Source organism: Clarias gariepinus, chromosome 17 (assembly GCF_024256425.1).
Source record: "Clarias gariepinus isolate MV-2021 ecotype Netherlands chromosome 17, CGAR_prim_01v2, whole genome shotgun sequence".
Taxonomy (NCBI): Eukaryota; Metazoa; Chordata; class Actinopteri; order Siluriformes; family Clariidae; genus Clarias; species Clarias gariepinus.
The window spans coordinates 6,955,576-7,027,664 of record NC_071116.1 but is presented as its reverse complement, the minus strand read 5'-3'; the positions used below and the strand labels follow the sequence as shown (position 1 = coordinate 7,027,664).

The 72,089-nt window shown below is 38.2% G+C and overlaps 1 protein-coding gene across 1 annotated transcript; it reads left to right on the top strand.

Annotated features, from left to right (window-relative positions):
• Nucleotides 1-40,012: 40,012 nt before the first annotated feature.
• Nucleotides 40,013-43,879, top strand: tdgf1 (teratocarcinoma-derived growth factor 1). Its single transcript, XM_053476135.1, has 6 exons — nucleotides 40,013-40,174; nucleotides 40,996-41,045; nucleotides 41,169-41,324; nucleotides 41,939-42,053; nucleotides 42,152-42,261; nucleotides 43,056-43,879. Exons 1-6 carry the CDS (start codon nucleotides 40,155-40,157, stop codon nucleotides 43,154-43,156), a joined length of 552 nt encoding a protein of 183 aa, XP_053332110.1. The 5' UTR covers nucleotides 40,013-40,154; the 3' UTR covers nucleotides 43,157-43,879.
• Nucleotides 43,880-72,089: the final 28,210 nt, after the last annotated feature.

Sequence of the window (72,089 nt, the reverse complement as noted above, 5' to 3'; positions counted from 1 at the left end):
ATTGCAGACTGTTGACAGTGTCTCCAGAAAGATGCAAGATGACAACACCCATGGATGGCAGTCCTTTGCATTTAATATGAAATTAGGGCTTTAGCACTTCAGTAAGTCTAAATAAACTTACTTAAAAATAAATCTCATTATACATCTAATCAGTTGAGGTTTAAGGGCCGTGCTCATGGGCCTAACAGGACTTAGTGGTCTCAGGATTTGAACCTGGGACCTTCCGAACTGTAGTCTAACCACTGAGCTACCCAATACTGCCACTAAAGAATCTGATGGTTGACTTTTGAACTTTTTCTTGATCGGCGATTAAGGATGTTGCCATTTCAAACTATGCTGTTTACTCTCAGACTTGTAGTGATAAATCCATGTCTTGTAACCAGCTCAGTTCTGTTTACGCTCCTGTGTGAGTTGTTTCAGCACCAGATACACCCTCAGACCACAAAAAAACAAATCACTGCACACTGCCTTTCCTTCGTGCAAATCACTAGTGGGGAGACAATAGCCTTGAACAGAAAGCACTGCGGCAAACACAGTGCGGCCAACACAAACTTCTGTGTAAGAGACGAAAATCCCCTTCTACTTTTAACAATATTGCTTTTGTGTCTTTAAAACTTGTCAAGATAAAGAACATGCTTATTGAGGTGCACTAGATGGACAAAAGTATTTGGCCAAACCTATTGATTTATTGAATTCAGATGTTTAAATCAGGCTCATTATCCCTAGTTAAGAGTAATCTTAATGCTTCAGCAAACCAAGACATCTTGGACAATGCTTCCAACTTTGTGGCAACAGTTTTGAAAGGGCATTTTTTATTTCAACATGACTGAGGCCCAGTGTACAAAGCAATGACTATAAAGACACGGTTTTATGAGTTTGGTGTGGCAGAACTTGACTGGGCCTAACACAGAGCCCTGCCTAATCTTCTTACCTTGGGGAGAAGGTTGAGGACCTTTTCAAGGTGTTTGGTGTAAGTAACAATAACATCTTGCAAAAGTTAAAAATCATTACTTAAAAAAAAAACACAGTTCAATATATTTTTATAGCATATTCTACTCGTGTCTAGTTCTTAACCAAGTCATTATTTGCCACATTAATTTAATTAAATGCTGGCTAAAATCTGATATAAGGCTATGGGATTTTAGTTCAGCAATAAACAAATACAGACCCATGTCATCTTTGCATTATTGTCAGGGATCACCCCGAAGACTCAGTATTTGTGTTTTTGTAGTTTTATGTTTTTTCTTGAACTCATTTACCCAGAATGCACCTTGGAAAGGTGTTGGGAGCGCTCACCTGAACTGAGGTAGCTCATCAGTTTCTTTAAAAATACCTGTTTGTTCTGTTAAACTGAGTCTTGTATTGGTTCTATAAAGCGGGCATTTGTTTTGTGTTTAGCTTCTGTTTTAGTTGGCATCTGTTTTGTTTAGGTCTGCGTTGTTAGTTTGTCTCCTTGTGTGTGTCGCCTTGTCTGTGTCTCCCGGCCTGGGTGTAACCTAGTCTGTTTTGTCTAATAGCTTGTTTAGTTCTTAGTCTGTTTAGCTACTAACCATTTAACTACTAACCTGCTTAGATCATAGTCTGTTTAGTCTCCAAGTTTGTTTAGTCTGGTTAGTCTCTTTGTCTGTTTAGTCTCCTAGTATGTTTAGTCCCTTGTCTGTTTTGTTACTCGTCTGTTTAAGCACTTAATCTGTTAAACTTATTTTTTGATAAATGTTTGAAACATGCACCAAATTAATGCCAACTTCCTTTGTTCATGTTTTGTTTTGTTTTGTTTCATTATTAAAAGACTTGTATGTCCACACCTCTGCATCTATGCCTTACCCACAATCCCACAGCCCACATTATCATGACAATTATGTTTTGGGAAAGTTTTTAAATAACATTCAATGCAGTTAATTTGTCTCATATTTATGTATATCTACATATCTATGTATATTTAGTCTATTTAATTGTGTGTACACATGTGTGTAACAGTCCAAGGGTTAGAGAAGAATAAAGAGTGTCTTATTTAAACAGTTGTATTCACATTCATAAAGCCACATTATTTATTCAATGCATTATATTTAATAAGTTAACCTTTTTTTTTTTTTTTTTTACAAGGACTTGAATGTGTTTGAAGCAGATCTTAACAGGCAAATGATGAAAATTGCTATCATCAGATTATGACCACAAGACCACAAAAAATCCTGGAGGGCAGTAGCATCCCAAGGTTCTTTGCTTTGCTGGTGGGCAAAATCTATGTTCTGAATTTGTGTTATCCAAGGGAAATGTTTCAGAAACTATTTCTATAATTCTATAACACTATCATTTTGTTTCTTAGATGATGTTTTTATTGTTATCTGATTTTATTTTTTTTTGGGGGGGGGGGGGGGCGGTAAGACAGATTTTTTTTGTAAAACACAAAGTTTGTTGCACACCCAAAGCAACAAAGATGATGCCCAAGACATGCATGTTTAACTCTACTGGCTACTGGACTTAATTATACACTTAGAAGATACAAGTAATGTTATCATTTGGGGAAAAAAATATTTTAGATTACTAAATTCCATATAGAAAATTAGGAAAGTAATTTATATTAGTTGTAGTGCTGAATGTTGGACTGAATTGTAGTGCGAGTATTGTCATTAAAAGATAGCACATTAAAAAACAGGAAAATGTAAAAGCTATTGAAAAATCTAATTGGATGAACTTGATTTCTGTTGACTTGGTGGGGGGGGGGGGGGGCTGTATACCCTGGGTGCCAATCGATTGCAGGGCACACACACACACACACACACACACACTTATTCAAACACTACGGGCAATTTGGGAACACAAATTAACCTAATCTGCATGTCTTTGGAGGAAACCCACTAAGCATGTTAAGGTTAGGCAAACTCCATGCACACAGAGTCAGGAATCAAACTGGGACTCTGGAGGTGCAGGGCGACAGTGCTAACCATTAAGCCAGCTTGAGAACTTGTGCTTGTAATTACAAAAATAAAACACATGTAATTTAATTTAAATCTTCTAAACCTTAAAAAAAAAGTAACTGAAGTAATATTTATGAGTAGTGAATTCAACAACTTGTGTTTACATTGCTAATTATTAAATATATAGTAAAACAAAAAGCATTATATTTTGTTAAATGGGTTCATTTTGCCTATTCAATGTACTGTAGTTTGATAGTTTTACTTACTTTTCCCAGACATTGTTACAACTTTAAATGGATGATGAAACCTACTGCGATATTTTTTTGTTTTTAGAGTGCAGTAGACTATGCATGTATTAGTTAATAATACATACAGTATTACAAGGTTTTGCTTCTTCATTGCAATTTTTGATTAAGTATTTATTTAACAATTGTATTATTTTTACAGCATGAAAGTATTTTTTTCCACAATGATGCTAAAACGCTGTCACCAATAAATTAATCTCTTGTCTCTATTCACATCCCTGAAGCACAATATTAAAAAATGTTTATTGAACCTGTCAAAACAAGCAAAGTGCTTATTGAATTGTATTTGGTTGCATTAATTTCCTCCTCAGTAATATGCCCTGTGTGTTCCCTTTGTGTCAGTAGTACATCCAAAGCAGAATATAAGTTAAATTTTAACTTCTCTCAAGGTTTCGTGGTCTGCATTGATTTTACTGTTTTATTTTAATGAGTCGTGTTGACATGATGAAACAACTCGACACTTCATGACTACATATTTTCTTGTGTAAGAAAATATTTGCTATTTTTCTGTGGTCTCCAAAAGAATTTTCTGATTTTCACTTTTTTTGATACTTAGAACAGGCCAGGAGGCATTGGGCTAAAATTCAGACTTTCGTTTCAGATATTAAAAGTAACTAAAGAGAAAGCTGATCTCCTGTGAAATTCAAGCATTTAAAACAAATTGGAGTTATATGATTATATTTAAATTATTTATACAGTTATACTGTAAAACATGTGGGCTCTTAAACTTGTTACAAATACAATAAAGTGGTATTTTTTTCCAGAAATTTTATCAGATTAATTTTCAAAATATTTGTGAAATCCTCAGATAAGATTTACTTATGTTGACCCTTAAAACACAATGATTCCAACTGAAATCCATCAAAACACAAAGACACACAACAAAACAACATAAAAGCCAATAAAATCTAATAAACCCAAATGAAACCCAATAAAACACTAAACAACCCAACAAAAATCCAATAATACACAATAAAAATCAATTAAACACCACAAAACCCAATAAAATCCCATAAAACTTGATGAAACCCAATAAAATAGGCTTATACCTAATCTACTCCAATAAAGAAACAATAAAACACTATTAACCAATGAAATCCAATGACACCTCAAGAAAAACCATACAAAACCCAATGAAACTAAATACAACTAATTAAACCCCCTCAAAAAAAAACACACAGTCAAACCCTATAGAATCCCACTCCTTTAAAGTATTCAGCATTATGTACTGTAGATATAGGTTTTATATAGGATTAGGTTCAAATGTTTTATTATTTGAATGTGATCCTAGTCAAAACTGGTCATGTGTTATTACATTGAATATCATATAAATGCTTAGAACTAGCTTATTAGGGATACTATTTTTAATTATTATTTTTGAATAAAATTTCAGGTTTTACTATGCCCATCTAATTAAACCAAAATAATTTAATTAAAATACATACAAGGGTTTTTGGAATCAAACCAAAATTTCTGAAGAAGAAGAATTTTATGGGGTGTGTTGCATCAACTCATATGCAAGTACTTACCAAAGAGTTTAAAAATTGAACTTTTTATGAATTGTACCGCGAGTTCTTTGGGATAGACCCCAGGCCCCTTTGTGACCCTGCAGCCAATAAGTTTTACAGAAAGTGAATAAATGTTTGAAGTGAAATAAATAAATACATTTGAAAGTAAAAGGAGGACCAGCATACTACTTCAGTACCATGCGTATATGGTCGAATAAATAGCTTTTGAAGATTCATTTCCCAATTTTCACCTTGTCACCCCTCGCATAGCAGCTTGCAGCATTAAGGCACTTATTTCCATATTGTTCGGTGTTTGTTTATATCACCAAGTGCCTTTTGTTTCGGTTCATGTCTCCTCCCATGCTTAGTCACTGCTTGTCTCCCTAGTGTGTCCTGATTCCTAATCCGTAATCTGTCTTTAGTTTGCACCCTAATCAGTCTATGTATTTGGGTTCTTATGTTTCTTTGTTCTTAGAGAAGTTACCACCAGATCATTTGATTGTTGGATATTCATCTGGTTTTTGATCCTGTTTCTGATTTCCTCCCCTTGCTCTCGCCTACTTCATTTCACATTGTTTGTTGATCGCTTGAGCCTTGCCTGCACCCTGACCCTGATCTTCATCTTCGTCGTTGTATTGTTGGCTGAGTTTAATGAAGTCCAGTCGACCTGAACTTGCGTCCATACGTGACACACCTACTCATGACCAGTTAACATCTTCCTTTAGGTGCATCAAAAAGGGAGGTTTTAGGATTTTCTGCACGTCGTCAGGTAGGACTGCCTTTGTTATACTCTTGTTAGGCCACAGTGATTACTATTCCACTGTGATCAGGAATAATTCATTGCCGAGCAGTTCTTCAGGCTGTCCATGCATTATTCCTGTCTTCCACTGTCTTACACTTTCCACTGCTTGAAAGACAAGCAACATGCTTTTTTAAGAAAAAAGTCATTAAGACTACATTTGTTGGCCAGTTTTCCCTTGTAATAAAAAAAAACCGCTCCAGGATCCGCGTCACTAATTTATTTAGATTTTACTGTGTTTCTCTGAACACAGTATGTTTTACACAGATGTAAAAGGATCTGACTGTGCTGGCTGCTTGCTGATTTCAAATTGCGATGGGGTGGGGTGAAAGCCCTTGGGGACCGTCTGCAAAATGGCTAACAAGAGGGCAACGTAAACCTAAACGAGCACTGTGGACCATAATGCAGGTCTCCAAACAGGCTAGCATAATATATCGATGTTACAGTTGACATGGATAAAACTTTTAACCTGCTTTGCAGCATACAGAAATCATTAACCATTCTTGGATTTAGATGAAAAGTTTAATTTTAAGGATTAAATCAATAAAATTGATTATGACTAAACTAGTTAGTTATTCCCATGATAATATATTTCTGAAGCTTTCCATCATCAGCTTCATGAAATTCACCTATTGTTTCAGTGTCAGTGCAAAATGCTTGAATTACATCCAAATTTCATCTGCAACTCTGCCAAAGCTGTTCCATGTGTTGTTTACAGCGCACACACAGGCACAAAAATACACACAGGTGAATGATCGTATAATTAAAGTGGATGATCACAGAAATCTTTTTTTTTGGTGAAGTAAAAACCTCTTCACAACTTGTAGCCAAAGTCAAAGCCTACAATCAAGAGACTCTTTCATGAATTTGAAACCAGAAGGTTTGCTTCAAGATGCAAACCGCTTATAATGCATAGGAAAAGAAAATCCAGATTAGACTTGATGCTAGAAAAGCCTGCCTGGTTCTGGAACAAGATACTTTGGACAGATGAAATCAAGATTAACTTTTCTTAGAATGATCATAAGTGAAGAATATTGAGAGGGAAAGAAAGGTCTCAAAAATTTTACATTTTACAAACCTTGGGTAAAGAAGCAGATCTGGGGCATGTAGAGTATTATGGTGAACTGGTATGTTTAGATGCTGTCTTCCTCACTCTCATTGATCACTCAGGTTTGTTGACGGTCAGGTGGTTGGTTGCTTTACATCTCAGGGAGCCCTTACGTCTGTGTTTCCTTCTGGTTCTCCCTTTTAGTTATGCTGTTATAGTTAGTCCTGCCGGAGTCTCTGCTTGCACTCTACAGTTAATATACATTCACCGTATACATTATGTGACTGTGACCATACCTAACTGTTATTTCTCTTCTTCTGCTCTCCCCTCTCCTATTCTCCCCCCCCCCCTCTCTTTCCCTCTCTCTGTCGAGCTACACATGTCGTTCCTGAGCTGCCAGTTATACAGACTCCCTCTGCCCTCCGGACCTGTCTGACCCATCCTGGTGCCCTGCTTCTGGTTGGAGATTTCGTCACATGGATGCGTCTCTTTGGGATGCGTCCGGTGTCTGGGGATGGGTTCACTCTACCATAAAGACGGTTCTGGCCTCAACTGATGTTAACAGCTGTTTCTGTGAGGACTTGACTTGGCTGCAGGACTGGAATTACCTACAAGTCTACCTGAGCCTCCAATAACTACCTGGACTCCATATTAACATCAACTAACATCAACTGTTATACTGAACTCCCTGCCACATAACACACAGTATGAATGCAGATTGATACCTGCTCGCTGTTTCATTTAAATGAGGATTTAAATGCTTTTAAATACTGCAAAAGCAACCTGTGTGACTGTGACCATATCTAACTGCTAACTTTACTTAAGGTAAAGAAATAGAATGCTTTTACCTGGGTTTGACAATCAGCCCAACTGACCATGCTGCTCACTTACTAAAGAGAAAATAAAAGGCAGAAAACCTTCAAAAACAAGAAGCAGCTGAAGACAGCTGTAGTAATGGCCGGGAAAAGCAGCACAAGAGAGGAAACGCATCATTTGGTCATGTCCACAACATGCATGCATCAACTGTAAAGGTCTCGCATCCAAGCATTTAAAAATTCACAAAATGTATATGTGTGCTAGTATATCGATTTATTTGTGATCCTGTGAAAACGAAGGGACTTTGTAAGGTTTATTTGTATTTCTTAACCAGTTAAAGTCTAAACCTCAATCACATTTTCATCACTTCATTTCAAATTTATTGTGGTTCACAGAAGTGGTGAAAATTGTCACTATTTATTTATTAGTTGTGTATATACTATATGGTGGCGTACTGTGGTCTCGCACCCTCTGGGTCCGGGTTCAGACAGGTTTCTGAATTTTTTTTTCCATTTTAACAACCATCCGTTCAACATTCACACACTGTAGGCAATCTGGAACGGCAAATACAGTACCATGGTTGTTAAAATGGGAATAAATACAATGATCACCAATTGACTCCACAGTCTGTAGTTGGACTACAGAGGTTCCTAGATAGATAGATCTAATTACTAGCAAGCCTGTGGAAATGAACGGACTTTGTAAGCAATATTTGTCATTTCTAACCAGTCAAAACGTGTGAAAATCCACATTTCAATCACATCTTCATTGCTTTATTTAAAATTCTTTGTAGTGGTGCAGAGAGGCAAAATGATGAAAATTGTGTCACTATCCAAGTGGAGATCCACTATCTCATGAAGCAGACTGAATGTATTAAATCCTGCAGCAACACTTTATTAAGCCTGTATTCATAGATTAATGAATGGAAATTAGAAGGGCTTGAAAAATGATAGAAACGCTAAAAATACAGTAGTGCTTTTCCTCCTGATGTATTTCATGACATTGAAACACACAGCCTTCTATCATTCAAATTTGCACAAAGATTTCAAGCATAATTAAGACAACCGGTCGTCTATGAATGCATATTAAAATGTTTTCTTAATCCAATAACAATTATATTTAAACTCAAGCTTATTGTTCCCACAGCAGTGTGATACTTCATGTATTCGGGGTGCCCTAGACTCCTGCATGTTAGAAATCTGGCTTTGTGCATTGAGACAGTGGGAGACTGCTGCTGCTGACAGGGACCAGTTTAAATTGGCTGTTAGAAAAGCATGTATGCTCTACAGGAGGCAGCAGGCTCAGAGGCGGCGAGCCATCAGAGCTGAGAGGGTCAGCGGGGTTCGCTTTCACCAGAGACCAGGCCCTGAAATGTGGCTGCATCATTACCTGTGACCACACGTATACACACACACACACACACACACACACACACAGTTCTGAAAGTGGTGTATACACACACACATATATGCTGGGGCTTGCAGGGGTTCACTCTATACCTGGTGTGCCAAATTTAAGAAGGATCACTAGTTCAAATTCAGGAAAAACAGCAGCAGTGACTTAAAAGAAGTGGGAGGTATAAATCCCCCTCTGACTGAAATTCTTTCATTCAGTGTTTTTTGTCTGAACACCTCCTAACGCCCCTCCCCCCCCCACCCCCACCCCCCTTTCAGTGGTGTTCATAACAACAGATATTTCCCTTGCATACACAGGTAGCAAGCTTACTGGCCCCATTAAATATGAAATCCATTTGTCATCCGTGAAGATAATGTTTTGAAATTTGAAGATGAAGTACCAGAATTTGTTTTAACCCAATTTGATCGCAGCTGATCTTTTAACATGATAATTACAAACGATACAAGCATGCACACAAACTGCAATGTACGCAGGAACAAACAAAAAAATTGCCATGCCATGGCCATTTCAGTCTGCAGATCTGACGTAACAACACAGACAGGCAACATGAAACAAGGGAAATAAATAATTGACAGACAAGAGAAACAGCTGAGTATCAAAACAATGCTGGGAGCTGGCTGAACAATAAAGAAATGCATCATAAGACTTTAAAAGAATGCTCGGATACAACAGGGTATAAGCAGCAAAACTGATTAAAGGTCATTTTCCTTCTTTTTTTTAACAAGTTTGCATCTCCAAGTCTTAGAGGTCTACAAAATGTGTCTGCAATTGTCCAGATAAAACAACTGCAGCTTTAAAGCTTCAACGCACTACCCTTCAATGTTCCTTTGAGTAGAGTAACCAGACGCAAGTGCTGACTTGCCATCAGCATGCTGTCTATAAGTAATGGAGAAAGAGGACCAGTAAAGGAAGTATCTGTTGAGTTTCTTAAGGGCTATGGGTCTAGAAATGAGGATTTAAACTAAAAGAAAGATGTAGGAGATCAAAACCAGAAGGTGGTGGGTATGCAACATAGCGCATGCCAGCCACCGATAACCATCAAGAAGACAAGAAGTTTCCTTTGTGGAAGTGCATTTTCATAGCCAGAACAAGGAATGGAAACATCCATGTCCGAACCTCATCAAGCATTTTCAGTCATTTCTCATCCACGTTCCTGATGAACAAAATGAGGGGAAACTATATAGAAGATTATAATTTATGATGACACCTAAATATTTAGCAATATTAAAATTAAACCAGAACAAAGAGCTAATCGAAGTGAAGATTAACCATTAGTGGTTACCTGCTGACTGCTGGAAATTAGCTGAGCCCTTTTTAAGCACTAAAGATATCTAAGGCTACGTTTACACTGTCAGGTAAATGTGACCCAATTCCCATTTTTTGCTCATATGTGACACATATCTGATATGTTCTATGTCCATTTAAACAGGAAAAAGACGCATGCATTCCGTTATTTGGAATTTCCGTTTTATTTGGGGCCAGGGGTAGCTCAGTGGTTAAAGCATTGGACTACAGTTCGGAAAATCCCAGGTTCAAACCCCACAACCACCAAGTTGCCACTGTTGGGCCCTTGAGCAAGGCCCTCAACTGCTCAGATGTATAATGAAATAAAAATGTAAGTTGCTCTGGATAAGAGCGTCTGCCAAATGCCTAAATGTTATTTCAAGATCGGTTTCAGGCCTTCTTCATATGTGGAAATAAATCAGATATGTGCTAATGTGATTGTCATGTAAACAGACAATCAGATTTCCTGAGGCATTGCGTTCTGTACGTCATTAAAACTGCGACTTCTTCGCGGTTTAATGACGTAATGTTTTTCTCCGGTGGAAGCACGTGTGAAATTATAACATCGCAGGTGACATTAAAAAGGAAACGCACCCAGACCCCCCCCCCCCCTTTTTTTAATGCTTATTAGGGCTAAATAAAAGTAAGAAATCAGTATTTGGTGAATGAAGCATATGCGCAGGCTGCAATTATGCAGTTTTTTTCTCTTCCTCCATTTTAAAAACATGGTGACGTTTCGCGAACTTTGCATATATTACAGAGCGTCAAGCATATTTCACCTTCGTATATCTTGGCTAGTGTGTAGCGCAAGAACCTTTCTTTAAGTATGCGCGATGTTTCAGATGGCATGGCAAGTGTAAACACGTGTATCAGATATAGGTATCAAATCAGAATTGGGCATCGAGACCTGCAGTGTAAACTTAGACTCCATCCACACGAAGCCGGTGCGTTCCCTATCCGATCATTTTTTTCCGTGAACACGGCGTCGTCTCAAGAAATATCTGCGTACACACGGTGTAGTATATATGCCAGACCAGTATGGGGCGCTGTAATTCTGCCATAGAGATACACTATACACAGAGAAGAAGACTTTGAGCATGCACATAACCTTGCGCGCTGAATACGAACCAAGATGGTGTTGTCCATTATCGCTTGTTGCTCATAACAGTTGCATAGAAGCAATAGATTTTGCTGTAATAAAGCTAGCAGGCTTTGTAGCAACACGAACACAATCATGTAGTCCGCCATTATTGCTGTTGCTGTTACGTGTGACGCAGCCGACACGTGATGTGATGACATCATCATTTCACAAAATATACGGATTGGCCGTACACACGAGGACGCAAGGGTGTCGTTTTCAGATTGATCCACTTTGGGACCCGGTTTCAAAAAATAGCGGTTTCAGTCTCCTAAAACGCCGGATCCGTGTGGATGAAACGCCAATACGCTAAAAAATTTATTAGCCCCTAGTCTTATTTACTCTAAAAATGTGTTCCGGGAGACCCTTCCCATGGAAATGTGGGAGGAGCTCTTGGTATATGAGAGCACAGTAGGGGAGAAAAAGAACAAACTGCAAGAAATGTTTTATTGTTATGGATTTTTTTGTTTTTTGTGTGTGTTGTTCACAAAGAATGGAGACCCGCCTGAATGTCTAAAAAAAATTACTAAAAAGTTATTTTTACATTATAATTACTATTATGAAAAGGGCAAAGCAGATGAACAAGCAAAATAAAACCAACATTTAAAAGCACATGGCAAAACAAAGAGCAACAAAGAACATTCAGGCTAAACATGCAAAAAAGTTAACAAGAAATCTCTGTCTTGAAGACTTTCCTGTAGCAGAAAATGTTTTTTTCTTTAGAAAGCTTTGACACTGAGAGACTTCTTTTATTAAACGTCTCCTTACAAAAAAAAGTTCATCATTTCAATTAAACTTTTCCTTTTCTGACTAACATGTCACAGAAACACTCAAGTGCCTTTAAACATTGTATTGTTATGGACACTATAAGATATTGTATCCTGTAATATAAATTATGATGGCACGCTGGCTTAGTGGTTAGCACTGTCGCCTTGCACCTCCAGAGTCTGGGTTCAATTCCCACCTTGGGGTCTGTATGCATGTAGTTTGCATGTTTTCACCATGCTTGGTGGGTTTCCTCCCACAGTCCAAAGACATGCAGATTATGGCTAATTGGTGTTTTCAAATTGTCAGTAGTGTGTAAATTTTGATTACTATGCACTGGTCATCATTGGCCTCCATGGTCCCTATTATGCAACAGTGATTGATGGATGGATGGAATTTAAATTACAGCCAAAGTTGTCAGAGCATCTGCAGCGCTGTGAGCTTAAAATGTGCACTTCATAAACAGTTTGATGCAAAGAGAGCCTTCAGCAAATAAATGAAAAAAAAGGAAACATTGCATCAGGAAGAAAAACACTGTGATCCTCTGTGCAGACGCTTGAGCCTGGAAAATCAGCCTGCTTTTTCACCTGCTGGCATTTCTGTGGAATTACAGAATCTCTCCTTTCCAAGAATTGACAGTCTTTATATTTGTTTCGCTGCTGTTTTGAAACAAAATTGAAAAGGGAATTAATTCCCCTATTGTGCCTGAACTTATGATCTTCACTCCTAAAGCCTCCCAATGGCGTATATAGATGTGAGAACGTGACTAGTTTTCTAAACGTGGGTGTTTTGTTCCTAGCCCGACTTTCGCTTGTCATTTCAAACTTTAAAAAAAACAATTCATAAGAAACATTCTTTTTAGTTCCCAATCAGAAAATTACAAATTTTCATAATTAAATAAGCATATAATTAAATCTAAATTTAACAAATTAGATACATAGGTTTAATAAAGGTCAAGAGAAAAACTATTCTAAATGTGTGTGTGTGTGTGTGTGTGTGTGTGTGTGTGTGTGTGTGACTGGAAAAGTGAGCTGAATGGACAAAAGTTTTTTTTATATAATTGAGACAATCTTGAAAAAAAGACTGCAAGCATTTGAAGAGTTTATTTTAAAATAACTTTGCTCAGTGGAAGTCTTTTTTATAATCATTAGTGGTGGTGCTGCACTCGCTCCAACAAAACTCCAAAATACAGTAGTTCACCTTAAGATATGTGTTAACAGCAGATAATTGGATATTATCCCTCTAGTGCGTGACAACGTTGTGCATCATTTCCAGGGGTAACGCGTTCTCCTGTCATATAACAGGTACGCTGGTGAGGAAGAATGGTATCCTGCAGTGCATGTTTGGCAGACAGCGAAACTAGAAGTGATATATGGGGGAAACTGTTAGTAATTTAGTAGTATTCGCTTTGATGACTTGGAAATAAAGCTCTGTATTTCAAAGGGACAGTTAATGTAATTGCCTAGGAAAAAGCACATTTGTTTATAATTAGAATTAAAACAACTCATTGATGAATTGGCAACTGTTTTCATAGTTGATTTACTTTTTTAGCATAATTATTATTTTTTTTTTTTTCAAATTTATCTGAATGCATAAATGTAATGTTTTTCAGGTTAGATCTGTGTCAATTTTGTATGTGGTCTCAGATCAGATATTAATTTGATACTTGGCCATTTAAGTTTAATGAGAATAGGCAGATCAGAATTTATGATATTTTTCATGGATCGCTCACTGACATGAGTCAGCACTCACCGTGTAGGGATTTCATAGCGTTGTTCAAACAGCTAAAGGAGGTGTATTGCTTACTTTCTTCATCTGGACCTTAACAAATATAGCCGACTAACTGCTTGCTCTTTTCCAGAACAAAATCCCAAGTATATCTTTTGCTATAATCGCATCCACTTTTTAAGATGAATGGACATGGGTAAACTGTACATGTCAGTATTCAAAAAGTAACATGAGGTGTTTTTTACAAAGAAAATAGCCTTCATCTGCAGTGGGAAATAATCATTTTAGAGAACTAGACCGTGCACATGTTTCATTAAAGTGTTTCTCACTTACAAGTTCTGCGTTACTTGGAAATGCTGATTCATCACAAAGTTCTATAATGAACACATCAAGTTCAACGTATTAGCATAGTATTTTTATCTGTTGCACCAAAGTAAGTTTGTGAAAAGAAAACCATTATCAGAATTGCTGAACATATGAACAGACCGTCTGTAGATTAGAGTCTCTGTTATGGGTTGTTTAATCTCATTTATTTATGCACATTATTTAGTTTAAGATAGTCCCCCAGGCAGAGACTGGCTACAAAATAAGGTTAAAAGGGAAAATTTGTAAGTTGATCATTTTATATGATTTGACAGAAAAGAATGTGTTTATTCTTTAAAAATCAAACACTAATTAGACATATCTAGTATTAGCAGGCATGAATTTATGATGTATTTACTTTCCTAAAACTTTAAGGAATTCTAAATTTTTCTCCTTTTATTTACTACTAGCTTTATTTGAAGCACTAATTAAAACTGCCATATGGAAAGCTAATGCTAGCTAACATATAAAGAGCTAACATAAAAAAAGAGAAAATTCCAGGTTGAACACAGCAAAATGCCAGCTGATGTATATTGGGGAGTTAATGTTAGGTAACATGTAAAGCTAATATCGAATTAGCTAGTTAGCTAACATATAGAGACTACAAGCTAAAATATAATGCTTGACTCCAGCTAATCAGGGTAACTTGAAGCACCATCTTGTTTACAGCAAAGTAAAGAACTTAAAAGTAAATGTTATCACCAAATGCTAGCTACGTATTTAAATCTTTGTACATAAATGATTTTATAAAACTGGAACTTCACAAATTCCCCTGCTAAAAGCTTTTGACATAGTTCATAACTGCGACCATGGAGGCCAATGTAATGAGTCCACAGGGGGGAAAAAGGTACTTAAAATTGTTCATGTAAGTTCTAGCCCACCTCCAGTACTCTTTTTTAACAATGAAATCTCCAATATTGATGTGGTGTCTGCGTGCTCTTTTCACATTTAGGGTAAAGGGCAGCTGACAAATTGTGCGTAGCAGCAGATGGGCTCCAAAATAATAAAAGAGAAATATAACACCCTGAATTGCTCATTTTATTTTTCATTAGTATGATTAGCCTCAATCATCATCTGCAGTGAACCAGGAATAAAAATTATACTCTGACCTGGAGGTGATGGGCATTATGCAAATCACAAAAGCCATCACTGGTCATGAGGTCTAAATTAGGAACGCACATCTGTAGGAGCTTTGATATCATTATTATTATTTTAAACTATACTATTTAACAGCAAATTAAATGAATAAATGGGTCGACATGAAAACAGAACTCTTGGTTGCAATATGATGCTAGATTTAATTGTTTTCACACTTTTTCATCTGAGAAAATTTTAAGATATCGATCTTGGATTTAGAAAGGTGTGAAAAGGTATGAACAATTTGTACTCTGATTATAATCCTTGAGTTTATGGTTAACAGTATTTATTTATTGTAATTGAAGTGAAACATGTTTCTTGGACATTGTACAACATTTAATGTAGTTAGAAACAATAAAAAAAAAGAAAAAATTTGGCATCAGAAGTGAGGCTGGTCTGTAGGGTTACAGTATTAATGATGTGAAAGCAGGATGCATTAATAACACTCTACTGTCCAATCTGTTTAAGTGCTGGCGAAGACAAAGAGAGAGAGAGAGATGTAATAAATAAACCAAATAGTCCCAGTTATCTTGTCTCAATCCATAAGAAATTTTGACTACGATAAAGGTACAGTACCACGGTAGTCTGATGGTACCTGTACCATGATATATAGTACCATGGCATTTTTTTATAATACCATAATTTGCTGTTATAGTACATGTGCTCCACTGTGGTACATACGTAGGTCTACTGTCATACATACTTGGGTACAACACTACATGTACTATAGTATGATAAATGGTAGAACTATTTACTGAAGAATGGTACTATGGAACACATACAAGGATACTGTCAAAAATTGTCTTATACATGTTTATGTACCATAATCATAATATTTATATAGCAATCTCTGCATCTACCTTCCAAAGATTAATACACAATACTTTTTATATCATATGGTTTTTATTGGGTACCATAGTAGCTGCCAAAGTTCAGTGGCACATACCACAGTACTACAATGGTATCCACTGAAGTGCCTTCACTTTTTCCTTGGCTGAGTTTGTACGTAGTATTATGTTTCCAATGTGGCTGACTCTTTCCTGTTTATTTTATAATCACTTGCTTTTTCTTTTGACCATCTTTATGTTTGCACTTGCTTCTCCCAGTTCTAATGCCTCATAAAGCTTCATGAGCCTCCAACATGCACCCTTTGGAGTACTTTTGGAGCCTGGCACTTTATAAGATTATAAAGTAGATATCCGTCGAACACCATGTGGTGTGCCGAGAATGGTTATGGCTCAGCTTAAAAACTGAATGATGGTGGTTGTGGGTTTGATATCTTTCATGACATATAGCCCATTTAGACTTATACTCTTAAACTGCACTACATCAGCCGTTAATTAAAACTGCATGCATGATGAGTCAGTAGATTCACTTCATAAAAACTGCATGATACTACATATCCAGAAAGTATCTAGTGCTTATAGAAGTTCCTGTTTAATGAGGTTTAAAAGTTCAGAGTTGCGCAGATGCTTTCCATCAGACCTCTGTGCCTTCCATGATTTATTCCACACTTGTTGGGGAAATGCTTCCTTAATGGTAGGAGGCTCTAAGCACACCAACCTTGTATGCTATTCAGTGTGCTATTAACATTTTGTGTTGTGGACCTTGATGAATTAACCCACGCTTTCATTTAGTAACATGTTATATGCATTAGGTGATTACTATTTTAAGCGATGTGGATGACAGAAGAAGTGGGTTAAATACGATTAGAGATGAAAGAATTAGTGGCAGCATAGTGGCGAGTGACGTAGTGGTTAGCACTGTGTCATCGCACCTCCAAGGTTAAGGGTGTGACTCCTGCCGTGTGTTTGTATGGGTGGAGTTTGCATGTTCTCCCTGTGCTTGGCAGATTTCTTCCTGGTCCTCTGATTTCCTTCCAAAGTCCAAACGCATGCAGTCTAGGTTGGTGTTTCAAAATTTCCCTACTGTGATGGTCGCTGCATCCCATCCAGGGTTCAACCACCTCATGCCCTAAGTATAGATAATGGATGGATTCAGAGAAGGTTGTGCTTTGGTAGCTGATGTTTCCGTAACTACCAGCAATCAAGTCTTTAAACCATGCTTGCCTCGACTTTTGTTGTTTTTCTATTTGTAATTTTGATTCAGCTCCCTTCAAATACTGTTGTTGTTGTTTTTTCATTACTAACATATGGAAACACATTCTCTGCTTGGAATCCAGAACTCCAAAACATTTTTGTATTTTTCGTCTCTTGAAACATTTACTATTGGTTGGTAGATTCATGGATCAAGTGGTAAATTTGCTTAGGGCTCAGAGAGATTTGAAATCTACTCCTGTGGCATTTGGAAGTTTGTTTTAGAAAGCCTACATGAGTTTTCTCAGCCTGCCTGAAGCAAGAGGGTTGCTGATTTTGACTTACTTTGGAGTTGCACCTGATGATGTCTTAAACTCAGTTACATGCAAATTTACTATGTTTTTATGTAAGTTTACCGATATCCAGGAGTCATTCCATTCAAATGATGACCTTTACATGCGGTGGAATTCCCAGAGCTTATCTGGTTTGTTATTTCTTGCAGGCTTTGACCTATTTCTTGCACCCTTAGATTCTTCCTTTTGTTTGTTTTTTTATATTTACATGATTACCGCCAGACTGACATTGACATGTCCTATTTAAATAATTCAGCAAGCAATGCTTCACAGATAAAGATTATTATTGTTGTTTATATTATTGCTTGTGTCTTTCAGTACCTGTGATTTACAGTTTCTTTGATGTCAGACTGCAGGTTTACAAATTTCCATGAGTGACACCAATCTGATGCAGGAGATCTGATCCAGGTTAAGGCAAAGGCTGTGGGAGCCTCCAAGGTTTTGATCATATCATCATTCTTGTCTGATTTTAATTTAAGCAAAGCAACAGTACAAGGTTATTTCTTTTTGTCCCAGATTTTTGTATTGTTGACAGCTCACAATTCCACAAGGCCTGTCTACTTGTCTTTGTAAGGCTGGACAATAGATTTCTCAGGTGGTTTGGCTTTTCTTTTAACCTTTCTTAGTTTTGTCTTACCAGACATACATTTTGCCTACTCCAAAGTGTGTGTGTGTGTGTGTGTGTGTGTGTGTGTGTGTGTGTGTGTGTGTGTGTGTGTGTGCGCGCGCACACGCATAATTAATTACAACTGCTTAAAAAATAAATAGACATTTTAAAAAATTAATGGAGATTACACTCATTACCAAAACCCACTATGAAAACCAGTTATAACTAATAATGAGGTTATTAATTATAACTGGTTATAACTAAGTGAAGTAATCATTTTGTACAAAAATGTACACTGTACTTCATCATTTAGTAATCATTTAAGTTATGCAACAGTCTGTTCCAAACGAGTAATCTGTTTGGACGAAATGCTTTCTAGAGTGCTGATATAGAGCATAACAGTACTGGGCCGTTTACCTATATGTACCACTCCAAATCACAGATAACCATTATTTGCAATAACTGTTGTTCACAGCCTGGGTGAAAGTAGATTGTAATGGTCCAAAGTACTGGAAAGAGGGGAGAGCAACTGCCTACTAAAACCCATATTTGGTGTCAGTCATGGAAGCACTTTCAGCAAGAAAACACATCTGAAAAAATTATGTCATCTTAAACAACACTTTAAACAAACAAGTCAGTCTGAACTGCCTCAGAACTCATTCAGGCTGAACTGCCCCGTGTTCACGGCTAACATGAGATACAAGGATAAGTAGCTTTTAACACAAGGCTGAATCCCAAATCCCTCAATAACCCCTTATATAGGGTAGAAAGTGTGTGCTACAAGGGATTGTACACCCTAGCGCACTAGCTCTACATTTGATGGTATTTGGTAAATATATGGTACAACATCAAAACCCAGAAATTAGCTGACATTCTGAAGCAGATTAGGTGTAAATATAAAGAGAAACTTTTTTATTATACTTATACTCAGTTTATTCTATTAATCTTTTGGATACATGGTACCAGTAAGATTTTAAAACTAGTTTTATTACACTACCTGTTGGTTGCCAGCTCAACGCTAGTTCCGCAGTAAGAATATGTGTCTTCTTTGTCTTTCAGCTGTTCCCTTTCAGGGGTCGCCACAGCGAATCATCTGCCTCCATCTAACCTTATCCTCTGCATCCTCTTCTCTCACACCAACTAACTTCATGTCCTCCCTCACTGCATCCATAAATCTCCTCTTTGGTCTTCCTCTAGACCTCCTGCCTGGCAGTTCCAACCTCAGCATCCTTCTACCGATATATTCGCAATCTCTCCTCTGAACATGTCCAAACCACCTCAATCTGGCCTCTCTGACTTTATCTCCAGAACATCTAACATGGGTTGTCCCTCTAATGAACTCATTCTTGATCCTATCCATCCTTGTCACTCCCAAGGAGAACCTCAACATCTTTAGCTCTGCTACCTCCAACTCTGCCTCCTGTCTTTTCTTCAGTGCCACTGTCTCTAAGCCGTAGAGCATCGCTGGTCTCACCACTGTCCTGTACACCTTTCCTTTCATTCTCACTCAATAACCCTCTAATACTCTTTTATTGCACAACACACCTCAAACTTTTCTCCACCCATTCCCACCTGCCTGTACTGTACCCGCCTCTTCACCTCCTTTCCACACTCTCCGTTGCTCTGGACCATTGACCCTAAGTACTTTAAGTCCTGCACCTTCTTTACCTCTGCTCTCTGTATCCTCACCGTTCCTCTTGGGTTCCTCTCATTCACACTAATGTATTCCGTCTTACTGCGAAAACTGTGTAAACTGTGGTTGTGTAACTAGTTAAATAAACAAAACATAATCTGTTGATAATAAATGCCATTTGTAGCGCATCATAGCTCTGCTGATATTCAGTACAACAGCACATCCGCTTGTGTAATTAGCTGTCTCATGACTATATAGATGATCTTACTTCTCCAGTGCACTTCTCCATGTTTAACTTCAGTTTATGATTCCCGACTCTGATTTCTTATTTCTTTTTATAATTGACACGCCAGAAGCCACCACCTAACATAATAATAATAGTATTATGATAATAGTAAAGTGAGGCTGAAGGTATTCAAATGCATGACAACCCACAGAGATTTTGATCTGAAATTGATTTCATGTAATGTAGATTAGTATTTTTCTTCTACATGTTGTTCATTCAGTCTGATTAAGCTAACAAAAAAAAAAAAAAAAGAAATATTAAAAACCATGGAAGGACAAACAAATTCATTTGAAAATCTAAGATGCAAAAACATCTCATATTAAAATGCTAATTATGTTTCAATTTAGCCTGTAAAAAACTATTAGTAATAGTAATTTCGTACCATTCTGTGGATTTTTATGTGATTATAAAGAATCATTTCCAGTGTATATTAGTTGTAATATTTAACCCAGTGTAATCTGTGTGCATCATTTATTTATGCCACTAAATTAAGCATGGTTAGTTAGGCCTGCATTTGCAGAAAATGCATTATGGGAAAAAAGTTGACTTTAACTTTCCAGCCAAATCTGAAGCATTCTTCACAGGCCTTAGGGCCAGCTATTATTTATTACCTATGGTCGTCCGTAATTAACCTTAACTATATGACTAAGACCTTCAGTTGTACTATTTTTAACAATGTGTAAGCAAGCTGGTTCAGGATCCCAATTATTCCTTACAGGCAACAAATATGCTTTAAAGGAAGGACTTTAACTTTGTCATTTTTCTTCCATGCACATGTAAAGCTAAGTGCACAATGCTTTTTTCAGGGGTAAAGAGTTTTATTTGTATATCTCGTTGTACTTTTTTTGATCAGTTTTATGTTTGTGTTTTATGTTCTTTCGCTTGAATTTTGTCTTTATTCTGTTGAATTGCACAGACTTTAAAGTCACGGGTGATTGGGTTACAAATTACACATTTATAAGACTTTGCATTTTCTATGTGCCTGAATCATTCTTTGTTTCAATATTAAACAAACCTAACATTTCTATGCACCAAAGATGGTGTAATACAGTTTAAATAAAAGAAGGACGAGACTTTTTAAATGGTTTCTTTGCATCATCAGACTCACTTTTACTACACTGCCGCTTATAGCATCTTATTTCAGCTACACATAGCCCACACATAGCCCCGAATCTTGGTTATATTACCACAGAGAACATTCTGTCATTCACCATTTAATGACTATGACTAATTCCATGCACTCTTATATAAGCATTATTACATAATCAACAGTAAGCCCAATATAGCCACCTGACACCAGACCTATAAGGAACTGCATCTCAATGACTACCATTACTAAGGCAATGCGCATGGCTCTTGGCTCTAATGTATCTGAAAGTAGGAATCGCTCAGAACAGCAGCCATTCTGCACATCCATCTACATATTTTAACATAGGGACTAACTTATTAAATGACTACTGCTTAGTGTAAAATAAGGCAATCACTGACTTTATTAAGAGCAGATTAGTAAAATGTGGTTAACATGCAGCATTCCCTGCAAAGCCACAGTGTGTTAGTTCTCAATGGAAAACAATTTAACATAAAGCCTATTTATTAAGTTAAATGTATTTAGTATTTCCTATTATAAGATAACAATAAACCAGACATAGTCTGGAAATATAGCATAACATATACATCCGTTACTATTTCTTAATTTTGCAATTTATTGTTCAGTTTACATATTTGCTTGTTTCTAGAAAAAATGCTTAAAATTAGCGTAATTATCTGCCAATTGAGGAATACAAAACAATTATGCTGAATATGTGTAATCTTGTAATGAACAAAAAGAAGTGGATACATTTGATTTAAAATATTTTTTAAGCTAAGGTAGATTGACTGACCTAACACAATAAACATAAGAATATTAAGTCATCATCTACATCAGTCTCAGTCTAATCCACCTGATGTAAAAACTGCTTGCACTCTGCACTAAATATACAGTACATTCACTTTTAACATTATGTGATGGTGCTCTGTTTTTGGTTGGAGATCTCATTGCATGGACGCTCCATGTGGTCTGATGTGACACATGTGTGGACTGGGGACAGTTCCATTTTACCATGAAGACGGTTCTACATCTGTCCAATGGTCCTGAAATTTCCTACATCTAGCCAAAAACTGGACTTAAAGACATGTTTACTTAAAGACATCATCTGTTATATTGAACTTCCGCCTGCCTAACACACTGTATGACTGCAAAACAATCCCTGCTGTACATATTCACCCAAATGAGGATTGGTTCCCATTTGAGTCTGGTTCCTCTCAAGGTTTCTTCCTATTGCCATATCATGGAGATTTTCCTTGCCACCGTCACCCTCGGGTTAAAGTCTGTTTTAAATTAAAACAGAGGTATTGGTCATGAAAAATTACCCTGCTCTCAACACCAACCATGATGCATGTCACTTGGAACATGAGTACGAACTAAGTATTGGGGCCAAATTCCACCAAATCTTAAAGTCCAGCTGAGACTCATATGATGCTTATGCTATCCCACTGAGCTAAATCTTTTCTATTTCTAGTTCAAGTTAAACATGAAACTAATTCTGGTTATCATTGTCACACACACCCGTTCCGCGACCGGCACTAGGACCCGGAAGTAGTACGGTCGCGAAACAGGAAGCATAAAAGGAGCCAAGATGGCGCCTCACACTCGCTCAGTCATTGAGTTTCGCCCATGTTGGTCCAGATTGTCCGTCAGCCAAATCGTGAGTACTCATTTTCTTGGGTTTGCTTTCTGATCCGAGTGTGTGTTTATAGGACGTGGGTTAAATTTGTGTTTTTCCCTTGCTCCCCTTGTGTGATAGTCCTTAGATAAAATCGCGTGGTTATCCTGCCTATTCGCTTACTTCCGCGTTTGGGTTTACCATCCACGCTACAAAGGGCTAACTGCTAGTGCTAAAGTCTTCCGATCATCCAGGTTAGTTCGTGACAGAATGACTGAGCCACAAGCGGTAAACCCAGCGGATTATGCGCGCATCTGCGACGTGGTAGATCAGCACGCCGCGCTGATCAATCAGCTGAACGGAGAGCTCGCTACTCTGCGCCGGAGCGTCCAAGACGTCGCGGCCTTGCGCCGCGAGGTGGCGGAGCTTCGGCGGGAGAATGCAGCTCTTCGCGAGGCGGTTGCTAGCGCGGCTACCCGGCCTCCCGTCGCGGCAGCCGCAGCTCCGCCCCCCCCCCCTTCTCCACCCTCTGATGTTTTCCTTGCTTTACCGGACAAGTGGGATGGCACAGACGGGAGATGCAGTGTGTTTCTAACTGCCCTCGATCTCGTGTTTGAGTTTAATGCCACCAAATACTCCACGGATCGAATGCGCATTGCTCTTCTCGTCTCACTGCTATCAGGGCAGGCAGCTGAGTGGGCCACGGCAGTTCTTCGTTCCGATTCAGATACCGCCCATTCATACAATGAGTTCACTCGCCAGTTAAAGCTTACTTTTGAACACCCTGCGGGCGAGGTGGAGACCGACGCGAAACTGTACCATCTGCGGCAGGGTGGATTGTCCGTGAGCCGTTACACCGCGGATTTCCGTACTCTGGCAGTGCAAACCTCCTGGGGAGACGCCGCGCTCCGGACATCTTACTACGAGGGACTGGCTCATAGGATTAAAGACGAGGTAGCCGGACGAGAGCTCCCCGCTACACTGGAGGGATTGATTCAGCTCGCCCTCCGGATCGACCAGCGCCTACTCTCTCGCCCGAAGCCAGCCCCCAGAACCCTGCCGCCAACACCCACCTTCGCCCACGCCACTGCACGACCACCGACCACCTTCACTTACACCACCCACGGGGATGTCGGATCTCCACCTCCTGCCGTGGTTGACACCGGAGCCGGGGAACCCATGCAAGTAGGACGCGCCTCCCTAACCGTGGCCGAGCGTGAACGCCGTTTTCGGGAAAGACTGTGCGCCTATTGTGGGTCGGCGGCGCACCACCGAGCAATCTGTCCTCTTCGCCCGGGAAACGCGCAGGCCCGGTGAGGAGGGAGAAAGACTCACCGGGCCCCCTCCAACTCTCCTCCACGACCACTGACACCATCCCTCGTCTCACGGTTAAGGTAATCCTCCAATTTGGTCACAAACGGGTCAGAAGTACCGCGTTCATTGATTCTGGTGCCGCTGGTAACTTCATTGACTCTACCTATGCCAAAGAAATGGGGGTAAAGACCGAGGCGTTATCCCAGCCCGTTCGGATCACCTCCGTAGACGGTCGCCCCCTTTCCTCCAGTCCCATCACCACTCAGACTCAGCCTATCACCCTAATCATCGACCGACACCAAGAGCAAGTCCAGTTTCATCTCACCTCCATCTCGTCACCTCCTCTCATCCTCGGACACCCTTGGCTACTTCAACACGACCCCCTCATCTCCTGGACACAGAACCGGATCTTACAATGGGGGCCGACCTGTACCGAACTGTGCTTACAGGCATCGGCTGGGACATGTTCTAGGGAGTCCGAGGCCCCCGACGTCGACATCAACGCCATCCCCACCACCTACCGGGACCTGGCTGAAGTGTTCTGTAAGAAGCGCGCCACACACCTACCTCCTCACCGCTCCTACGACCTCGCCATAGACCTTCAGCCGGGCGCCGTTCCCCCCCGCGGCCATCTTTACTCTTTATCTTCCACCGAGACGCAGGCGATGGAGGAGTATGTAGCCAATGCACTGCGTCAGGGTACCATCCGACCCTCCTCCTCGCCTGCTGCCGCGGGTTTTTTCTTCGTGAAGAAAAAAGGCGGGGAACTTCGCCCCTGTGTCGACTATCGGGGGCTCAACAACATCACCATAAAGAATCGTTATCCCTTGCCTCTTACCAACTCAGCCCTGGACGCCCTCTCTGGTGCCACCATTTTCACTAAGTTGGACCTTCGGAGCGCCTACAACTTGGTGCGCATCAGAGAGGGTGATGAGTGGAAGACGGCCTTTATCACCCCCAACGGACACTACGAGAGCTTGGTGATCCCTTTCGGCCTCTGCAACGCCCCCGCCGCCTTCCAACACTTCATCAACGATGTTCTCCGGGACATGTTGGGGCGGTGGGTGTTTGTCTACTTGGATGACATCCTAATCTATTCACGCACCGTCGACGAGCACGTCCAACACGTCAGGGCAGTTCTTAAGAGATTGCTCGCTCACCAGCTGTACTGTAAGTTGGAGAAGTGCGCTTTTCACGAGCGCTCCACCACGTTCCTGGGTTTCGTCATCTCGCCCCAGGGTGTGGCCATGGACCCGCAGAAACTGGAGGCTGTGCGTCATTGGCCCCTACCCAAGACCCTCAAGCAGCTTCAACGGTTTCTCGGGTTTGCGAACTTCTACCGTCGCTTCATCCGGGACTACAGTACAGTTGCAGCACCCCTAACTGCCTTGACCCGTCCATCTTCCCATCACTTCACCCTCAACTCCACCGCCATCTCTGCTTTCCAGAAACTCTGCCACTGATTCACCACCGCACCAATTCTTCTCCATCCAGATGCCAGCCAACCTTTCGTTGTTGAGGTGGACGCCTCGGATGTGGGCGCCGGGGCTGTTCTCTCGCAGCGAGGTCCAGACCAGAAACTACACCCATGTAGTTTCTTCTCCAAAAAGTTTGACCCCACTCAGCAGCGATACGGGGTAGGGGACCGCGAGCTGTTGGCCATAAAGTGGGCTTTGGAGGAATGGCGTCACTGGCTCCAGGGCGCCAGGGAGCCGTTCATTGTCTGGACCGATCACCAGAACCTTATCACCATCCGAAACATGAAACAACTCAACCCCAGACAGGCGCGGTGGGCCTTATTTTTTGAACAATTTGATTTCCACCTTTCCTACCGCCCGGGGTCCAAGAACACCAAGGCCGACGCCCTCTCCCGACAACACGAGGAAGACGTTCCCCGGGCGGATCCCGCGCCTGTCCTCCCAGCATCCAAAATCATCGCTCCGCTCCACTGGGATTTGGAAACGAGAGTCCGCCAGGCACAGGCCGAAGAGACCACACCGGCAGGTGTGCCGCCTGGACGACTATACGTACCACACTCCAGGAGAGTGGAGGTTCTTCAGTGGGGACATTCATCTCCACTCTCGGGTCACCCGGGCGCCCACCGCACCCTTTAGTTCATTCAGCGCGCGTTCTGGTGGCCATCTATAAGAAAGGACGTCGCCGAATTCGTCCAGGCGTGCCCTGTGTGTGCCAGGGCAAAGGATAACAACCAGCCGACGCCGGGGGAACTCCAACCACTACCTGTCCCACGTCGCCCCTGGACACACATAGCCGTCGATTTCATCACGGGCCTGCCGGTCTCCGAAGGGAAGAACACCATCATGACAATCGTGGATCGATTCTCCAAGGCCGTGCACCTGGTGGCTCTCGCCGGACTCCCATCAGCCAAAACAACAGCCGAGCTGATACTAGAACATGTAGTCCGCCTGCATGGGTTCCCGAAGGACATCGTCTCGGACAGGGGGCCCCAGTTCACTGCCCGGTTCTGGAAGGCCTTCTGCCGTCTGATCGATTCAACCTGCAGTCTATCTTCTGGATACCATCCTCAGACTAACGGTCAGACGGAGCGGACCAACCAACAACTGGAGCTACCTGAGATGTTTCATTGCCGATCGCCAGCGCTCCTGGGCCCGCTACCTCATCTGGGCAGAGCTGTCTCACAATCTCCATGTCTCGTCAGCTACCAACCTGAGTCCATTTGAGGTATGCCACGGTTTCCAACCTTCCATGTTCGAACACCAGGAACCGGAGGTTGACGTACCGTCGGCCCAACAGTTGGTCCGCCGGTTTCGACGGCTGTGGCGCCAAGCCAACCACGCCATCCAACAGGCCAACGCTCGCTACACCACCCAACATCGCCGCCGACACCCTCCGGCACGATTGTACAATGTAGGTGACAAGGTATGGCTGTCAACGAAAAATCTTCATCTCCACACAGAGGCACGGAAACTTTCACCCCGATTCATCGGCCCATATCGCATTACCCTCCGGATCAATCCTGTCACCTACCGGCTCCAGCTGCCTGCGGCGCTCCGAATCCATCCGGTCTTCCACACCTCACAACTGAAACCCTTCACCACTTCACCTATGATTCCACCCTCCCCCCCTGCTCCTCCTCCCCGAATCATTGACGGTGGCCCTGCCTACACCGTGCGCCAGATCCTCGATTCGCGACCAAGGGGCCGGGGCACCCAGTACCTGGTTGACTGGGAAGGCTACGGTCCCGAGGAGCGATCGTGGGTTCCGGCCCGGTTCATCCTCGACCCAGAGCTCATTAGGGATTACCGTCGTCGGGTATCCTCCACCCCAGGACCGTCGGGAGTCGGTCCTGGACAGGGGGGTACTGTCACACACACCCGTTCCGCGACCGGCACTAGGACCCGGAAGTAGTACGGTCGCGAAACAGGAAGCATAAAAGGAGCCAAGATGGCGCCTCACACTCGCTCAGTCATTGAGTTTCGCCCATGTTGGTCCAGATTGTCCGTCAGCCAAATCGTGAGTACTCATTTTCTTGGGTTTGCTTTCTGATCCGAGTGTGTGTTTATAGGACGCGGGTTAAATTTGTGTTTTTCCCTTGCTCCCCTTGTGTGAGAGTCCTTAGATAAAATCGCGTGGTTATCCTGCCTATTCGCTTACTTCCGCGTTTGGGTTTACCATCCACGCTACAAAGGGCTAACTGCTAGTGCTAAAGTCTTCCGATCATCCAGGTTAGTTCGTGACAATCATGGCTAGATTCAGTTAGCCATTTGGCTGGTTCCAGTTACTAATATGTCTAGTTCCTGAGACGGAAAAGAGTTTAATTTGTGCAAAATACACTGTAACTTTGTAAGACACTAACTCGATTTTGTTCAGTGTAAATGGAAATAAGTACATATACTTTGTTACAGTACTTTAAATAGATATTGCATGTATCTGTACCTTACTTGATTAGCTTTATTAGAGGACACTCTTTACTTTTACTGTGTTCAAAGGTACAGCAAATGTCTGTACTAGGATGGCCAACTATGTGAATTTGATTTTTTTTAGGGCTACTCAAGTCCTGGGTTCATTTAAACACCCTCATATATCATTTTGTCATTTTATTATATATCTTTAGTACCAGTAAAAAAAAAAAAAAAAAAAAAAGAAAGAAACTTCTAATTCAGTGTTTTTGCATAGTTTTAATTAAATTTCTACAATCTAGAACAATACTGGAGATTTCAAAACTATAAGATAGCAACATATGAAATCATGTAATTAAGTAACAACAACTATAGTTAGTTGTTTTTTCAAGACATAAAGGTCAGCTGTTCTGGAGTAGTTCTTGCAAGAACAGTATTGTCGAGTGCATTTGAAAAACCCATCAAGCACCATGATGAAACTGACTCTCATGAAGACCTTCCCAGGAAAGCAAGACCAAAACGTACCTCTGCTGCAGAGGAGACGTTCATTTAGAGTCACCAGCCTCATAAATCATACCAGCCGTTTCTCCTTTTCTCTCCTTTTTTTCTAAACTGTGACCTTTATAGCTTTGATGTTCTGTTCTCATATTTATTTATTTATTTATTTATTTATTTATATTCAACTTACATCAGGACATTACACATTTTTTAATTCTCAATATCCTGAATAATTTCACGCAAAGCAGTAGAATGAAATCTGTCCATGAAGCTAAACAGTACTGAATAAAAAAAGAAACTAAATGATCTGTGGTTTATTTGGTGGAATTTCGTAATGTGAGTTATTTTACTAACTAAGTGGCTGTACAAAGTTAGGCGTGTGCTTTTTTCCTGCTCCCCAGTGTCGCCAGATACTCAAAACCAAATAACTGTACAGAAACCCAGAATAATTGGAGCAAATTATCCTACATTAAACATTTGATTTCAGCACCATCAGAACAATTTGCAACACATGTAACTAAAACAAACTGCAATAGATACGATTGCAAAGAAAGATGTTTTTGAGGATTGATTATTATGCCTTGCTGATATTCCCCTAATCCCCACCACACACACACACACGTACACACAGACAGTCTTACAATAAGAATGTGTAAGGGTTATGTTTTTCTACAGTGCAGCATGTCCCTCTCTAACCCAGAAAACACCACAAACACTTATTTATATTAACAAATGACCAAATCACTTAAGCCTATTTGAGCATAAACAAAAATCAGTCCAAACACTTTGAGTAAGATCTACACACAACAATTTGAAAACTGTAAGAGTACACAAAGTGATTATAAAGCCAAGATGCATGAATGTTTGATTCCACTCTATATTACCAGAAGAAAAATTTTCTGCAGAAACATTAATAATTACTGCATATAAATAACAAATAGTTTGGCCTCGGTGAGATCTATGAATCGCACACAACCACACACACACACACACACACACACAGAGTCAGGTAATAGTCCTCGTGTATGCCCATCTCCGGTTCGTTCTGTTTGTTAATGCCTTGACTTGACTCTCGTCCATACTCATTTACCACTTAAGAGTATCCTGTAAGTTTTCAATCTTTTGAAATAATTCCTTATCACAAAGATCTTCCTCTTAAAACATTTTTTATTTGTGAGCACCACGAGATTTCTTCTTGCCTGACATTTTGACCTAGCTAGACACAAACTTCGCCTGCTTCTCTTATTTGAATACATCACATGCCAGAACTGTTCCTCTACATTCTGATAGGCTGCTGTGTCCTGGTGCTGATGTGGGTCACTTGTAAATTGGACCAGACAGCAGCCACAAACCCGAGTATAAAATTATAAACAACAAATGTGCAAATCACAGAACAATGTGTTTTTATTATTAGTCCATGATAGGCCCATGGTGTTCCTAGGCTTTGGGGCTTTAGCTCAGGTAAGCCAGTGCATTAAGACTTAAGTATATATATGATGTAAAATATTTGACCAGCCAGCACCACTGACAGACAGATACGAGACAAGGTCTTACAGAAGAATTGAGCTTTATTAGGAATAATGGGGAAAGGAAGGGATTTTACAGAGGGATGAAGGAAAGAATTAAGGACTTTGCACCTGCGGGTGCCGAGGCAGTGCCCAGCTGGCAGAGGGGCACTACACCACCGTGCCACCTATGTGAGCTAATAAAAGGCCTGTACTTTTGATACATGAAGATTAGAACCTGTGTACTTTTACTCAATTACACAAGTACACTGAGGACTTATGTAATATTTACCCTAGAGAATCGATACATTTTTTATTTAAGATTTCTCGCATGTCATGTTGAAGGCTTAGGTTCAATTCCCAGCCAATGCCCTGGATGCGGTACTGGATGCAGTGCCGGTCCCAAGCCGGGATAAAATGGCGTTGTGTCAGGAAGGGCATCCGGCGTAAAAACCTGTGCCAAGCTTGTGTGCGGACCAGGTGGTCCGCTGTAGCCGAAAGACCAACAACAACTCAAGTATAGGATCTGTGTACTTTGCTTACCTCTAGTTCCAGGTGACAAACATCACGGCCAGTGTGCAAACTAGCAATTTTTTATTTTTTTACCAAGGCCTATGGTAATGTGATTATATGTACCTTGATTTTTAATTGAAACAGAACTATCCCTTTAAGAACAGATGTGGTCATATATCTATGAGCGGAACCCTGCATGATATCAACTTAGAGATTCACTACATAATAAGGTGTTCATTTTATGACACATTACTCCATTCCTTTTTTTAATTGAAGGCTGAGGGTAAAAACCTGGCATCCTGATTTCTAAGCTTTTAAGCAGTATGAAGAAAGTGCACTGTCAATCATAGTGAAAGTAGCTCATTACGGAGGAAAGAGTCAGTCGTCTCCTGGTGCATGGTCGATGATTCTTCAGCTGTCATTTATTGGGTCAGATTTCCTAACAAAATTGGCATCGATAATTAGAGCAGACAGTTGATGCCTTAAGACGTAAGATGAGTGTACGTGTCCTATTCATCCCTTGGTAAGGTTAGAAAGCTCTATTCTACTTATTTATTCTAGATCTATTCTCAAGTACTTTAAATGTACCATTCATTAGCTTCTATCTATCTATCTATCTATCTATCTATCTATATATATATATATATATATATATATATATATATATATATATATATATCATAAGCTATGAATCTCCTATTCCACCACATCTGGGGAGGGAACCCATTCCATTGTGCTTTATGACACATTTTATTGTGCAGTCTGTGGCATACAAATGATGCTTAATTGTGATAAACATGCCAAATCTGTAACCCTTTTCACACCATTACACCCCCTCCTCCAGCCTGAACTGCTGACCCCCGATCAAGTTAGCTACTTGGATTCACCCTGATGATGCATAAATTCTGATATTGAGATTCAACAGTTCCACTGTAGCATGAGTTTCCTGTTCTTGGCTGGAAGGACTGGAACCCAGTACTCCCATCTGCTGCGTTTCAACAGGATTTCTTTGGTGTTTTGTGATTTAATCCAATTTAGTTTTAGTTCTCTAGTACTTTTAACAATAGACATTGTCAAAAAGTAGCTTTACAGGACTGATAAATGTTGTCATTAATTGTTTTTTTAGATCAACGGGGTTATAAAACAGCGGCTATTTGAACCATTCAGATGAGTTTTTTGTTTTTTTCTGATCTTGCTTTTTAAAAAGATTCTGCTGATCTTGCTCATCTAAAACAATAAATATGAGTTAATATCTACATGCATTGTGCTTGTTTGCATTACATTATTACCATATAAAATTTTCTTCAAAGCATGTATTATAGCACATTTTTCATAATAGTAATATAAAACTTGGGATTGTATTTATTGTACAGTATTTTGTAATATGGAGATATTATTATTGTTGTTGTTGTTGTTGTTGTTGTTTTTTTATTTTTTTTTATATTATATATTTTTTATTTTAGTGGTAGAGTTTTTGTTTTCTGGCATTGTTCTTGCGATTTCATCATCTAACAATGTGTCCAGGGGGATAAAATAACAAGCATTACCACTTGTACTTGCTAAAATGTCAGTGAATGTTACCCTATAAATAAATTTCTGGCAGCTAGTTAAACTAATTAAACAAAGAATGACGTGGCAGACAGGACGTGTGGACCAATTAGGAGGCAGGGGGCTGTTTTTGTGATTCTTGACAGAAGTGAAAGTTCATGTGGTGTGGAGGTGCTGTTGCATTTATGTACAGTATTTCTGGTTCATAAATGCAACTGGTTATATAAGACAGACGTTGGTTGAAAGCAAACATGATTTGTGAGTGTGTAATCTGAAAGGCTGTAAAAACTGCATCTACTGCTTACTGTATATAGGTCCACATATATGCTGGATGTTTGTTTAAATAAAGGATCTGCCAATCATGCGATTTTATTTTCCTGACCCTAAGATACCTTTATCTTTACGATGAAAGAAATTTTAGTCAAAGATATAGACTAAAAAGTCTTAAACCTTCCTTTTATTTGTATGAGCGCTGATCAAATGACATGTGATCGATTCTGTTCTTCCTCTGGTTGAACAATTATATTGACATTCATTTAAAAAAAAAATTAGTTTTATAGAAAGCTTCGTCTGCTGAGATTCAACGCGGAACAAATTTTTAGATCCGAGACTTCTTCCACGCTATAATTACCCCCGTATGCTTCTGACAGGAAACATGACAGCCCGTCAAACACAAGCGCACCTGAGAGCAGGCTGAATACTGTACATCGCCTCTCAATTCGATCTATTTCTGTCACAAAGCCCCAAGCCAGTCACTCAGTAAAGACACTGGGGCTGCAGAGATACATCCCTGACCTTGGATTATGAGAACAAGATGCATCGCTTCTGATCAATTACCAAACTCGATTCCCCATCATTCATCATCCCAGCTATGCCCTGAATTTTACCATCAGTAATTAAGGCCGATCCTCTCTCTGTCAAAAGCACAAAATAGACTGATTGGACCCTCCTTCGCTTTTTACTGTCTTGTGGATTAGCCAGGCCTGCCCCATCTGGCTGCGTTCATAATAGCGCAATCATGAACATAATTCAGAACCATTAATTAATTGCAGTTTGTTTTAAATAGCACATATAAATCTTCCTATTTTGACACCACTGACTGAAACACTGCAGCCTTTGAAGATCAGCAACTAGTCAAAAATAAATAAATGAAGCTGCTTTTAAATCCTTAAAAAATAAAAAAATTATCTATAAAAGCAATATACAGTAGGGGAAAGCACAGTCATCATGCATCAAGTGATGCCTGTTGCATTATTGGATATTTTAAATTTTTTTTTAGAGAGATTGTCTTATCAGATCTGTCCTCCAAAATGCTTTCTTGACTTTCCAAATGGTCCAGACAGGAGCATAAAAACTGGGTTAGGGTAAATTGATATATTAGTCAATGGAGCAACAGGTAGAGTGTAAAGAGTAAATACAAAGGCGACTTTATAAAAACAAAATTGTGAAAAAAAATATGTATTAATTTGATCATTTAAAAAATATGTTATATTGGTTCTACATATACAATTTACACATTTTAAAAATAATTATATAATTGCATGTTTCTACATGCATCCAATGCACTGAGTTTTAATTGTATAATTTCAAGAGACTTGAGTTTGGGTTCAGCCTTTCTGAAATAGTTCTTGCAAGAACAGAGTGCGTTTGCATAACCCAGCATGCATCATGATGAAACTGGCTCTCATAAAGACCATCCCATGAAAGCAAAACTTACCTCTGCTGCAGAGAAGTTCGTTTAGAGTTACCTGCCTCAGAAATCACCATTTAACAAATAGCACCTCAGATTAGAGCCGTTACAGAGTAGCAGATGCATCTCAACATTAACTGTTAAGGAGATTATTGCATATTTTGGAAAATAAAAGGGCTATTATTTGCTAGCCCTGATGTAATGTTTAGCATTATAATGTTCCAATCTGTGTATATAAGGCGAGAAATGGTCTGTAATAGGAACCACAAATTCCCCTATGCAAATTCCTTAACTTTCATCTGCTCAGCTAATACACCGCATTGTGCCTCTTTGGTAAGCTGTTTTTATTATTATTATAATTATAATTATAATTATTATTATTATGTCTATATTATTATTATTATTATTATTATTATTATTATTATTAATAATAATAATAATAATAATAATAATAATAATATAATAATAATAATAATAATAATAATAATAATAATAATAATATAATTATAATAATAATAATAATAATACATTTAAATAAGAAGTAAGAGTCAAACATTTTGATACAAGTTTGTGTCTATTTTATACATTATAGACAAATCCTGGATTTTTTCAAAAACTATGGAATAACACAAATGGAACTAGGTATTTACGTAACAACAACAAGAACAACAAGAAGTTTTTATTTTAAGACACGCAGCTGTTCTGTTCTGGAACAGTTCTTGCAAGAGCAGTATTGTCATGTGCATTTGCGAAACCCATTAAGAACCATGAAGAAACTGGCTCTTATGAAGACCAGCCCAGGAAAGCAAGACCAAAACTGCAGAGAAGTTCATTTAGAGTTAACATCCTTAAAAATTACCAATTAACAAACAGCATCTCAGATTAGAACAGTTATAAAGACTTTACAGAGCTTAAATAGCAGACACATCTCAATTTTAACTGTTCAAATGAGATTATTGCATATTTTGGACGCTTTCAGCATTGTTTTATAATGTAGAAAGAAATACAAATAAGGAAAGATAACGGAATAAGGAGGACGGAGGACTTCACTAAACTTACCTCTTCCTGTTTAGTGAAGTTGCTCTCTCTCTCTCTCTCTCTCTCTCTCTATATATATATATATATATATATATATATATATATATATATATATACAGCAGGAGGAAGTAAGTTTAGTGAAGTCACAGATTTAAACAACAGGGTCGGGCCCGGGTTCGATTCCTAGCCAGTGCCCAAACCCCAGCCATTGGATGCAGTGCTGGTCCCAAGCCCAGATAAAATGGGGGGGGGTGCATCAGGAAGGGCATCCGGTTTAAAGTCTGTGCCAAGTTGTACTGCGGACTTGGTATTCCGCCGACCCCATGCCGGGAACAGCTGAAAGACCAACAACATATATATATATAGATATATAGATAGACAGATTAAAAAAACATGTTATTCTGCTTAAAGCGAATGAAAGTGACTAGATAATCATAATAACATTCATTTCTTTAGATTGGGTCTATGTTACTGATGATGCTTTTAATTAACAAATAGCAGAAATGACTGTGTCGTGAAACCATTCCTGGTGACAATTAGAGGAATGCAATGAATTTTAACGACTTTAAAAGCGAAATTCTCCCCACAGCGGTGTTTCGCTGCGAAATGAGAAATGCATCGACCCAAGACACATAATTTGCATTTAATTTCTTTTGCAGAAAGGGTTCATTTTCAGTCCCAGCTGAAATTGCGACCAATTAAAGAGATTTGAAACACAGCAAGCCATGGATAAAAAAGGAAGGAATTAAAGATGGCGAAAGGGGAAAAAAACATGCCAAACATCATTTTGCAGACGACTCTTTTATTTGGCGATCCTATTTATTCCGCGGTGTGGAGCAAAAATAAGTGACTATGTTTAAACAGTTTGGACATAAGCAAACAGAAAGATTACATGTTGTATTCATATAAGGGCAGGAGTTTAAATGAATGTGCTTTATAATAATATGCTAGAGTACTGTCTTTGTAGAGTCCTCATTTCCTCGATAATATATAAGATAGCGATTAAAAGATGCTTTCTGGTAAGAAATACAGGTGTTTAAGCCAAGCATCAGGTTAAAGAAAATTAACTATAAAATCTCACTACAGCTCATTACATTACATCCACTGTGGGGAACTGCACACTCCATGCACACAGACCTAAGGCGGGAATTGAACCCAGACCCTGGAGGTCCCAGGCCACCATACTGCCGGTATGATTGGTGGTAATTGTTAAAAAAAAATGCAGCAAAAATATAAAATTAGAATAGATTATTTTAATTACAAATCTGGCAAAAAGGTAGGCTTTATTCATTGGTCCGCAGTTTATATAGGTATATGATTTGTGGACTTGAGGCCAGTTCACAATGGCCTGGGCTAGGTAATAAAAACTCTGAGATGCTGACTGTGATATTGGCATAATCATTAAATTACAGGAAGCTGATCAGTATATATATATATTTAAGCAAATTGTATAAATGATAATGCCGGACCATAAAGCTTAATCTCAGTAAAACCAAACAGCCGTTTATCCCAGATGATTTATCCCCCTGTCCGGATCTTATGATCACCCTGGACAACAATCAGTTCACTCCTTCAGTCACTGCCCGCAGTGTTGGGGTAGCACTGAACAAATAAACTGTCATTTTCCCCTCACACTGCTAACCTTACTCATCCTTGTCAATTTCGTTTTTTAAACCATCAGAAGAATTTGTCCATTTCTATCCACAAAGGCCATTCAGGTGCTTGTTCAGTCCCTTGTTATTTCAAGTCTGCAATTCACTCCTGGCAGGTCGGTCTCTGTCCACCATTCCACCATCTGTCATCCCTCCACTGGCTTCCTGTAGCTGCCCGCACCTAATTTAAAGCACTGATGCCTGCCGACAAAGCAAAAAAAAATTAGCACATTTTGCACACCATGGAACTTTGACTTTGGATATTATTCTGTACATTCTGCACATTGTCTTGCTCATGACTGGACATGGTTTCTATATCACAATTCCATTTCAATTTCAATTCTGAAATTGATGTAAATGTAAATGTTACATATTTTACAGCTAGAAATTTTTCTATATTTTTCTTTATGTCTATTTTGTAAAAAAAAATCTTATTTCATACTTTATATTCTTATTTAAAAACTCTTATTGCAATTTTTTTTATGTCGTCAGCAGTCATATCATAAACATTTTACTTCATATCATACTGTGTATGTGACAAATAAAATGTGAATTTGAGTTCGGATTTAAAATTGGCTGAGTACCCACTTACTTCAAAGCACCTATTACACCCTGCATTGCATTATGCATTGCATCTAGACAGTTTTTTTGTCCTGGCTAATTGGTGGTAGAATGAACTATTGTATACGTAGATGGATGGATGGATGGATGGATGGATGGATAGATAGATAGATAGATAGATAGATAGATAGATAGATAGATAGATAGATAGATAGATAGATAGATAGATAGACACACAGAGGAAAAACCCTTACCAACAGTGTTTGACTGGTGGAACTTCTAGTTAGTAACCTACTGGACCAGCGTAAGGATATATTTATTGATGAAACTTCAAAGCACTTTTGTAAGTCTCTCTGGATAAGAGCGTCTGTGAAATGCCTAAATTTAAATGTAAAGCACTGCTGCATCACCCTGTTTATGTAGAGAAGATAACCTACTTCCATTATTGGAAATGCAGGAAACAAGTAAAAATATACCAATAGGAAATAAAAAAAAAAAAATTTGAAAATTTATTTTTAATGCATCACATACTGAGGGGGGAAAAGGATCAGAAAACAAGGTAACTTAGCAACTAGGAGATCAGAGCCATAGTGAAAACTAAGAAACCAGAATCTAAAGAACCTTCAAATTATAGCAAAAGGGTTTGTATTTTCTTTGTATGCATGGCTAGTTGGGGAGACACAATGCAAACAAAAAGGGGATAAAAACACTGACAATTACAGGTGTGAATAGTTAACAGGGGGTGTGGTCAAGGTGGGGCAGAAAGTAAACAGAAAAGCTCTTCAATACCAATTTCAATTCTGCAACAACAGTAAACATCCCTGAATTTAAGTTAATGTAAGGACATTTACAGTTTTAACAGTGTTTGCTGTAAAGTTAATGAGGACATGACATTTTGGGCCACTAGGTGGTATGTTCTGGCACTAAAATTTTGTATATGTAGTAAAAAAAAAAAATCTATCACAAATAATCCATGGGGGAAAATAAACTGCTTAAACTCTACACTCTGGAGAACTTGTTGTTGTTAATTGGAAGAAAGTGGATAGAATCCTTTGACGTTTAATGCCAACACTTCCATATTAACACCACAATTTGATAGCAACACAATAAACTGTTTTTTTTTTTCTTCTGCACATTGGAACAACTCACTTGAAAACATAGTTGCAGTAGCAGGCTAAACTCCAAAATTTAATCACATGTCTGGTGTTTCTGGCTCATTTGGCATTTCATCCCATCACCATGCGATCTCTCATTCAGAGAGCTTGAAGTCTGAGTGCTTAAAATGACTCCGTATGATAAATGACAATGCAAGAAAATTAAGTGTGCATGGAAAGTTTTGCAGAAAACTAGTAGAGAAGTGACAGTCTATTCACTCAGTCTCCCAAAGTTTTTGCCAACACCACCATTATTATTGTTAAAATAAAATTTTAAAAAAATCCTAAATATCTTATGCTGAAATAAATACAATGTATTGTTAATTGTTATGTATAACTCTTTGTTGTTGTGAGTTTAATAATGCATAAATATGTTGATGGAATTAAATCTGCATAATTTTCTGTATGTATATTTGTATTACACAGGATGCGCATAAACTTATTTACTATTATACTGTGATATACAACACATATTTATGCATTTATATTTTACACAATTATATATTTATTCTCTAATTTCATTTTGTTTACATTCCTGACATGTTTATTAGCATTCTTTTTTCAGAATCTAATGTTCTCTCAGTCTATTTCATATTAACCCATGTATCCAAACTATTGTATTACTTCATTATTTAAAAAAAGTATATTGTCGTTATCGTCTATACCCTTTTATCGTGCAGAGCCACGGGGGGCTGGGAGCCTATCCCAGGGGACAGGGTGGGGTGCACCCTGGGGTGGGGGGCACACATATACTCAGACTTTTGGAACGCCAATTAGCCTAATTTGCATGTCTTTGGACTGTGGGAAGAAACCAGATTACCCGGAGGAAACCCACCAAGCAGGTAGAGAACTAACATTCTACATATGCAGTATCTGCTTCAAACTGTACACTGTATATAACTGCAGAAAGAACATTGTTCATATCACACCCCCGGTGTTTATAAAAAATTATAATCACACTCTCCAGTGTCACCAAAATAAGGATTGATTCCTTTTTCGACTCTGGTTCCTCTTAAGGTTTCTCCTTTATACCATCTAAGGGAGTTTTTCTTTGTTGGGGGCTAAATGAATACAAAGCAGACACATTACTTTATGCAAGTATATTCAAAGTGTGTGAAAATCACCTGGCTGCCATCTTTCAAACCGGTGTCCTGAGTGAACTCTGATTAACACCAGTTTGGTGCCACTTTATGTCTTTAATTATTATTATTATTATTATGTCAGCATTTTATTGACAAGAATAATAAATCCAAATATAGCTCATACAGGACGCTTTATGTTGCTTCTTTGCAGGATTGTGTGTCTTTCTTTTCCACTAAAGTTCAGCCATGTTTCTTCTTAAATGCTTATCAGGTCACGTGACTAACCACGTCTTCCGGAAACGTTCGGAATTTTCGCGAAACTTTCCACGCTAATAATAACTTTTTACACGTTTTAATGCAGGTATTTTGGGAGGGATTTGTCATGGTCGTCTAATTGTTTTAAAACATTTTAATCTTCGTTAAAACATGTTAAAGTTGTCTTTTTTCAAACCTAGTCGTTTTTAATACATATTTAATTATTTCTGAAAAGCATACTAGATCCTTTCTTTTCTTTTTTTTTTTTTCTTCAGGCATTTCACGCTTAACAGGCGGAAAAGTGTGATCTTCATACATGACTATGAGCCAAAGGGGGCGGGACTTACAGGTGCTAACTGCGCTGAGAGAATGCACGAGCTCACAGTGAGCGCTTGAGATTGGTCGAACCCGACGACGAGCGACCAATCAGAATTAAAAGCGGGGGGGCGGGGGGGGTATCTGGGTTAGAACTGATCAGCTGTAGTAAAGTTAACATAGTTAACAAGGATATTATGATGTTTGTATGAAATCACTAGCAGCTGAGTTTTGCTCTAGGAACAAAGTTGCCACAGTAGGGTTTTACCTTCGTTTTTATTTTGACTTTTTCCAAACCTGGAGATAAGAATGAGGAATTTACTGCTCAGGTAATTATGTGTTTCTAGTTTGCTTAGTGAAAAATTATCTGTATGCCAACATTAACCTTAAGTGTGTAAGTTACATATTGTACATATAGTGTTGTTTTGTACTTTAGTAAATTGTTTAAATTGTAGCATAGTTCTTGAAATAGTAATTGTTTGGACTAGTTAAGTTTGGTATTTTACAGTAGTTTGATGTTTGGATCATTTGGATGCAACAGTATTACAGTAACATTGTAACTTTGGACAATTTGGGCATACGTTTCACTAGGGACCACCTTGTACGATATTATCACGATACCCATGTGTCGATTTAAATTTATTGCAATTTTCGATGTAACAATTTTATAAATACCACAATTATATATAATTTATATATTTTTTATTATTTCACATTTTGTCACCTATATTAAATGAATAATAATAAAAAACATAACCCCCAGCCCCCCCATCTAATCTATTTAGAATAGGATTGTATAGTCTGGAGTAGGTATCAGTTTTGTTACAGTAGTATGTGCTATGGATGAAGTAAAAACATTATTATTTGTGAGGAAACAGTATATTACAGTATGCTATCATACTATTTTGTCATACATTTAAGTGTGGTACAGTGTAAGAAGTCTTAGAGTAGTGTGTTATTTTGGTCATATTTACACAGTTAATGTACACATTATTCTGACCCCCCCATTGAATCAGTTAGAGGGTTAAATTTCTATACTACAGTAAATGTTCTAAGCTAGTATCACGTCTGCCGATGTGTTTAGTACAGCAGTAGAGTAAAACAAAAAGCATTTGAATTTGCCTCTAAGAGATTTCCTGTACCTCTACAGACTCCTGCTGTCTGCAGCTTTCGCTTGCCAAACACTCACACTTCAGTCAGGTAATGTATCTCCATGTCATTTCCATTTCCACATTGTTTGTTTCAATACAGCAGGGTGTCTGCTTTATACAAAACTCTAACATGGCTGTACATTTCTCTTTTTTTTTTTCCCCCCTCATCCAGGTTGTGAAGGTGTAGGATGCGGGAGCACTAAGGCATCAGGAAAGCGTGATCAACATAGCGAACAGCTGAACCGGTTTAACGAAATGAACGCGCAGTCTGCAGCTGGTCAGCACCGGAGCTCTGGGGCCGTGTTACCTTTTATTGGACTGACTGGAAGTAAGTGATAAGCCATGCGCTATTTATGATATTTTCAGAAGCACCCCCAAGTCTTATTTTTTGTGTTCAAAGTCCGAGCACAGTTTAGTGATTCCCTGCTGGTTTGGAACTAATGAGCTGTATCAAGCCAAGAAATCTTCAAATTCTGCAGGGCTCAGGACTTCTTCTTTTTTTTTAGCAATGTGCTTTTATACTCGAGGGAGAGATGCATTCAAATCTATTTTGGTTTATCTCTTTCCTGCAGTTTCCATAACATTATCATATTAGTTCTTATGTTTTTGTTTTGCTATTTGTTTACATGTATCATGAGATGCTTCTGCCACATTGCACATCCTAATTAGGAACTGAAGTAGAGCTCAAAATCTGGATTGCTTTGGTGCCCCTGAGGATTTTAGAATCAAGTGTGTCGGGGAATTAAAATATTCTTCAGGTTTTTTTTAAATAATAAAGTAAAAAAAAAAAGAAAAACATGTTTGACTGTGGACTGTTAAATATCTCCATGTATTAATGCACCATTTAACATGATTTTTAAACAATGCCTTTTTCTGCGCAAATCTACCAGGTGGGAAAGAAAAAAATGCATACACTTTATTTATTTATTTCTGTTATTAAAGGTGCTACACAGAGTAGAAACTGCTGTAAGAACGGGGGTACTTGCATTCTGGGGAGTTTTTGCGCTTGTCCAAAGCACTTCACCGGACGGAGCTGCGAGTACGATGAACGTGTCAGGTAATCATCTTACCCTCACACACACACACACACAGTTACGATTCGTAATCCCATGACACATGAAATCTAACAGTTTGGTTCGGCTTGTCTTTTAACAGGGACTGTGGAGTTATTCCTCATGGAGAATGGGTTCAAAAAGGCTGCTCATACTGCAGATGTGGATATGGAATGTTGCACTGCTTCCCTCAGGTCTTCCATAATGACTGCGGTAAGCACAATGATCGCACTGATCTCACTTTATTTGGGTGTGGTTGTGCTTGGAACTATACCACAAAGTAAACCAACCTAGGTTTAAATGTCTAAAACAATATACTGCTCTAAGCATACTACCACAAGATTTACTATTTAGTAGTAAAGAGTATCCCAAAATAATATAGTAACTTTTTGGCTGTATCTAAATCATCAAAGTGTTGTACCAAGTGGTATAGTAAAAGGAACTACAAGATTTTAACAACATACTACTCTAACAAAATGTCTACCCTGGGATTTAATGCTTGGTGCACAAAATACTCTCACAATAGTTGCTGCACACTGTGATGCCAATCACTGATATAAGAAATGCTTGTATAAGGTCATGTATGTTTTGCCTCATTTCACAGGACTGGGAATTCATTCATGTATATTTTAAGCTCTTACTGTCCACCTCAAAGCTCTCCATGTCAGACATTTATCTCGCTCATTAATATCAGGATAAGCAAGAGAGTCGTCCACGGAGCCAAACCACTCTTTATCAGTAGTGATAGCCTGGAACAGGAATAAGCTGCAAAAGAAAAAAAAAGAAAAGGTCTTCACACCTCATTCACTGGCCAAATAGAGCTGCGAATCCCCACTGGCTGGCGCTTAATTCCAGAGACCCCTTACAGGATTAGTCAGCGGGGGCTTGTTTTTCAGGTCTAAGCATGTGTTAATGGTCCCATTTCCCCCCGACATGAATTTCAAATGCTCAGGGTATGCGTGTGCATGCACTAATTTCGTGTCTCTTTATTCCTTTCTGGTTTACAGACGATTCTCAGGAAGTGCGCTGGTTTCGTTCGAATGCCCAGAGAACACTATTGACCGACAGTCTCATGTGTCTGGTGCTGCTTCTTTCATTTCTGCTTTGAAGATGACTCCAGGACTTGTTTTGATATTCCGCTTAGTCTTTCGAGCTCAGATGTTTTTTAGGAAGGAAGGATGAGAAGCAGACCATACAAGAAGAAAGATGTTTTTATGAATTTATATATCTCTTTGTTGTTGTTGTTGTTTTTATGCAGCATTTAATGGCAGCACTGATAATTTTTTTTTACTTCCAGTGGAAGCTAAGTTTTAAAGTGAAGGATTTATATAGAAAATCTATTGTACTTGTGGCAGTGTGAATTTTGCCCATAGAGATGTATATGTTTATGATGTTTTTTGTGCAATGAAAGTCCTGTCTTTATATGTAGTTCGGATTGTTTGTTTGGCACCACTCTTGATTGGGAGAGAGTATGATAACGCTAAGATAACCTCAGATTGTTGACCTTTCCATTATTTTTTTTCTTCCCTTATCTTAGAAAAACAAATGCTCTGGCCAATCAATCACACCGGCCACTTTGACCTATCGAGTTGACCTGATAGATTATGGAAAACATGAACTGTATCTGTCATTGTTATTAAAGCAATGAAATTGTCTCACAGAGTTAATTGTCTTATTATAACCTCAGATGGCACATTGTTTGCTGTTTATTGCTTACTAATTTACCTGGAAAGCACAAAATGATCATTTTCATATAGGGGCATGAATTCAAGATGTACAGGGAACAGAAATAATGAATGCCATGTGCAAATAAAGAAGAATGTGATTCTTATGCTTTTGTATATTGTCATGGTTGTATTCATTCTTCTGTCTGTCATGATTCAAGGTTGTAAATGTTACTGTATTTGAAATACCTATTTAACATAAAGTCTTCTTTTAAAAAAACATTCTTGTTAAAAGTCAGCCGCAAAGTTCTCATTAGTGTGGGCTGTATTTCAAATCAGAGGTTTATAATGACATACCCAGTTGTTTCTATTGTACAACACTTACTCAGGCTCTTCAAAATGGTATGTTGGACTAATATTAAAGACATTTGAAGAAAATGTACGTCACACCTCAGATACCGGATAATTAATGACCTTAATGTCCATATAATGACACCATTGTCTCCCAACTACATTGTCTTATACTGTATATGCTTGTAGTCATCAAATTAAGTGTTATCTCAAATATTTTCCTGTTGTTTAAGATCAGGTGGTAAAAAAGAGAAATAGTGAGGAGGAATTGCAGTGAACACAACAGCAGAGTCAGGGTCTCAGGAGATTAAGGCAGAATGCTCAAGTGTCAGCAATTTGTAACAATGATTTTTTTTTTCAGCAGGATTCTTTCTGAGCAACTTGACAAGCTGTCTTTTTTATTATTAACATTACCATTAAGGAAAAAAAGATTGTAAAGAATATTTCATCATTTAACAGCAGCCGTAACATATGTCATAACTTATTTTTGTTTTTACTAACCTGTTTTGCAGATGATCCACACCATATGTAGTCACAATTACTGATAAAAATTACTGTTAGTCTTGAAATAATTAAAAAACATATTGTAGTTGCAAATTGTAGTGATGTGAGCAGAATAAATCTTTTCACTTTGTGTTGAGCCACATCACACCACTCTAGTTATCGATTATTTTTCTATAACACTGATTCCCATGTATTTCAATTATTTCTCAATTTTCTTACGGTACACTTTTACAGCCTGACTTTGCTATACGATCAGCAGCGTTTTGGTGCTCTATTAATATCCGATTAGCCGAGGGACAGCTACGGCTCCCACACACCATATTTTCACCTTTCTATTTTTTTATATATTGTATACCTCACAGTTTACGATCACATTTTGTACATCTGTAAATCTTGTGTAATTTGTTATGTAATATATAACTTTTGTAAATTTGTATATTGAACCTAAATTTACATTTTAGTCTTTAATGTAATGTACTGTCGAGTCCAATTGCTTAACATTGTAGTGAAATGTCCATCTCTCTCTCTCTCTCTCTCTCTCTCTATTTTAGGTCACAGACAGTTGTATAAGCATTTCACTGCATATCATATTGTGTATCATGTTGTGTACGGGACGAATAAAATTATTTAAATCATCTAAATGTTACAATATGATTGCTTGTTTGATATTTGAATTTTTAGTTAATGAGTTTTTAAACTCATTAACTAAAAGAGATGGCCAGAGCAAGGTTTTTTTTTTTTTTTGCTCGATATACCTACAGCTTAAAGAAGGAATTGTTTACGCAATATTTTCTTTATACTCTTCCATCTAATGTCTGGCAGTGAGATTATTTATTCTGTTTCATACAATAATGTGCAATATTATATGTTTAAGATAAGAATTAAAAAAGTCTATAAAGCATTAAATGGACGATGCCACATTTAGATACATTTAAATGTAATGTTAAATAAACTGGTTCAAACTCACCTTATATACTTATATACTTATAATGATTTTATAGCCTTTTAAAAATCTTATTTTTCATTTATCATAAGCATTAACCACAATGTACAGTAGGTTTAATTATTATTATTATTTTTTTTGCTTATTCCTTATGAATGGGGTTTGCATGCTAAACCTCAGTACAAAGTCTCTAAAGTCTGTCTTCCTGCTAAAGACTGGATAATGTGTAGCCCAGTGGTGAGCACTCTGCTCCTATTGAAATGCAGTCAGCCTCTTTTATTCTGATAACAAGGGCAGGGTGGGGTAAAGTGCTCAGCACATTTTCAAGTCCTGCAACTTCCCCATCACTATCAGCACTCACAATGGTCTCTCTCTGGCTCTCTCTCTCTCTCTCTAACTTTTTTATTTTACATCACAGTGGTTTGCGAATGAGTCAGTCCTTTACCTAGGGAGCCTTATTAATGTTAAATGACTAAGCTTAGAGAAATCACGATGCGTCAATGGCGGAACGTGTCCTATGTCCTTTTGCTGCTCCCATTCATGGTCGCTACAGGGCATCGCCAGGTCTGCATATTTGATTTGCCGCATGTTTTATGCCGAATGCCCTTGCTGATGCAACCTTCCACAATTTATCTGGCCTCTGGAACAGCAACCAAGCCAACTTGTTTGATCCCCAATGCATAGGTTTTTTAACTGTAAAACATGTTCTGTTGGATTTTTACTAGCAAGTAAACTCGACTGTTCTGTTGAAACTGAGACACAGGATTGACATTTTCGGTTATCTTAGCACGACAGGTAATTATGTACCAAATTGTTTAATCTCTTAAGCAGAAATGCCTTTTCTCAATAGTTTTGGTTCACCTCGAAACCTCCAGGCACCTTAATCCCCAGAACAATCCTTCTTTTCCTTTTTTTTTTTTTTTGGCTAAGAAAGTTTTTCTTCAGCTCTCCTTAACCTCCTTAAGCTTCTGTAATGTCTTTAGTGAACAAAGCCATTTCTTTGGACGCTCTAGGGACAGATGCGAATACAAATCATTATTCAGAAGAAATAGATAACACGTTCTAAACAAATACAAACATGAGCGAATAGAAGGTTTAGTATTTGGACTGAGCTCTCACAGGACACGAACGTGAGTTTTGTTTTGTTTTTTGCTTACACACTGTCAGATAGGAAGCTTGTTGAAAAATTAACCATATTAATTAATTAATGTAGCCTGAGTCACTATGTAATGCATTCATTAGTTGAATGGTTTGTTTATATATGGGGAAGTTCAACCAAAAGTGCTCAAAAATATTGAAGGGAGGTACAAACTAAAATACAATAAGCACAAGCAGAATTTAAAAAGAGTTCTTGATTAATGTCAGAACTCAAATTTGAGAGGTTTATTTTTCCTCCAGGGGCATTTGGGTTTAAGCAACACCTACTTTGGGTTTAAATTTAACACCTGATATAGATATGAACAGTTTGAGCATTAAAAACGAGCTTCTAAAGTTCTCAAAATCCATGGAGATTCTCAGTCATGCTTTTCCCAACGGTGCTGTTCAATGGCAATTGGATCTGCTTAAAGTTCTTGAAGTTTCAAGAACTTAAAGTAAGTCTAATTGCCAATGAGCAACACCATTGGGAAATGTTGAGAAGCTCACGATCACTCTGGAAAGAAATGAAAGTTCACAAAATGAAGGAAGAAAAAAAACAGGATTCATTAGTGAGTTGAGAAACTAATACTCTAAGGATCTATAGTAACTCCCATTTGCCCTCCTCCCACCATTAGCCGATCCTCTTATCCTAGTGCTCCCTATGCGACCCTTTCAACATAGCCAGTTCATATGCACAGGCCCTATCAAATCCCTTTGATAGAAAACCCGGCATGTGGGTTCCGCTGGGCTAAACCGACACGGCAGGTTACACTGAAATGAAAAGCTCGGATGTCAGGGATTACACACAGGAAATCTGCCACTCTTTTGTTCAAAAGGAGTGGACATCTCACTCCAAGAGAGCCACAATCACCTCATCTGTAAAGTCCGTCTCCAATTAGACTCACTCGGATCAGCTTTGTCAGTCAACTCAACTTTTATCTGGATCACCTTGGCAGGGGAAAAGGAAACGATAATGCAAACATGGTATGCAGGGAAAAAAAATCATAATAATAATAAAGCTCAGGAGATTCCAAGCGAGATCCATTTCCTCTCTCTGCGGGTGTTCTTTGTTGTCCATGTCCCTCTTTAAGAAGGTTTCATTCAGGTTTAATGCTAATGCTGACAGCTGTAGATTTGCAACTCAATCTTAGCATAATGAAACTGCTGGGAAAAAACAGAGATTTTATCCAGTTGTTGTCTGTTTGTGATAGAGCCATTTTTTTTCTTTATTTGTAGGCAAAATAAGTGCAGCCTGGTACTTCTTTCAATATCATTCAGTATCATAACAAATTCTATTTCATGGTGTATTTAATTTTCAAACAAATTACAGGCAGTCGTTTGACTACTACAGTAAGTGCTCATCTTAGGATCTCCATTAGTTTTGGTTACACCACTTCAAAAACGTTCATCTTTTCCAGCCATTCTGCTGTGGACCTGCCTTAGTATTTTGAATCATAGCCCCCTTTTATGATCAAAAAAAGCTTCCATTTCAGCTCCACCTTATGAAAGATATGATCAGATATTCCCTTTTATAATATTTTCTGACATCGAACAGAATTTATTGGTACTCCGGTTCCACATGCCGTCTTCTCGTTTAGCACCGAGAGCTATTTTAGAAATAGATGCTTGACTGGAGCCAAAGAATTTAATTTGCTGAGTGCGCACTGAGGATCAATACTTTGTAGTTATTAATCTTTCCGCATATGAACATTAGAGATGAGGTTTGATAGCTGAGAATAGGAAGGAGATGTAATTAGAGTGGCTGTGTTTGGCTGAGCGAGAGGTTTTGATTTTAAAACGCACACTTTGAGTCCTTTTTGATTGAACATAGGGCTGAAATCAGAAAAAAAAAAAAAAACATGTGGATCTTTAAAGTCAGCAACCAGATTCAGAGGTCATATGACAAAGTATGGGTCTGTGAATGAAATATTAATGGAAATGTTTAAATATGTTATAGTTTCTATAGTAACACCTCGTTCAGAGGGAGTTCAAAGGGAACTGTGATGCACCACATAATCAATAAATAAATAGACAAATAAAACCGAATAATCATTGCTATGGCGAGGTTTTTTTTTGACAGGAGATCTTCGAAGAACTATGGAAGGAGACTCCAGTGTAAGTGTTTTGTTCTTGCTGCTTTTTTTGCCATAGGAAAATGTCCAAGAATTAATTCTTTATTTCATTATGTTTTTTTTCATTTATCTTCTATACAGCTTATCCAGTGTACTGGATTAAGGAGACTTTGGGCACGAGGATGGGTACAGCCTGATCCATCATAGAGCACACACACCCTACGGGCCATTTAAGGATACCAGTTGGCCTAATCTCCATGTCTTTGAACTGTGGGAGGAAACCAGCGTACCCAGAGGAAAGCCACTAATATGGATTTTTTTTTTGTTAAAATCAAGAAAGAGAAAACAAATGAATGTGATTAAATGACTTTAAAGCTGGTGAAAGCAATACCATGAACTTGTTTGCTTTGCGGATGTTTCAAGGCATACAATATAATGTATCCAGAAAAATATTTTTAAAAGTATGTCGTTCTTGGATGAATAAATAAATGCAATTACGTTTTTTTTTTTTTTTGCTTTAGTTTAGACATGTTTTCCAACATAAATAAATCCACAACGTCTACAAAGCATTTTCCCAATAGACACTAAACCAAAACTGTAAGGGACAAATCAAGACAAATCATTCTTGATGAGTTCCTTACGGATAACACCACATTCTGTCTTCTTGCTCTCCCATGGTGCGCATTTTTTCGTCCATTTCTGAAGGAACAGTCACAAGCACTAAACTTAATGGAAGCAAAAGAAGTCTTGTGAAGAAATTTTGCTGAAGTGACCTCTGGCAAAAGTCTCGAGAAGATTCACTGCCCACTTCAATTGTTTTCCTTCGGGAGACTGTGGTTTAGTGTAATCGTGGGACTTAGAAATGGTGCTGTTGCCCTTTCCAGCCTGATAGTTATCATATTATAGGCCACTCTGGGATTTTTTTTTTATTGAGGTGTAATGTGTGGAATTTCGGCTGCTGGTGAAACTGGTAAGTGTGAAAATCCGTGAGGTGTCCATTGAGCAGAGCTGGCTGTAATCAAGCCAGGCTGTGTTCGGTCAGCCGACTCTAATGGTCTCTTTAATTGGGTTGATTTAGCATGCCGACAATCAGTTTGGGGTTAATTGATGTTGGACAAAATTGCTAACTAATTAAATAAAAAAAATCTGACATTTGTTCACTTAAGGTTTTCTTATTATAATTCCTTATTTAAATTCTTACTTTCTAAATTTCCATGAGTAAATAAAATTTCAAAGTATTATAAATCCTGATCTTTTATGCAGCATTTTATACACTATAGTGTATAGAACACCAGACCTACAGTACAGGACAACAATGTTAATCTCACATCTTTCTTTTTTGTCCTGTTGCTCCGTCTCCTCCGTTCTCTGGACTGCAGCACCAGAATGCATTTCAGCAGTGGCAAATGCCTCTTCTCTGTGGCAGTAAACAATACTGGATGTGGTAAACAAACCCCAGTGACCTGCTCTAACAGGGTTGGAATGGAAGGTTAGCAGGAAAGTGTTGTCTGACTTACACTCACACAAAGAGAAATACCATATATCACACCAGAGAGAGACATATTTACCCTTAACAAGCATGCGGGGGAAGGAATTGGAGATTCATCGACTAGACGTAGCACTGAAAGCCTGCTGGTGTTGGACGGATTCGTTAACTGATGCAATCAATTCAATAATGGAAATAAGTGTATTAATTCAAATAATTGAGATAAATAAAACGGTTATGTTATAAGGTTTCGCTGCCAATATTTGCCAGTTAATTACTGGCATTCTTACAAGTACTTTTTTGCATTACTGTTGTTTTTACAAAATGTTCAACCAGGTATCCAAATGAGACTCTGTCTGATTGATTATGCACACATTTACATGATTAATAAAACAAAACAAAGTCTCTTTTCTGAAAGAAGGACGATCATTTATTTTTATAAAGACAACTTCATTGTAAAATTTTATCTAAAAAATTAAACAATTTCTTTATTGAGAAGCAAAAAAAAAAAAAGCTTGGTTTGTAGAATTTCCACAATCACAAATTAGAAATTTTTCCAAATATTGATATTGTCACTAAAAAACTAACTCTGAAAAATAATTTTACTGAAACGTTTGCAGTAACATTTCTTTATTTTTATTTTTTTAATAAATACAAGTAAATATTGAAAGGTTTTTTTTTGTCAAGTGACATTCTTCATGATATCAGCTTCTGGAGCCTGTAGGAATTGTGGAAATGTTAGTAGCCAATAAAAGCAGTACAGCCACTCTAATAAAGCTCTTGCATAGAGTCAAATCCATACCAGCATACATAAAAGCAGATTTGCTCTTGCCTTTTATAACCGACTTTATTACATGCAACACTTTAATTGATTAGTTTTTCTGTTTCATCTTCCACTTTCATATTCTCTTTTTCTTCACCTCACCTTATTTTTTTTTCACTCTCATGTTCACCTTCCTGATCTATTTTGTTGCCATAAACCATCCTTCCTTCGTGTCTGTTCATTCCTACATCAGAGGCTTCTCTGCTTATCTGTTGGGCAGTGTGTCAATAGCTCAGACCCCGCAGATACTTCGCAGGCCATCTGGTTTCCACACCGCTGCCAAAGTCCAGAGCAGCAGCTGTGTACAGGCTGTGGCTGGTAACAGTCCTATAAAGAACACCAAATACCAATTATGTTCCAGTCTTATCTTAACAGGCCGAGAGTCCTGACCCTGAACGCATTGCCAAGAGCTGGGTTAACAGAGCCAACGGGAACCTGATTGCCTCTGGAATGGGAGCCACAATGTTTCAGCCCAAAGCCAGTGACAATTTCAGGGCAATAAGTCTCATCATTACCCAAAAGACAGCTCGCATTGGGCAAATGACAACATGATTAATAGAGTAGGCGATGAAGTGTGTGGTCCAAACATACTCATCTTCCTGTCTCAAGCAGCGAATTATCCCAGAGGTCCAATGAATGAATTATCTGAAGCCCAAACCAGACCTCAACACTGAAGCTGATAAACGACAAGACTGTCTCTTAGGGGGTTTAGGAAGTTGTAACTTCAGTAACCAAGTCTGTGTTACTCAAAAGCAACCAAGGGTTAAATAGTCTCAAAAAATGATTTAATATGTTGTGGAAGCGAAGGTAACAAACGCTATCTTTTCTTGTTGCTGAAGTGTGGCACTATAAAGAAAGTTAATTTTGGAGCTTTAATGTGTATCATTTAATATGGAAAGAAGCGTTTAATGTAGTCCTTCAGAGTTAAGCTTTTACTTTTTTAATAGCCAAGTAAGACCTAATTACCTTTGGGTACCGTGGGGAATTAGGGTGGCAATCTAAAAACCCTGATCAGTATGCATAGAAAATGACAAAGGCAAGCGACAAAAGAACTTTTGTTTGTTGTCTAGCAAGTTACAAAAAAAGGTTGCGACTAAGGCTGGGGACTTTCACAATCCTACAAGATTCTGAGGATATACACTAAACGACTGGCTACCGCAATTTTTTTTCTTAATAACAGCTCAAAAATGGTAAATCATACACTTAACTACTGCACCAGAGAGAGGATTATAGACTAAACGGCTGTCATTCCAACTGAGGTCAAGTGAACGCACCATACTTTCAGATAAACTCTCGAGAGAGCAAGCGTGAACTTTCGAGACGAACAAGAAGAAAATAAACAAACAAACACGGGGGCAAGACAGGCGGTAACAGTTTTAATATATGCATTTGTGCTGAGAAAGAAAACTGGCACTTTAACATAACACAGGCACCATCTAATGTCATAAATAGTAGCTGATATTAAACTTTAGTGTACCCTTTGTTTTGACGGTTAAAAAGTTTGTAGAAATGGTTAAAGCTAAAAAATAATCTGATCAGCTTTAATGTAATCAGTGATATTATTATTATTATTTCAGGTTGAAGCCAGCATACACGTCTGTCTGTACGACAGAACTCTCAGTCTAACTTCAATACAGCGAAATAACATTTTGTAATGTTGAGCATCTTACGCCTTGTTCATGGTAAGATGTACTTCTTTTAGCCAAATACACTCCCTGTTTGGTAATCGGAGAGTGAATCACAGATGCACATCTCCAGCGCATTAAAACCACTTATACCACTTCAGCGCTGTTATTTCAGCCATGAAAATATGAACTAAACAGTAAAAATATTCAGTTTAGCTTTTCTAATTAATATCTATTAGTGCAGGTGTTTGTTTATAAAAAGCATATTTTAAAGTAGATTATTAAATCCGGCACATACCTGTTTTCTCAACAATCCAATTTTTACTTTAAGGCAGATATCTAAGTGCTGCAAAAGATTCGTTAAATTCGTTCCAGCAGTCGATTTGAGACACGCCCACAGTTTGACGCAGACACAGTGCGCTGTCAAAACTTGTGTCTTATAATCTGGCACATGACTACTCATAACCTGATGTCTACTCCACATTTTAATATTATTTATGGAGCAGGTTTAACTATAAGGCAAATACCTAAGGACTGGCAAAGTTTCATTAAATTCTGTCCAAACAGTTTTGCATGATTCTCTAACAAATCTGGCTGGACAGACATACAGACAAAAATACAGACAGAAATTTTTCTAAAACTGGTTTCTTGTCCTTCAAGGAATGAAGCATAAATATATCATTGAAAGAGCGAGGTCTGGCCAATGCACAGACAAAACCTTCCTTTAATTCATTTTGTTTAAAAATGTTCCCATTTATGTGATTAGTTTTGGTACAGAATAGTTTGATCCTGTGTTAGCTTGTTAATCCTGCCTGCATGCACGACATTATGACATTAAACTGCTTGCCCTTGAACAACAGATATAATTTCCCATAGCATTTAAACTATTATCTTCCAGCTAGGTTTAACAAGATGTTCAGTTTCGCATCATATAATCAGAATGATTATTATGAATTGTTATTCTGAGTGCAGTACATCTCGCTGGAGTGTTCTTGCTACACAAGGTAACTTTGGTGGTCCTTCTATTTGCCTTCATTTATTTTTAAAGGTATGCTAGACAGTATAAATATTAAACTATATATACAGTTTATCAATTGTACGATGCAAGGTACTCTGAAAAAGTGTAAGCTGGGGGTGGGGTGGGGGTTTCATTTATCTCTTGGATGTTCACCTTGAAACCTGGACATTTAAGCAATATAACACAAGAGGGCGCGCTATTCTGTATACTATTATCAACAGATAACATTTTGTTCCACCAACACATTTCCTTCTGTTACTGGCGGAACTGCAGTAACTAACCACGACTGGCAGAGCTGGCGACTGACAGTTAATGTAAATTAACAGGGGTGAAAGTAGTTTAAAATTCTTATTGGTACTATGTAACTAAAAGGTAATGAGAATAAAGCATGGAGGTGGTGTATTGGGTGTATCTTGTATATTTACAAGAATTATTTTATATTTCCACTTATTCTACTTTACAATAGCGGATAACTTTTAGGTTTGCGGGTTGAATTTCGAATAGCTTTAAATGGAAAGCTAGTGCGCTATATAGGGTGTACGAAAACTACTTCCCCACATCCAGTGGTACCCTCAATCAGGGGTAAGAGAAGGATTTGGGCCTTGTGTTAGGAGCTAGTTAAGTTACGCTAAACTAAGTCAATCCTTTATTTGTCACATACTGTATACATTATGGCACAGTGAAATTTTTTCTTCAAGTATCCCAGCGTGACTGGAGTCAGAGTTCAGGGTGAGCCATGATATAGCGCACCTGGAGCAGACAGGGTTAAGGGCCTTGCTGAAGGGCGCAACAATGGCAACCTGGTGGAGCTGACCTTCTGATCAGTTACTCAGTGAGCTAGCACTGCCCCTGTGTTAGCTTTGCTAGCCATAAACAAAACAACATAAATGGTTCAGAAGCAATTACTAAGGAGACTAAGCATTGTTTAAGATGACATAAGTTTTGGTGCTGAAAGTGCTTCCATGGTGCCACTGGTTTTCAATGTGGGTTTTAGAGGCAGCTGCTGTTTCCCGTGATGCGTACCGTACCGACCTACTTTTACCAGTTCTGGCAAATGGCAATTAGTGTAATTAACAATTGTTAGAACACCTGTGAAGCAGAGTGATACATATAGTTAAAAGTCCCAGTGCTCTTATACTCCATATACCACTTGTGGAACGCCTCTCATACAACCAGTTTACTCAGACGGAACTAACTGTTGTATAAAGTGTACCTTTACAACAAACAATTAAGGTACATTATCATCCTCTAAAGCTTTAAAGCTTCACTAAACATGCAGCGGGGCAAAGAAACGTGTTCTCACATGAGCTCTTATCAATTATAACTTCAAAAATTTGTTTAAAAAACTAAATAAATAAAACATCACATGCTGTGATGTTACAATGGCTGAATATAGTTAAGGAACAACTAAATATCTAATATGCACAAAAGTCTGTTTTTTTTCTTCACAAATAATTCTGATATAAGCCAAATAGAGGGCACATGCAGCTTATTGAAGATCTGAAAAACCCTCAGGGGTATAACAAATAAAAAAAACACTGAAACGAGAGAGAGAGAAAGAGAGAGACAGAGAGGGAGAGAGAGACCAACAGAGCGATAGAGAGAGAAAAACTGAGTTATTGAGACGGCTCGGTGGGAGACAGCTCCGTGTGGGCTTGTGGGATTGATGCCAGGGCGAATGGATGGGAGGAGGAGGGTTTAGGTCAGACTCGAGGAGTGATTACTCCAGCAGGAGAGGACTGATCCTGCGATTCATCACTCCTCCTTGTCCTCCCCTACCCTATCATCATGCTCTCCCTTCTTCCATGGGATTACATGCAGGCCAAATGCACCTTGATCCCCTCTAGGCTGGTGTTATATCCTTAGCACTAGAGACTACAGTCACTTCATTAAACTGCAGTGTTAGTCCATGAATCAGGCAGGCATCGACGAAGTTCTTTTCTTTCTTGTGTTCTCGAGGGATTTCTTAATCAAGCGCCCTGGACCAGGGCTTGTTACAGTGCCACTGCTCCTTTTCATGGTGTTGCAGCCGGGCCAATTATTCACACTCATTTCAACCCCTCTAGTCAGGCTTCGCAATGTGGAAAATACACCAGTTTTCATTGAACATCACTCAAGACATGTGAGTTTGTATTTCAGTTTAGACATAGAAGCAGTTCAGAACTTACTGTAATATCCTAATATAGTAAAAAGGTTTTATAGTTTTTATTAAACCTTTTTTTTTTATTAATAACCTATTTAGATTTTTAAAGAAGTCCCTGCGGAACAGGTTTTTTTTTTTCTATTTAAAGATCACTGAAGCAGGATAGTGCTTAGCACTGTGGCCTCGCACCCCAAAGTCTTGGGTTCAATTCCCATAACCTTTGCATGTTCTCCTCATGCTTGGTGGGCTTCCTTGGTGGGCTCACTCCAGAAAGGGAGTGCACTCCACTAGATTGGCACCCAGGCTAGGGTGTGCCCCGCCTTATGCCTTTGACGGCGAGGTGATTGGTCACTTTACATCTCAGGGAGCCCTCATGTCTGTGTTTCCTTCTGGCTCTCCTTTTTAGTTATGCTGTTAGTAGTTACTAATTAGTCTTGCCGGAGTCCTTGCTTGCACTCTGCACTAAATATACATTCACCTTATACATTGTGTGACTGTGACCATACCTAACTGTTATCTCTCCTTCTCTTCTGCTCTCTCCTCTTCTCTCTTTCCTTCCCTCTCCCTGTCTCTCTGTCGAACTACACATGTCGCTCCTGAGCTGCCAGTGATCCAGACCCCCTCTGCCCTCCGGACCTGTCTGACTCGTCCTGGTGTCCTGCTTCTGGTCGGAGATCTCGTTGCATGGATGCCCTGTGTGCTCTGTTTGGGATGCGTGTGGTGACTGGGGACGGTTCCACTTTTTCACGAAGACGTTCCTGTCCTTGACTGATGCTGACAGCTGTTCTCTGAGGACTTGTGACGAGCAGTCACTCGATAGTTCAGGACTGGATTTTCCTACAGTCTACCTGAGCCTGCAATAACATACAGGACTTTATATTAACTTAAACACATCTCCTGTTATGTTGAATTTCCAGCCTCCTAACACACAGTATGACTGCAGATCAATCCATGCTATCCGTTGTCACCCAGATGAGGATGGGTTCCCTGTTGAGTCTGGTTCCTCTTAAGGTTTCTTCCTATTGCCATCTCAGGGAGTTTTTCCTTGCCACTGTCGCCATCAACCTTGGCTTTTATACAAACTTACATAATTCTAATGACTGTTGTAGAGCTGCTTTGCGACAACAACAATTAATAAAATTGTAAAATCCGCTATACAAATAAAATTTATTTGAATTAAATGCCCATTCTTCTGAAATAGGCTCCAGGCCCTGTACACAGAATAAAGTGGTATAGACGATAAATGAATGCAAAAGATCATTAGATAGATAGATAGATAGATAGATAGATAGATAGATAGATAGATAGATAGATAGATAGATAGATAGATAGATAGATAGATAGATAGATAGATAGATAGATAGATAGATAGATAGATAGATAGATAGATAGATAGTTTAGCATTTGTGTTTAACATACACTAACAAATGAAAATGAGGCAAGAAAAAGTCAAAAATCAGTCCCACAACTTTCCAAGCAGAGCCAGTTTCTCACACTTCTCAGGAAAACACTACATTTTACAATGCATTAAAACATTACTGTAATTTGGCATGAATTTATAATAATGTGATTTTTGCTTTCATAGTGTTTACTTTGCAAGACTGTGTGTAATGAATTGCAAAGTGCAAAGCCGGTTAAAGTAGCACTTTTCACTCAGGACAAGAAGAAATAATTCATATTTTTTATTTGTATAGCTACTTCAAAACCTTGGTTACCAAGTGCTTTCTAGCACATTAAAATAAAGCCACACAGTATAAAGCAGGAAAAAATAAAGTCAGATGAAACAAAATGTGTGCTCAAAAAAAATAATAAAGCATGGCATAGCAAGGCAATAAAAAATCAATCAAACACACATTTTCATTTTGGCTTCTTTAGACATAGATACAGGACACACACCTAGAAAATGTATATACATTTTATTTAAAAAAATGTAACTTGTATGAAAAGTGCCATTAGTGTGATGCATTTAGTATGAAATAGGCTCCTTCCAAATGGTTGAGATGTCACTTTATGGTAAAAGAATTAATATTGTTATAACGTTATGATGCTGAATAACACTGATCAACTCTTATAAACCAGTCAACTGGTGACAGGATCATGGGAATCCAAGGCTCACTCATGCATATTGAGAATCAAGTGAAATATTTCAAACCTTTTTTGTTTTCATTTTGATAATTACAGCTTATAGCTTATTAAACTAAAAATCTAGTATCTTAAAATATTGTGATATTAAATTCAAGAGTCAGAATAACAAAAAATTAAATTCATAAAGTATAAATACCATCTATCTCTTGGTCTAGTTCAGTACACACATGAGGAAGACTGTTGACTTGACAGTTGTTCAGAAGATGATCGCTGACACACTTCACAAGGAGAATAAGCCACAGAAGGTCATCGGTAAAATGCCTGGCTGGAATTTGACTGGAAGGGAAAAATGTAATAAGAAAAAGTGCACAAGCAGCAGGGATGAGCGCAGCCTTAAGAAGATTGTCAAGCAAAGCAATTTATTGAAGTTGAAAGAGCTTCATACAGAGTGGAGTGAGGCTGAGGTCAGTGCTTCAAGAGCCACTAAGTACAGACGTCTTCAGGAAATGGGCTACAACTTTTGTATTCCTAGCAGCAAGCCACTCTTGAACCGGGGACAATGTCAGAAGCATCTTACTTGGATTAAGGAGAAAAAGAACCAGACTGTTGCTCAGTGGTCCAAGGTTCTCTTTTCAGAATAAAGTGAATTTGCATTTCATTTGGAAATCAAGGTCCCGGAGTCTGGAGGAAGAGTGGAGAGGAACAGAGTCCACAATTAGTGATGGTTCTGGTCCACTGTGTTTTATCGAGTATAAAATCTAACATCTACCAGGAGATTCTACAGCACTCGATGTCAATGTTGGACATTTCTGTATTGTAAATCCTTTTTTGATTGATATTAGGATTTTGTAAAGAAATATTTTGAAATACTGGACCTTCAATTTTCATGAGCTATAAGCCATAATCATTGAAATAAAAACAATAAAGGCTTGAAATGTTTTACTTTTTACGAATAAGTAATCTAGAATGCATGAGTTTCATTTTTCAATTTGATTAGGAACATAAATTCTATGACAGTTGAATTTTTCGAGATGCACTATATCAAAAGATACATTACCAATGCAACAGCACAAATGTTTTTGTCTATAATATCCACTTTATATCTTGTGGTATGCAATAAATAATAAAAAAGACACTATTTAAAGACCTAGCATTATTTTGTGGATGTAACAGCATGTCATTCCTCAACTGCGCGGTAGAGATGGCTCAATCAGGTTAAGTCCAACAATTATTTATATTGTATTTATATTATTTATAGCGCTACCAAAATGTGCTCTAAAAAAAAGTTGAGCTGAATATTAAAGCGGTCTGTAAGTATTTTGTTTTCTAGTATTTATAAAAGAGCCATTTTATTTCTAAAAATAATAACTAAAATATAATCTTTCGTTATGAAGAACAATCAACAGTTTTTTTTGGAAAAGTTCCACACAAGTATATACTTAACACCCTGAAAGTTTTATTATTTGAACTTCTCCAGACACAATCGGGATTCTATAAAATATTCCATTTTCTCGTCTTCTTCTAAAATGAATATAGATTTTATTTTTAATTTAATGCTTTTCTCATGCTTATTTATCTCTTAAATGTGTGGATTTGTAAAAGTTTAAACACTGCATATATTCAATGACACACACACACACACACACACACACACAGGAAGCTCTATAATCTGGACTACTCCAGACGTGGGATAGAGTCTGCACAGTTGGAAGTCGACATAAACATCACATTGCTGTCAGCACACTGGGCTGGAAATCCTGTACAAACCTGACAAATCTTCACTCTCCAGTCTCCAAGTCTCTCTTCATGAATCTGAAATGCCCCTGATGCATGAGCAAACTGTCGATAATAAGCCTCCACACTGTGCACGAGAAGTGTGTGTGCTCAGGGAGTGAAAGAGAGATTAACATATGCTAAACGTCTATGGATTCTCTCTCTCTCTCTCTCTCTCTCTCTCTGTCCCTCTTGTTCCTGGGAATCGATGGAGCTTGGCCATCATTAACTGCTTGTCTGAGGCATGGGTCATTGCACTTCATCCAGCTCTCTTCTCTGCCTCAGCGCGCACAAATTTGATCAATCCTTCAGATGCGTATGACGCCGTCATTTCAGCTAAGACTGATTTATCAGCACCGTAAGCACCAGAGAGCACAGAATACAAATAAGTTTTTCTTCTATAACAACAGCTTACCACTAAGAGCAAAATGGTATGAAAGTTTAATGGTATAATAACTGCGGAACTTTTATTATTACAGTAGTATTATATCTCAGATTTTATTTCTGCACTGAAGTGTCTGTGGAAAACTGCAGCAGCATTGTAATCTAATTTTGTTACATATCGATATACTCCATCCTGAACTTTATTCTCACTTTGTGGTGATTTTACACATCATTTCAAAGGACATTTGGTAATACCTACAACAGCGGTCAAGAAAACAAAAAGTTTGTCCCAGAGCTCAATATCTCGATTCTGTAGTTGTTTTTTCTTCCCTAAATGTTTGACTGAAAAAATAATTACCCAAGCAGGTTAACCTCAATTTTGATGCATACTTTTTATTTACATTTGTATATGAATAATTATATTAATACAATGGTTTGAAGTCATTTGTTGACTTTAAAATAGGTCAGAAACAAAAAACATCAAAGGAAAAAAAAAACATTTTATGCATTTTGCGCTTTTTCTATTCGTGCCAGAGCTTAAACATGCCAATTAGATAATTCTCCTAATGTGACCTCATTTAAGTTGATACCCCCCCTTGGCTTGTTTCTCAGCTCCACCCGGTTGTGCGTAGCTCTTATGTTCTCTTCTGGGGGCGGAGTTTAACAATAGCTCATTTACATAAACACTTAAGGAGTGAAACAGTAGATAAGTAGAGGTATTACACACACGAAAAAAGTTTTTTTAAGGTTTATTTCAGCTAGAGCATTAACAGAAACACTTATGGGACTATTTTTAAAAAAATGCTAAATTGTTGATATGATGAAGGCTTCTGCAAGAAAGCATTTAAGGAAGGAGTCTTCACTGCCACCATCAGTCCAATACGTAAGATTTCAACTATGGGAAAGATTTCCAAGCAGAGGCTGACACTAAAAAGAAACAATTTTTTATAGCTGGTATAAGATGAGTGATGATCCTTATATCCTGCATTAAATTGAAACAAAAAAATGTAAGACGTATTATTTATGAATACAATTTGCATTAAAACTATTAAATCAAGATGATTAAACAGTTGTGCTGATATTGAAAAACAGAACCATAGTTATAGATTATTTCATTATAACAGCAAACACCAGAGGTGCAGTGGCTTAGCTGTTGGCGCTGTCGCCTTGAACCTCCAGGTTACTCCGGTTTCCTCCAACAGTCCAAAGACAGATTAGGCTAATTGGCATTTCCAAGTTTGGCCATAGTGTGTGAATGAGCATGTGAGTGTGCGTATTTGTGTGTGTGCCCTGCAATGGATTGGCCCCCCGACCAGGTTGCACACCGCTTCGTGTCTCCTGGGATAGGCTCCCCGCAACCCTATACACGCAGTATAGACAATGAGTAAGTCAGTGAGCACATGCATCATTGTGAACAGTAAAAACTAGTGATGGGTCGTTCATAAACGATTCGTTTTTTTTTTTTGGACAAATCTTTAACGTGACTCAGAAGAACGAGTAGTCTCAGAGAGTAATTCGTTCTTTTTCTACTGGGCGCCCATGCGCAAATCTTCGCAAAAACCCTGTAGGTTATGTACAGGAAACAGAATTCTTCCTCAGTGACTCTTCTACTCCGAGTCGTTTGTTCTTTTGTCACGTGACTCCCATATACGCTATGCAGTGCAATAGATTCAAAAGAATAAACGACTCAGACTAGAAGATATGAGAGGTGAGCTGCTCATTCTGTTGATTATAATATGTCCTTAGCTGCATTGTAATATTTTCATTACTGGAACCATAGCCAAAATTTGTGTATGTAGACATATAGCGGGTCTATTTATTGAAAATGCAACATTTTATTTTATTTCTGATCAAAAGAACGAAATGAACTAAATGACTCAAAAAATATTCGTAAATTTTTTGATGAACGAGATTCAAAGAACCGAGTCAGTAAAATGATTCCCATCACTAGTAAGAACTATAGTGGCTGAAGTAGTTGCTTCGGTTAGGCAACCACAAGGGGACCCAGTGATTTTAAAAATAGGCCAGAAAAAAGCGCTTTCATTAGGTATAAATATTTACGTATTAGACCAGTGTTTCCAACACAGTGCACCGTGGGCCCCTGGTGAACCATGAAGGTACTGCAGGTGGGCAAGGACCAGTTGCATAAAAATAATTTTATAAATAATGTATAATAACAATATAATAATGATAATAATAATAATAATAATAATAATAATAATAATAATAATAATAATAATAAAGCCTAACATTACAATATAAGAAATTTCTGGTTAAAGGTTTACATTTAAAAAGTAATCAGAGTCAGTAAAACATTTTTAAAAAGTGAGAGAGTTAAAAAATGCAATATTTTTAATACAAAACACTGCACGCTTTTTCTAAGAAACAACCTAAATGTACACAATTAAATAAGGTTGCTAATGTAGCAAATATAAAACAATCACAAAAAAGCGGTGAGCATGCAGTGGAACCAAAACCCCCGTCAGTTCATCCACGTTCTCGGCTCCACTTGTTGATGTAACTGAAAGGCACAAAGTTAGTGGCTAATTACTGTAGCTAGCTATCCAGAGAAAGAAGTGTTCGCTAACACACGTCAAGTTGCTAGCCTGTTAGTCCCTGATGTGACAATTATATCATTGACTTGTTTACAATAATAGCATATTAACTCCATCAAATAAACTTCTGTGTATCTTATAAAAGCAAACTTGCAGTGCAGCTGGATTTTGTTTAAACAAATAACACTATTTTTTTTTCCCACACAGCTGAAAAGCCTCTAGGTATCAGTAAAGCGGATGCTACTGTAAAGCTGGAAATGTTCTCCGGAGAACACATCCTGGGGGAAGACGTGCTCTTTCTGTTGGAGCTATGAAGCTGTCACTGCTCTCCTGCCATCATTTCCAAGCACGCCACTGCTCGAGTCACGCTGGCAGGGGCACGGGCATCTGTCAGCATATTTGGTGTCTTTCCTATTTGACAAAAAAAAATAATAAAAAAAACACCCATAAATACTAAAGTCCTTCCCTGAAGGAGCGTAGAGACGGAGGGAGCCGACCCGTTGTTAATGCGGCCCTGCTGTTGTCTGAAAATGGCAGTGATCAGCGTTTATGAGGAAACATGAAGGAAGCGCAGGGCGTGACTCACACAAGCCTGCTGCTGTGCTCTTTGAAGGAACGACAAAGTGAAGTTCAGGATTTTAGAAGTGATCAGTTGGAGAGGGTGGAGAGAAATGTAACACTGCCATCTAGGGGATGGATGGAAAGCGTCTCCACGGCATGGGGACGGAGATTAAGGAGTTATGTTGCATATTCGATGTAAATGAGAGAACACGTGCCAGTAAGGAGGCGCTCGGATGCCCTTGGTGTCTCTCTATCGGGAGTTACAGGAGCAGGAGACAAAGCTGCAGAGCCAAAAGTGCAGATGCACAGTGACTCGTCTCACTGCGACAAAAGAAGAGGAATAGTAGAGGAAACAAAAGGCAGCGAGAGAGAGAGAGAGAGAGAGAGAGAGAGAGAGAGAGATGAATAGGCAAGGAAGCAAGCAAGTAAAAATGAAGTATAAAATATTTAGGCAAATAAAGAGAGGATGAGAAAAAAAGAAACAAATATAAGAGAAAGGGGTCGAAGAAGGAGAGAGAAAATGAGTGTGAGACACTGACTGATGGAAAATGAACAGGAAAGTGAGACAATGAGGGGAAAGAGGAAGACATGCAAGTCAAAAATAAGACAAAAGATGGAATGAAAGATTGGGGAGGAATGAAAAGAAAAAAGATCAGTAGATTGGAGAATGAAAGTGAGTGAGACTGAAAGAGGCTGAGAGAGAGAGAGAGAGAACAAGAGGAATGTAAAACAGCAAGAGAAGGAGAAGGACAAAATAGAATGGTGAAATAGAGAGAGGATGGATATCTACAGAGAGTAAGAAAAGGGAGAAAGGAGTAGAGGGGAAGAAATGCGAGTGTAAGAAGAATGAATGAGGGTGAATGTGAGGAAGTAAGGAAGATATGAAACAGCAAAGAAATGAGAGAGACAGGCCTTTTAAAAATATAAGAGAAGAGATAAAGATGGGAAGAGGAAAGGAGAGATTGATGACAGCAAAAAGGGATGAGAAAAAGATAGCAGGAGTGAGAAAATAAGTACATGAGAGAGACGATGCAGCAGAGAAAGAGAGGGAGAGACGTGCTAGTGGAAAGGCAAGAGAGAAGGAGTTGATGGACAGATTGGGTGGGAGACAGAAAGTGGGAGGAAGGTAGAAGAAAGAAAGAAAATAAGAGTGAAAAAAAACAGAAAGAATGAGTACTTGTAAGTGTGAAAGAAAGGGAGGAGACAGAGGAGAGCGAAGAGGACTAGATGACATTTACGTCAGTAAAAACAATTGTGATAAATTGCTCTAGAAACGCCTCTATCGAATAAATAATGGAATGATGAAAATGGAACGATTTCTAGCTTCGGTTTAAAAACGTGTTCGGCTTTTATTTATGGATGACGAATGTGTCCATTAACTACAGCAAATAAAAAATTAGGACTTGCCAGATTTTATTAATATGTGCATCCACTCTGTCCACACACCCTGCTGTAAACACCGTTATACGAACTGGCGTTTAAATGGCTGATAATATCCACACTGGCTCTTTTCTACACATCGTCAATGACAGTTTAATTTGTCGATTTCACTTTAACATGATATTCGGCTGACTCGGTAGTGTATAGCGCCTGACTAAATGCAGATGTTTGGGCTTTGTATTGGGGAAAATGCTGCCGTAAGCCTTATTCAGATAACATCTGAATGTATTTATTACTGGAATATGTCTGAGTTCGGTCTCTGATTTTATTCTTTTTTTTTTTTTCTTTTTTTTTTACAGACTAAGCGTTCCCAGGTCTGGAAAGATTAGGTTGTATTCGTTTACCTGTGAAAATAACTCCGGGGACAATACAATATTATCGGAAAGTCAGATTTATTTCAGGGGATTAGTCATCTATGTGTAGAGTGAATCAGACCAGTTTAATGATAAATAACAATAAGACATCATCAACTCTTTTTTTTTTTCAGTTTTATTTTCGCAGTTCACTCTGAATGAACAAAATGGATTGAAAGCCTACAAAACACATGAGCAATTTATTACCAAAACAGCTTTCTCATTTGTGATCACTTGTTTTTCACTCACTTTGGAAACTGATTTATCTGGGCTATACACCAATAGCATCTGCCTATTATACACATATGAGCAGTTTGACAGCAAAACGAGATAAACACAGCTTTTAAACTTACTTTTTCACAGGCATACAGTACATGTTTCACATACATACATGAAACATGAAATTAAATGAAATATTTAAAAACTATTCTTCTTTCAAAGCTTTCGGTTGTCACTAACACTGGGTTTGATGCATCTGGAAGCCATGATGAACTTTAATATTTCCAAATGTAATGATTGTGAAAAAAAACTAAGCAGCGTGATTAGTGCTACAACACTCAGGAACCATTCAAATGCTTGGTCTTGGTATGCCTGGTTATGTCTGCTATATATGCCCCGTTCTCCAATCAGGATTTCTGAATCTTATTTAGACACACATACACTACTGTTCAAAAGTTTGGGGTCACTTCCTAACTCCATGATCGTTCCTGATTTTTATTTCTTTCTAATTATTTATTTATTTAGTTATTCCTATTGTAAAGGAATGCTGAAGGCGTCCAAAAAATGCATTGATCTCCTTTGAACAGTTGATATTGAGATGTATCTGCTACTTATACTCTGTAAAGACTTCATAACACCTCTAATCTAAGGTGCTGTTAATTGATCATTTTTCTAGGCTGATAACTCTAAATGAACTTCTCGTCTGTGGCAGAGGTAGGTTTTGGTCTCGCCCTCCTGGGATAGTCTTATGGGAGCCAGTTTTATTATGGTGCTTGACGGATTTTGCAAATGCACTTGACAATACTTTTCTTGCGAGAACTATTACAGAAATGCTGACCTCTGTGTCTTTAAATAACAACTAATTGTTGTTTTTGTTACGTAATTACCTAATCCCATATGTGTCATTTTATAGTTTTTAAATGCCCAGTATTGTTGTAGAATGTGGAAAATAAATCACTAAACAAAAACAAAGAAATTTGCAAGTGATCCCAAACTTTTGAACGGTAGTGTATATGCATTTAGTTGATGGTTGATCGGACCACATATGGCGCATCACTGTATACATTAAGTCACTGTCTTCAAAACAGAAGTGAAACTGAATCTGGTAGAGGAAAGACTCTGATAATACTGTAAAAATTTGTGTGTGACAAAACTTCACACCTTTTTTTCTTGTTCCCAGCTGGTGCCATGACTCACTACTAAAACACAACTGGTATCATCATACCATATGTGTGTGTGTGATATGCATAGATGCATATCATTCAGACTTAGATGCATATCGTACTGCCGGATGATTTATCCAGTTTTATAGCGTTTTGCAAAAAAACACACTCATATAATCAAAATGATTTTGACATAAAATTTCAAAACAACCTTGTAACTCAAATAAACAACAAACATATTAAACATATTTTCTAACAGCATGTAATACTTCTGGCTTGTTTTTTTATTTATTTTTTTTTATTTTTTTTCAAAAAAACAGACACAACGGAAATACCTCATTTTGCTGTCAAACTGGTTACTCATATGTGCTTGTTTAACATCCCATTCCAGAATGAATCCTTTAATATTTTAATAACCTTAACCTTTTTTTAAAAGGCTTTCCACTAGATTAAAAGAACACTTAAGTTTTTCCAATCAAGCAATGACAAATCACGGATTCATAGAGCTCTCTTTGTGCACAGGAGCACTGCATTGCAAGATGTAGTCTGTATTAAATTAAGAAATACTTTACATTATCAGCACAATTGAAGTTTATAATGCTCTATTTTGCCTCCTACTGGGAATAACTGAGATTACGCTCAAATGGGCTGCCCATTCACTGTGTATTGTTTCTATGGTCTCCCACTTGAAAACCAAACTGAAACTCAAGGCTGAAGGCTTAAATCAATGGCAAGAACACATGATCATTATAATAAAACAACATTTTTCATTCATGTGAATGTTTGAATGAACATGTACAATGTTCACAATTTGTACCAGATTCTGTAGAGGTTTCCGTATGAACTATGAGTGTGTGCTCATGACATACACATATACGTACAGTATATGTGTATGTCATGAGCACACACTCATAGTTCATACGGAAACCTCTACAGAATCTGGTACAAATTGATTACAATGTTACTTAATAGACATATGACCCAAAATAGATTCAAATCCAATTAGTACCACAAATAAGCCATTTGATTATGTGCATCTACTTTGAGGTGAACTTTGTAAAGACGAATTGTATAAATCAGGAACTGTATCCCTTTTGAGATGGAACAAAAAACTCTATCTTAATGCAAGTGTCATGGTCAGAAAACGGACGCTAATGAAAGATAAGGAACACAAAATAATCTCTCTGACCACTAGATAGCACCATATGGTAACAAGTGTGTGTCATTTCATCAGGACTGTAACTCTGAACCAGGAAAGTGGCCTGTTTGATATGTGGTTCGGATTGGTTTTAGACAGCCTGCACACAATGCACAGTGCAAAAAGTTTGGCTCAGATAGAGATTTATGAGGTGATGAAATAAGATCAGATATAATAATAATAATAATAATAATAATAATAATAATAATAATAACAACAACAACAACAACAACAACAATAATAATAATAATAATAACAATAATAATAACAACAACAATAATAATAATAATAATAATAATAATAATAATAATAATAATAAGGTACATGCAGTATAAAGCAATGCAACAGGTAGTTGAACTGCATTGTGAGTAATGCAGGAATCCCACATGAACATGAAGTAAAGACAGAACATCTCAGACTTATTTAAATAAATGTGCATGTGGTCAGGAATTAAATTTGAACCACAAATAAAGACAATTAGACCTGTGGCATAATCCTAAAGAGAACAGATCTTTACATCAGCACATTTAACAAACCAGATAGTAATGTCAGATCATTAGGTCGATAACTGCAGCCCAGGTTAGGGTATGCACTCATCTCTATCCTTAGACACAAGGATGGTTCAGTGGAAAATGTTTACATCTGAGCTCAATGCTGCCCCCTTGTGTTGAGTAAATGAAAAATAAATTAATTTTGTCATCTTATTAATCAGGCCACCAGATGCCAACCCAAATTCCAGATTTATTCCACAGATTTATTTTAAACACTTCTACATATACATGTATGGTTTTAATGTGACTACCTTTCTGATCAATGCTTTTTCTATTTCCGTCCTTTACAGACTGAGAATGCCTGGGAGTTTATTATCAGTACCGACTGATTAAAACTATCAGTCCTGACCGTGCAGACATCCTGACCTTTTAGAGATAGAAAAAAAGAAGAGAGATGTTGTCTATCTCTATTTTACCCTCCCATAATCAACCAACCCACTGCCGATTAGGGCCTGACAGGTTGGCTTTGTGCTGTTCAGCCTTATTCCTTGCCACTCACTCATGTCCTGCTCTGTAGTATCCTGAGGAAAAGTCAGCAAGCATCAGGCGCTCAAGCATCCATGAGGTATCTACAAAGCTGGACACAAACATTTAACTCTTATTTAACTCTAATGCAATTCAAAGCAGCTTTACACAAATCAGGGTGTATCTTTGTCTTTGGACTGGGAGGAAACCCATCATGCACAGGGTGAACAAGCAAACCTCATCCACACAGACCTAAGGCAGGATTTTAACCCTCAATCCTGGAGGTGTGAGGCCACAGTACTATTTTTTTTAAGTATATAGCACACTCATGCTTTGATTTTGCTTTTGTAGTTTTGAAGTTTTATTTGTTAGAGTTTTTTTTTGCCTCATCTCATCATTATTATCATCATCATCCTTCTTCTATCATTTTCAGTTTTAATTGTGTGCCAGTAACAGATTAAAGCCTCTAAAATAAAAAAAATTATAATAATTTTCAATAGAAATGTTTTGTCAAAAAATGGCTTTTATCTCGTTTTGCTGTCAAACTGTTCAAATTTCTCACACAGCAATTTGTTGATGATAAATTAAGCCTAAATTAAGTAGAGACATCTCTTTCATGTTTTTTGGCAAATGAAACATTAAATCATGTGTTATGTGACATAATAAAGAAGCAACCAAACACAGCTCTGTTTATGTACCTAATAAAATCTTTATAGTTGGAAAATTGCTGTGGTGTAAAATGAATAAACCATTCTAGGGAGTGTAGTGCTATAATAAAACAATTAACAATAGCGTTAATGTGATGTGGAGTAGAGCAATCAAGAGTCATCACTTAAGCACATTATATTTTTTATTCTTTATAGTTACGCTTAAAGTTGTAGAACATCCATTGAACAATTTAGTTTTTTTATTTATAGTAGACGTAAGTCTCCTATAACATAATCTGTCTGAGTCGCTGTTAAAGGAAAATGAATCAACACCTTCTAACCAATCAGGACGAAGAATCCGTCGGCTCGGTGGTAAAACGAGTAATGACAAATCGAGGTCTATGTCATACAGACATGCTGGCACTTTATACCCGAGCGGCATAATGATTAACATGCGCTTTGTTCTCACTTACATCAGCTGTCGTTGGGGGTGTGAGATAGTGTGAGACAGGTCAGTCACTGATTTGGCCTGCAAAGCCTTTAATTCACTCAACATTCCAATGGATTTAGAACAAGGAAAGTTTGCAGTTGTTGTTATCATCGTTGTTAGACGTGTTGTCACCTATCAGAGATAGGAGCTACAGGCAGGGAGTTTGGTATATGTGTGCACTCTTGCGAAGCGGGCTTTTTATTGGGCCATAATGAATTCCACATGCATCATAAAGCCAGAGATACATCCCACTGCCTGTGTGTACCATCTGTGTTTACAGCTCCTGGAGCACACACGGCAAAACTGGCGACACTCAGGCAGAACCTTGCACTGTGAACCGTGAGCAAACATCATTATCGCTACTGGCGACGGTTGAAAGAATGATTGTGAATACTCATTTTGCTGTAGGAATGATTTACAGACTATATATTTGTATGTCTGGAACAACAATAACAGACTGTGGCTGGCTTCTGCATCTCACACCCAAGAGGATTCCCAACACCAAATCCAATCAGGCAGCTGACTATATCACTCCTGAAACATCAAACCACAGTTTTGTCATGCCTTCTGGGCGACTAGGCTCACTAAGGGAGTAAGATGAAACGCAGATGAGTAACGCAAATGCGTAAATACCTCAGCTGACTCCTCCAGTGTGATCACATCCAGTCACGTTGCCAGATATACAATCCCTAAAAGACAGAATGCTTTAAATGAATATTTGCAAATCGAAAGAGATTCAGACGAGGACGTGACATCATTAGTCAAACACTGTAGAGCAGCAAACACATAACTGCTGCTAGGCGCTAGAATTAAAACTAAAACTATAAGCCCAGGAGGAAAGGATCATTTTGGTTGCAGCACTTTTTCATTTTGGATTTTTGTACATTACCCTTTAAAGCTTCGAGATTTCCAGATTTTTGTATAAAACAGGCATTTTAGTTTGCTTTTCTGCACTACAGAAAGTGCAAATTATTAGTATTATATTGAATTTTTATCACAATTCTTCGTGGTGTTTGGGTTGAGAACCTGCGTATAGCCTGCAGGAAGAAGCTCCTCCTCAGTCTCTCTATGTTGGCCTTCGGGGAGTGGAAGTGCGTTCCTGACCACAACATAGAGAACAGTCAGTTGTTGGGGTGGCTGAGGTCCTTCACTATCTTCTAGCCTTGGTCCAGCACCACCTGCTGTAGATTGAGCGCAGGTCAGGGAGCTTGGTGTGCATGATGTTCACGACTGATCGCACCACCCTCTGTAGAGCTCGTCTGTCCTGCATGGTGCTGTTCCCAAACCAGGTTGTTGTGTTTCCCGACAAGATGTTCTTCATCTAAAATGCTTTAGGGCAGTCTAAAAATGAACATATGAGCCTTGAAAATCAACTGATAACTCCTCACTAACAAGCAACGGAGACGCATCTGTGCATTACACTGTACGCACAATCGTTCACAAACACCACTTGCATATTACCAGAACTTGGCTGAGATTTATTGCCACATTCCCGGTACAGTCCCGACCTCGCTCCAAATCACTTCCACATGTTTTGGCTATTAAAGAGTTTGTGGGAGGAGCACTAGTGAAACACTACGATAAGTGCATCAGTGTAGAAGGGGATTATATAGACAAATAAAAGGAGTTTTTTTTACTCTCATAACTGTCTTATGTTATTCTGCACAATGAAAATCCTGATTTGACTTGAACACCCTTGAATTAATATGTTTTATTTCCGCAGGTTCAACGGACATTCACAATACTGACATTATTTTAATTGTCTTTTTTTTTGACATCATCACTAGTTGTCCCTGTGCTTAATGAAAAATTAGGTTGATTTCTTCTACTTTCCCTAGGCTTGGTTTAAATAAAATGTGTAAGAGTGAACAATTGGTGCGTTTTCCAACACAGTAAATAAATATGCAATATATTGCACATTCTAATATACAGAATTAGATACAATTGCACATTTATAATTTGAATTAGAAATTTTCTAAATATTAGAAGTATTTTCTAAGTGTTATAAAAAAAATAGCTTGGCTTGTGTATAAACCTGCATCATTTTAAAGGGTTAATTTTGTTCAAGTGAAAATTGTCACCAAAATGTCTTTCCTTTGTATGGATTGTTCAATTTCTTTTCATCCCAAAACACAGAAACTGGAGCAATTCAGAATGATCAGATGTGCATGCTGGAAATACACTTCATATAAACGAACTAAAGAAAGCAATTAGAATAGTTGGAGTTTGGTGAGAGAAGCCTTTTTTTTTTTTTTTTTTCTTTTTTTGGGGGAAGAAATCTCCAGTGTCCGCATTCAGAGACAAAGTGATAAGTTGAACAACTCTGAATAACTTCTGGAGAAAAATGTAAGCATAGTTAAATAACAACTCTTCACAGCTAATATAAGTGGA

Excerpts from the sequence above, each read along its gene's own strand:
- tdgf1 (XM_053476135.1), top strand. The coding sequence starts at position 40,155 with ATGAGGAATTTACTGCTCAG. Across the intron at positions 41,046-41,168 it reads AACACTCACACTTCAGTCAG|GTTGTGAAGGTGTAGGATGC; the intron begins GTAATGTATCTC and ends CCCCTCATCCAG. Across the intron at positions 42,054-42,151 it reads GAGTACGATGAACGTGTCAG|GGACTGTGGAGTTATTCCTC; the intron begins GTAATCATCTTA and ends GTCTTTTAACAG.